This window comes from Aulonocara sp. 'chitande type north' Nkhata Bay, linkage group LG5, assembly GCF_057382095.1.
Source record: "Aulonocara sp. 'chitande type north' Nkhata Bay isolate Kocher_YH1m ecotype deep benthic linkage group LG5, A_spYH_male_GT1.1, whole genome shotgun sequence".
Taxonomy (NCBI): domain Eukaryota; kingdom Metazoa; phylum Chordata; class Actinopteri; order Cichliformes; family Cichlidae; genus Aulonocara; species Aulonocara sp. 'chitande type north' Nkhata Bay.
The window spans coordinates 4,324,084-4,396,172 of NC_141348.1; the positions used below are offsets into that span (position 1 = coordinate 4,324,084).

At 41.2% G+C, this 72,089-nt stretch overlaps 3 protein-coding genes across 4 annotated transcripts; 1 reads left to right on the forward strand and 2 right to left on the reverse strand.

The window, feature by feature from the left end:
- Positions 1–8,168: 8,168 nt before the first annotated feature.
- LOC147329726 (acidic mammalian chitinase-like) lies at positions 8,169–11,099 on the reverse strand. Of its 2 annotated transcripts, none has more exons than XM_086291041.1 (11): positions 11,011–11,099; positions 10,897–10,923; positions 10,591–10,795; positions 10,400–10,456; positions 9,997–10,162; positions 9,689–9,813; positions 9,454–9,577; positions 9,166–9,348; positions 8,933–9,049; positions 8,705–8,837; positions 8,169–8,495 (listed from the first exon to the last, which is right to left on the reverse strand). In XM_086291041.1, the coding sequence occupies exons 1-11, from the start codon at positions 11,033–11,035 to the stop codon at positions 8,239–8,241; spliced, it is 1,419 nt and encodes a 472-aa protein (XP_086147167.1). In that variant the 5' UTR covers positions 11,036–11,099; the 3' UTR covers positions 8,169–8,238. The 2 variants fall into 2 exon arrangements, with proteins under 2 accessions (XP_086147167.1, XP_086147166.1); XM_086291040.1 differs by having other exon boundaries at positions 8,169–8,504.
- Positions 11,100–45,316: 34,217 nt separating this feature from the next.
- On the forward strand, positions 45,317–48,275 carry LOC147329727 (uncharacterized). Its single transcript, XM_086290871.1, has 7 exons — positions 45,317–45,512; positions 45,629–45,771; positions 45,941–46,085; positions 46,182–46,225; positions 46,368–46,397; positions 46,605–46,649; positions 47,436–48,275. The coding sequence occupies exons 1-7, from the start codon at positions 45,317–45,319 to the stop codon at positions 47,535–47,537; spliced, it is 705 nt and encodes a 234-aa protein (XP_086146997.1). The 3' UTR covers positions 47,538–48,275.
- LOC147329728 (acidic mammalian chitinase-like) lies at positions 47,966–51,023 on the reverse strand. Its single transcript, XM_086291042.1, has 11 exons — positions 50,964–51,023; positions 50,845–50,871; positions 50,536–50,740; positions 50,345–50,401; positions 49,942–50,107; positions 49,625–49,749; positions 49,390–49,513; positions 49,102–49,284; positions 48,869–48,985; positions 48,641–48,773; positions 47,966–48,280 (listed from the first exon to the last, which is right to left on the reverse strand). The coding sequence occupies exons 1-11, from the start codon at positions 50,986–50,988 to the stop codon at positions 48,033–48,035; spliced, it is 1,410 nt and encodes a 469-aa protein (XP_086147168.1). The 5' UTR covers positions 50,989–51,023; the 3' UTR covers positions 47,966–48,032.
- Positions 51,024–72,089: the final 21,066 nt, after the last annotated feature.

Here is a 72,089-nt window from a genome sequence, read left to right on the forward strand (position 1 = left end):
ATTTCTGCCGCTTGTATCCGCGATCTCGTTCTTTCGGTCACTACCCACAGCTCGTGGCCATAGGTGAGGGTAGGGACGTAGATCGACCGGTAAATTGAGAGCTTCGCTTTTACACTCAGCTCCCTCTTCACCACGACGGACCGGTGCAGCGTCCGCATTACTGCAGCTGCAGCCCCAATCCGTCTGTCGATCTCCGGCTCCCTTCTCCCATCACTCGCGAACAAGACCCCGAGATACTCGAACTCCTCCACTTGGGGCAGGAACTCATCCCCGACCTGGAGTGGGCACTCCACCCTTTTCCGGCTGAGAACCATGGCCTCAGATTTGGAGGTGCTGATCCTCATTCCCGCTGCTTCACACTCGGCTGCGAACCGTTCCAGTGCGAGCTGGAGGCCCTCACCCGATGAAGCCAACAGAACCACATCATCTGCAAAAATCAGAGATGAGATTCTGAGGCCACCAAAGCGAAAGCCCTCCGCCACTTGGCTGCGCCTAGAAATCCTGTCCATAAAAATTATGAATAGAACCGGAGACAAAGGGCAGCCCTGGCGGAGCCCATCACCCACCGGGAACGAGTCCGACTTATTGCCGGCAATGCGAACCAAGCTCCTGCAACGGTTGTATAGGGATCGAATGGCCCGTAGCAATGGGCCAGACACCCCATACTCCCGCAACACCTCCCACAGGACACCCCGAGGGACACGGTCGAATGCCTTCTCCAAGTCCACAAAACACATGTAGACTGGTTGGGCAAACTCCCATGCACCCTCAAGTATCCTGGAGAGGATAAAGAGCTGGTCCAGTGTTCCGCAACCAGGACGAAAACCGCATTGTTCCTTCTGTATCCGAGGTTCGACTAACGGACGAACTCTCCTTTCCAGCACCCTGGCATAGACTTTCCCAGGGAGGCTGAGGAGTGTGATCCCCCTGTAGTTGGAACACACCCTCCGGTCCCCTTTCTTAAAGATGGGGACCACCGCCCCGATCTGCCAGTCCACAGGTACTGCCCCTGATCTCCACGCAACATTGCAGAGGCGTGTCAACCAGGACAGCCCTACAATGTCCAGAGCCTTCAGGAACTCGGGGCGGACCTCATCAACACCAGGGGCTCTGCCACCAAGGAGTTGTTTAACTGCCTCAGTGACCTCGCCTCCGGAAATTGGCGGGTCATTCCCCTCATCCCCAGACTCTGCTTCCTCCTCAGAAGACGTGTCAGTGGGATTAAGGAGGTCCTCGAAGTATTCCTTCCACCGCCTAACAATTTTCTCAGTCGACGTCAGCAGCGCTCCGCCAGCACTATACACAGTGCAGGTAGAGCACCGCTTTACCCTCCTGAGACGTCTCACGGTTTGCCAGAATCTCTTCGAGGCAGTCCGAAAGTCTTTTTCCATGGCCTCTCCGAACTCCTCCCACACCCGACAGCAGATAAAGGATCTTTATCTGCAGTAAAGATCTTTTCATACATTGTATACATTGTACCATAAGCCAAGGTGTCTCCATTTTTCTAATTTTTTAAATAATATTTTGTACATTTCAAGGACTCTTCTATTTTTGGAATGTATTTTTTATGTATCTTTATTATATTATACACACACATTAAAAGTGAATCTCTGTCCAAAAAATGCACTGTTTACTTTTTACTCACTGTGAGCATCATTCATTATTCTCCCGCAGTAATTAAGGTTAATGTCAATGGAAAATTGTACTTAGTAGTCAGTATAATCTTTTAATAATATAAGTTTACATATGGTAGTGATAGGATGTGCAATCCTTAATAGTCTGCAAAAGCTTTGCGTGCATTCCAGAGTGCTCTGGCATTCACACCCACATCCTAGGAGCATGGGAAAAGTCGTACCTTGTCTTATTGTTTTACGGTAGGATTAACGTAGCTATGTCAGTTTTAGTCTAAGTGCCCTTTTTTAAATATAGATTAACTGTTGGATTTTCCAGACCAGCAGGTTAAGTGAAGTCGTTTATGGGGTCACACTCTGACACACACACACACACACACACACACACACACACACACACACACACACACACACATACACCTCCACATTCCAATGTAAGGAATAAACGCCCACTGAAGTATAAATAAAGACCAGGGCAGTCTCAGCGTGGCGAGTCTCTGAGCCCTCACTCTCTCGTGCGAGCGTTCTGGTGACTGCCCTTGCTAGCAAGAAAACTGTGTGTTTCTCTGTGTGATTCTCAGCTGAAGAAGTGTTAGAATATATTTCTTAACAGTTAGGATATGTTTTTTTTTTTATTTTTTATTTTTATTCCAATCCATTCTTCTTTGGCAGCATTTAAATAGCCATTATCAGATTTGATGATTTTGTTACAGACTTTTCAAAAAGTGTTTTGCTTTTGTTTTCACAAACGTGGGATTAAATTGTGTTAAAATGTACAAAACAGTGATGTCATGTTTTGAGAAGAGGACTCAGGCACAGAGAGACTTGATGAATTTAAGAATCTTATGATTTAATAAAGAAATTTGCAGACTTGCACTGAGAGGGTAAAATTATGATGACTGATAATGGAGATGAAGACAACAGACGATGAGGACAGGGAGGAACAGGGGTTTAAATGCACCAAGGAGACAGTCAGAGAGAACTCGGGACAAGTGGAGACATTTAGGGATGCAGGGACTGACAGAGACAGGGAAGAAGTCTCATTGTGACGAGTAAAGTTTGGGCACCTCTTTGGGTGCTCAGCACCCCCAAAGCTCTGATCCTAGAATCGCCCCTGGTTGACAGACTGGTTCACAATAATTTATTTAACTTAGGAGTTTCAACAATGAAAACATGGCAGAAGCGAGAGTCTCATGTGGGTCAGAGGGAAAGAAGGGTTGTTGCCAGGCAGAGAACACGGCCAGTAAGTAAATCTTGATAGAGTCAATCCTTACTTAAAAAGCAGCAAGGAGCTCTTGGAGGAAGCAACAGAGCTAATGTTCAGGTGAGTGGTGAGAAGGACTCTCAAGACAAGAACTGGAATTAAAAAGCTCCTCCTAAGCTCAGCTCTGCTGAGCCCCCCGCGGTCCGCAGCGCTGTTGAAAAGGCTGTGGAAGTCCCTGTATTAAACACGTAAACCAGGGGCCCGTTCTTCGTACCTCGCTAAGTAGGTTAGCTGGATTAGATTGTTGACGATTTCGCGTGATCTTGGATCGTTCGGTTCCCCGAAGCTCATCCGGGACTTGCTGTCATAGCAACAGAGCCGTAAGCGTAAACCTGCTCGGGAGCAGGTTTACTTTATGTAAACAGGATTAGATCGCGGCCACGCAGGTATGTCCGCTTCATTTATACGAAAACAACAGCGATATTCCACCACTGTTTCACCATAAATAAATAACATCAATGTAACTAAAGACAATGCAGCACCTGATCCATTTATTGATTTCACACAGATACATACAGGTCATTTCCTAAAAAAGGTAAATCTACTATTAACATTCTATTACATGTATGTTATTATTACAGATGTAATTCATATTTCAGAGTAGTAATTGCAAATTACTTTGTGTAATCAAGATGAGAGACCACGGCTATAAAAGCGAAGGTGGATTTGGGAACCCTGTCGCAGCCATGTCCTGTCCGTATACGCGAGACACCCATTGCGGAAGGTGCAAGATTGATAAGGAGAGTTTTCAGAATTCAGCGTATATTGCGGGACAGACAGGATCCTTTAGCTCAGCGCGACAGTGTGCTCATAGAGAGATATCGATTTTCCCGTGAGGATATAATTTACTTAACCAACTTGTTGACGAGGGGGTGCAGGACCACCACCTGTCTTTTTTTTTTGCTCTGCCCTTTTCTTGGTTGCTGTTATAAACAAACAGATCATTCCAGGGTCTCTTTCCAAGAGACTCAAAGCAATATAAGTGATAAATATTACCATTCTGTAGAATATTCTTATATTTCACTTTTACTTGTTCCCATGTTCTAGTGGGTCCTGTTGTGGCTCTAATGTGAAAGAGGATATAATATAACATATTATAATATAATGTAATATAATATTGGATAATATAGTGTAATATAATAAATCTACCCTACCGCCTACTGGTGTTGGCCAGAGGGGCCGATGGCGCGATATGGCAGCCTGGCTTCTGTCAGTCTGCCCCAGGGCAGCTGTGGCTACAACCGTAGCTGCCTCCACCAGTGTGTGAATGTGAGAGTGACTGAATAGTGGCATTGTAAAGCGCTTTGGGTGCCTTGAAAAGCGCTATATCAATCCAATCCATTATTATTATTATTATTATTATTATTATTATTATTATTATTATTAAATTACTTACGAGTTTAATTTGTCAGCAACTTTCTGCCAGCCCTCTCTCCTTGCTTTTGCAGCCTTTGCAGTGTTCCCTTGCGTTCTGATTAAACTCTGAAACTCCTGAAATCCCTCACTCAAAAGTTCTTGCTCTGCTGCCGAAAAATACCGAGCACGCTCCGTCGACATTTTCGCCGACCAATCAGAGGGTTGCCGATCAATGTTTCCACTATCGATGCGTAGCCCCTTTTACGACACCCAGACGTAGAGACCTAAAATTCATTCCAGATACACAATATAACCATCCCTCCCAAACAGTGGTCACAAATCAGTCCAAATGTGTGGTAGTGGGCACATCTGCTATATTGAGATAATCCATCCCACCTCATCAGGATGCTGATCTGACATCATGAGTAGTGCACAGGTGTACCTCAGACTGCCCACAACAAAAGGCCACCCTGGAATGTGCAGTTTTTTGCGCTATTGGGGGTCTGGGGACCCAGAACCGGTCAGTATCTGGTGTGACCACCATTTGCCTCATGCAGTGCAACACATCGTCGCATGGAGTCTATCAGATTGTCAGTTGTGGCCTGTGGAATGTTGGTCCACTCCACTTCAATGGCTGTGCGAGGTTGTTGGATATTCGTGGGAACTGGTACACGCTGTCGTATACGCCGGTCAAGCACATCCCGAACATGCTCAATGGGTGACATGTCCGGTGAGTATGCTGGCCATGCAAGAACTGGGACATTCTCAGCTGCCATCTGCCCTGAACAATGTGAACCATGATTCATCCGTGAAGCGCACACCTCTCCAACGTGCCAGACGCCATCGAATGTGAGCATTTGCCCACACAAGTCTGTTACGGCGACGAGCTGGAGTCAGGTCAAGACCCCGATGAGGACGACGGGCATGCAGTTGAGCGTCCCTGAGACGGTTTCTGACAGTTTTTGCAGAAATTGTTTGGTTGTGCAAACCAATTGTTCCAGCAGCTGTCTGGGTGGCTGGTCTCAGACGATCTTGGAGGTGAACCTGCTGGATGTGGAGGTCCTGGGCTGGTGTGGTTACACGAGGTCTGCGGTTGTGAGGCCGGTTGGATGTGCTGCCATATTCTCTGAAACGCCTGTGGAGACGGCTTATGATTGAGAAATGAACATTCAATGCACGGGCGACAGATCTGGTTGACATTCCTGCTGTCAGCATGCCAATTGCACGCTCCCTCATTGCTTGTGGCATCTGTGGCATTTTGCTGTGAGACAAAACTGCACATTCCAGGGTGGCCTTTTGTTGTGGGCAGTCTGAGGTACACCTGTGCACTACTCATGATGTCAGATCAGCATCCTGATGTGGCACACCTGTGAGGTGGGATGGATTATCTCAATATAGCAGATGTGCCCACTACCACACATTTGGACTGATTTGTGACCACTGTTTGAGAGGGATGGTTATATTGTGTATCTGGAATGAATTTTAGGTCTCTACGTCCATCCCATGGGGAATGGGAGCAGTAACAAAGGTGTTGCGTTTATATTTTTGTTGAGTGTATATAAATAAAACTGAATTAAATGGAACTGATAGTGAAGTACTGGTTTAGGATTTGTCTTCAAAATGCTCACAATAATTTATCATTTATAGCTTTTTCTCTCTGTAGCACTAAAAGAACCATAGTTTTCCACAGCTGCATACCAAACAGATAAATAGCGCACTTAAGTAACACAATGTAGTATTTCATTCAGTGACATATATTATTATTATTATTATTAAACTAATAAAGTTTGACAATGAAAGTTTGATAATACCAACCATTGAATAAAATATCTTAAACCTTAAACTTGAAAGAAATGCCAAAAAACTAAAATTGCTTCCTCATACCCTTTTTTCTTTTGTGTTTTCTTTTTTATATTTATTATTTTATGTGATATGTTCTTTGTTTTGAAGTTGTTTCATCCCTGCAGGATCACTTAACATATTGTTAAAATTTTTCCTAGTTAGATCACTAACAAAAACAGGCATTCACCTGTTATTCAGAGGAGATGTGATTCCTGTCATGACTCATAAATGACTTTTTTTCCTGGACTGCTAAATCACTATCAGACTCTGGATTGAGACTTGCCCCTTTGATGTTGTGACTATACAGCACAGTTGTTCCAGGCTTACTGAAAACAATTACCATTCACTGCTCACGATATTGATAATATGTCTGTGAAGGTTCTCAGTCATCCAGGTCATCGTAGTCAAAGGAGCTTGCAAAGAAAAGCGTCTGGACTTCTTTAAGTTGCTTGAAGACGTTTCACCTCTCATCCGAGAAGCTTCTTCAGTTCTAAGGTCAAATGGTGGAGAGTCCCAGATATAAACCTAGTGGGAGTTTCCCCCCACAGAGGGACAAAAGGACCCCTTGATGATCCTCTAATCGCCTGAGCCAAGGTGTGAAACTGGGTGTGGGTCCCAATCAGCCAGAGTTTCGGGTGTGTTCATTGTGAAACCTGGCCCCACCTTATCATGCGAATTCCTGAGGTCAGATGGCCCAGGATGTGAGTGGGCGTTAAGGCGTCTGGGAAGGGATCTCAAAACTGGATTATAGATGGCGGAGAGTTGGTGTCGTAAACCCCCGCCTCTGTTCAAAGATGGTCGCTCACAGTGGACATAGATGGCTTCTTTCACTCCTCTTTCAAACCATCTGTCCTCTCTGTCCAAAATGTGAACATTGGCATCCTCAAAAGAGTGTCCTTTATCCTTAAGATGCAGATGGACTGCTGAGTCTTGTCCTGTGGAGGTGGCTCTTCTGTGTTGTGCCATGCACTTGTGAAGTGGCTGTTTGGTCTCTCCAATGTAGAGGTCTGAGCATTCCTCGCTGCACTGTACAGCATACACCACATTGTTAAGTTTGTGTTTTGGCGTTTTGTCTTTCGGGTGAACCAGTTTCTGTCTGAGCGTGTTGCTGGGTCTGAAATACACCGGGATGTCATGCTTGGAGAAAACTCTCCTGAGTTTCTCTGATACGCCGGCTACATAGGGGATGACAATGTTGTTGCGTCTGTCCTCCCTCGCTGGTGTCTGATCTTCTTTTCTGTGCCTCTTTGCTGACTTTAAGAACGCCCATTTAGGATAGCCGCACGTTTTGAGTGCTTCCTTTACATGTGTGTGTTCCTTCTTTTTCCTTCAGGCTTAGAGGGAACATGTTCTGCCCGGTGGTGTAGGGTCCTAATTACTCCAAGTTTGTGTTCCAGAGGGTGATGGGAGTCAAAGAGGAGGTACCGGTCCGTGTGTGTGGGCTTCCGGTAAACTTCGATGTTGAGTTTGCCGTTCTCTTCAATGTGCACCGCGCAGTCCAGGAAAGGCAGACAGTTGTCCTTTGTGTCTTCCCTGGTGAACTTGATGTTCTTATCCACAGCGTTAATGTGCGCAGTGAAGGATTCCTTAGAACTGAAGAAGCTTCTCGGATGAGAGGTGAAACGTCTTCAAGCAACTTAAAGAAGTCCAGACGCTTTTCTTTGCAAGATATTGATAATAGTTTTTATATAACAGAGTGAACTACTTCCATAAACATTAATCTGGCAGTTCAAATCGATTATGATATGATTATGATACAATGTCTATTATGTTACTATTATGTACACTCAGTTTCTGTGACTGAAATGAAATCCCATGAGTGTATATGTAGTTAATAAAATCCATTATATTATATATTACTGTTGGATAGATGCTTAACAATAGTTGTAAGAGGCAACTTTTTTAAATAAAACTTTTCAGAAAAAAATATTATATTTTATTATTAATAAATATAGCAAAAATAATAAGCCAATTTGTAATAAGGTACTTTGAAGATTTTGTTTTGGAATTTGCAACCTGTATGAGACATTTAAACAAAAAAAATCATTTAGGTAAATGATTGTACGTATACAAGATGAGTTTAATGATGATGTTTAATGAATGATGTTTGCATCAGATTTAATACACACTGCCTTCACTCTTGGCTCATGGCCAGCCACAACACTTGCAACCGTCATGAAAGACAGATCCAGATCCACACTGGGAAACATGGGTCACGCCACCAGCACAGTTGTAAAAGCTGCTTTGGTCATCTGGGTTTGGGTAAAGGCCATCTGGTTTCCCATTGCAGAATCCTGGTCCCGGGGCATGGGTGGTAGTGGTTGTGGTTGTGGTGGTGGTGGTTGGAGTGGTGGTGCTCGTTCCAGGTTTTGGGGTGGTGGTTGGGGGTAGTGTGGGAAGCTCTGGAAGCTCTGGAAAATACAAGTTTAAATTCATGTTTATATAAGTCACTGCTTAAAATCAATTCTACCTTCTGAAAATATGCTTGTTTAGAAAATATTACGTCTTCATATCTAAATTTCACAGGTTCTTATGATACCAGTTGCACACTGTTTTTTTAAACATAGAAAGACTAAAAGAAATCATTGGCGTTAATCTGCTTTGGGCATACCAATTTCAAGAAGGTTGCGCAGATGAGAGAGCAGAGGATGGGGACCCTCCCCGCAGAATTTTCCTGCAAAGTCATCCAAATCAAGAGCCCACACAAAGGCCCCGCCAAACTTCTGATCTTTCAGGTAACGTACCTATTGGGGAAAAATTAAACAGAGATTGATATCACTACCTTGTACATACATAAATGTGTTAAACATAAAGAAATGATGCGAGTTTTCTCACTTACCTTGGTTTCATAGCTCTCCTTGTTGTCAAATCCTACCCACTCATTGTTTTTGAAAGCATAGGGGACTTTCTGGTCTTCAATCCAGTTAATGGTGCTGCCTTTCACGAAGGTACAGATCTACAGCACAGACTACATGGTTAACATTTGTCGTTTTATAAATATCATTAGATATCAAAGCAACATATGCTATACATCATGAGGCAATCATTAAATTCCAGCCTTAAGAAATGTACCTCATAATAAGACCAGAATCCAGCTTCACGGGTGTATGGACCAGCTGATGCTGGGCCGCTAGCTGGAGCACCAACACCAGTGTTTGATGATGTCAGGCGGAAGGTACGACCATAAGATGCAAATCCCATCCTCAGCTTCTCCAGTGGGGTGCCATTGTCTCTCCAATATTTCATGGCATAGTCCTATAGAAGTTAAAAAATGTGAAGTTTGTGTTCATAAGAAGTTACCTGTTAAAGTTACAGTTATCTTTTAAATGAATCTTATTTCAGTTTTAACGGTTTACTTACAATGTTGAAATAGATAAGGTCACCAAAGTCCTGAGATCCACGGTACAAAGGGCTGTTGTGTCCAGTGAATTGCTCCCAAGTTCCATGGAAGTCGTAGGTCATTATATTGATGAAATCTAATTCTCTGCAATAAGGAAATAAACATAAACAGTGACTTTCATGCTTACATTGCACAACTGTCAGATTTCTAAAAGTAGTAGATGAAGTAAGATGGTTTATAAAGCAGGACCCTCACTTGGCTATCTCAGCGATCTCATATCCAGCATCAATGGTTCCTTTTCCAGCAGCAACAGCAGCAGTTAGCATGAGCTGGGGATTGCCGGTAGCTTGGGCTTCAGCTGCAAAGGCAGCAACAAGTTCCTATAAAAGTGCACCACATAACAGTGTAAGAATGGAGTCCATGGGGTTTAGGAGGTATAGCAGATCATCTACCGATTGGAAGGTTAGTGGAATCAGTCCATTTAGCATTTACCATTCAAGTATGATACAAACGAAACAACATCAATGAGATGTAGATTTTAAAAAATGGAGATCTATACCCACCCTGCAGAGCAGAGTAAACCTCTGTTTGTCCTCAGGAGGACTTCCACGGGATCCAGGGTACTCCCAGTCCAAATCCAGACCGTCAAATCCATGAGTCCTCAGAAATCTGATAGTAGACTGGATGAACTTCTGACGATTAGCTGCAGTAGAAACTGTGATGGAGAACCTGCAAAAAAACAAAAAAACACAAAAACCAAGTTAACATTTGATCTTTATAGTAAAATCTGCTTAGTGCTTTATGTCTTTAACAGGAGAATTGTGATTAATGTTTGCTGTGTTTAATAATGGAAACTTCTTTTTGATTTTGATTTGATTCAGACTGATGGTTTACACATAATATTTGGTTAGCTACGTACCATTGTCCTAATGTGAAATAATTTTCTTTCTTTAAAGTATTTCTTACTGTGTTGACCCAAAGTTCCATCCACCAACGGCCAAGAGAGTCTTCAGGTGGGGATTCCTGGAAACAGCAGAAAACTTGTAATATCATTAAAGAAACTGTAATATCTTAGTGGAAAACTCTTAAAGACACGATACGCTCAAGAGGTATTGTGTTTTGCTTTACCTCTGACCTATAGGATAATATCCACTTACTTGGTCTTCAGATCATTGAAAGACTTGTAGAGGACGTCGTCATTCCACTCGTAGGTAACCAGCTCATTGTTGGAGTTGATGATGGAGAATGCATAGATGAGGGTGGTGCATAGGAAAGGGTCCACATTTTGTGGCAGAAACTTTCCATCTCCAGGCCTGTACTGGGACCAGTTGGTGAAGTAGCACTCCATCCTGCTGGCAGATCCTGTGGCGGTGCAAAGTAATATTAATAAAGCACAGGTCCCAGTAGTGATACACAAGTAGTGATCAAAATGTCAGTTGTTTACCAAAGTAAACCCAACTTACCCAGCTGGCTTATCACCAGGCACAAACCTATGGAAATTTTAATATAAGAGTAAGCAAAATAAAAACTTGCATGATATACTTATATTACATAGATCCAGTAAATTCTTAAAATACCTGCTAGAATTGTGAGCCTGGCCATCTCAGATTCACTTCTTAAGAGTTCACTTAATAAAAATGAAGTTGGTTCTACAAATCAGGCAACACTGTAAGACGTATAAAAGTATATATAAATAAATAATCACAATTACGAGAGAATAACTTCGAGAGACTGTTCCCCTTGTTTACTCACCTTGAGACCAGACGAAATACCCAAAAAAGCTGCAGCGAAGGTGGGTCTTTTATACACCTGATTGTATTATGAAAACCAGGAAGGTATAGCACTCTTTCGTAAATCCAAGTCATAAATGGTTTCTTTATTAGGATGTGCTTTGATAAGAGAGTGCTCAGTCTTAGCCATAAGTAGACAATAATTTACTCTATGTGGTATTCTTTTTATGTATATGACCCTGGTGTACTTTAGGTCACTAGATATATCACATTATCATCAGTATTCAGTTAAACCAATCTTAGGACACAATAATCTCCTGATATAACCTTGTTTTGGATACAGAGCATATTGTTATGCTGTCATGGTAACCTTACCTGGGGAAATATAGGTATGCAATTTTATTTTTTGATTATTTTTGATTAAAATAAAGAAGAAAATAACGAAATGGATTATAAAACAATAATACACATTGAAATGCACAAAATGAAAATGTAAACTTTAATATTTCAAGATTAAAGTCAATCTTCAAAGTACAGTGAAGTGTTTATATAAAAATATTCTGCACATTTCAAGTTTATTCTGACAATACAAGAAAGAAAATCCTTTCTTACTGATTAATGATCTACTGATCTACATTATACTATATTTGCACACTTTGCATCTTGCACATCTTCATCCTGTCTTGTCTACAATATCCTGACCATAACTTGAACCTGGTATTCAATACCTACTGCACAATCATCTCACTTTACTGTAATTACACATGACCACTTCGTATTGTCTCTGTCCTGTCTTTGTTTATTGTACAAAGATGTAGTAAGTAATAGTACCTTTTTAGCTCTTAATTTCAATCAAAGCTTTATTCGTCACATTTACCCAAATTTAGCAATTTATTATTTATTTGTAATTCCTAGTTTTATATCTCTCTGAGATTATTTTTTTTTTATATTCTTATAAATGCACCATGGGGCTTGGGGCGAAATGGCATTTCGGTACGCTGTATACTGTGTATATTATTATACTGACAATAAAGACCTTGAATCTTGAATAATGCCTGGAACTAATGGTGAAGGTTTGAATTTCTCAAAATCTGTTTGTTTTTCCTTTAAATGGTCTGTTTTTGAGTTTCAGGTTGTTATTTAAAATAGATGTTGTCAGGATCTGACGGCGCCCTGACCGGTGGACCTGCCAGTGTGTATATTTGTGTGCGTGTGTATGTGTCTTCCCCTCCGGCTCCGCTGTCATGTGATATATGTGACATATAGATAACAAGGAAGACCTGAACAATAGCAAAAGATGTATTTGTTTTCCATGATAACTAATTTCTTTAAAAAGGGAAAATAAATCAATTCATTCAGGAATCTAACTAAATATCTAACCAAAGTATACTTATCTCTAAGTATGCTTTGGTTAGAAAGGTGGCAATAATCAAAAGAGAAGCTCGTAAACTCGTAAAGCTGTATTATGACATATGACATTTATTTCTTTATATCATATTATGGCATTTATATCTTTTGTTGAAGACTAGCCATGACCTTTGATCATCAACCATAAAGCAAAGCAGCAACAAAGTAATTCCTTCATATATATATATACACACACATGAGTGCGTGCATGTGTGTGTGTGTGTTTGTGTGTGTGGATAGGTGCATAGATATAACATAATATACCTACATAATAAGTAAATAAGTAAATCACAAACAAGTATTTTTTTTTTTAATGGCTCTCACCTATGGCAGTTCTTACAATCCATTCAAATAAATTTGATTCACTTCAATTCAATTTTACTTATATAGAGTCAGAATAATAATACTTATAATAATAATACATATGGTTAATGCTCCAAGAAAATAAGATAGTAACTAATTAAACTAAATAAAATAGTACAATATATTGTAAAGTTACAAAATATAGAATAGCTTTAATTATAAATATCCCAGTAGAGAGAGATATTAGGCCCCTTATGTCAAACAGAGTGATTTGTGGCCCCAATAAAAATGATTTGTAACCCTAGGAAGTAATAAAGGAAGTAATATAGGAAGTAACAAAAATATGATATTCATAAAAATATGATATTCATCAAAAAGTATGATATTCATCCAAAATATGCTAGTTCATAGCTCATTGCTTTTTTTCCCTCCAAAAAAGAACTAATTGATTATTTTTAAAAAAAAAGTTTTTATAACTAATAGCATTATTTCATTTTTAAGCCATTAAAATACGTTTTTTTTACTTTTTATGCTTAAAAACGCCATCTGGTGGTGGGTGTGTCTGGGACCGTGCTTGTGTCTTGGGTCCGTGCTTGTGTGTTTAAAAATGTGTTAAACCAGGGTAAAAGTGCTTAGTTAAACTTTTGCTTTGTAACGTTCAGTATGGCCAGACATACAGGTTGCATGCCTCGGGGGAAAACTTTATTTCAATTTATTTGCATTTGTTTAATCCGAACAAAGAGATTTAGAATCAAACTCAGAATCGCAAAAAACTCTCGCGATCCCCGAAAAACTACCCCAAGCATAAGCGCACCGCTGCGGCACACCTGCACCAGGGTAAACCTCCGCCTATCCCACTCCTGCTTTACAGGTGAAAATAGAGCAACAGCACCGCTAGTCTTTGACTTTATTTATGTTCTGCTGTGTCTTACTTGCATCTATTTGAAAGACTGAGTGTAAACACAAAAAATATTTTATTTTATGTGCTGGGATGTGCAGAAAATAGGTTTAAATGTTAAACAAATTTCTTCCAGTCAGAGAATGTTGCATATAATTAAATTTTTGCTTGATGCATAAAGTTAAAAGATTAAAACTAATAAAACAAGTTTAAAAAAAAAGAGACTTTTCCATTTGATTACATTTTGTATGATGGATTATGCAGAAAAAGTAGATTTGGGCTGAAAGATCTATCGCTTTATCACCTCTTCAGGTTGTAAATCGTGTTTTTTAAAAAGTAACTAAGTAACTAATTACTTTTGAAAATAAGTAATGAGTAAAGTAACTGGATTACTTTTTAGGGGAAGTAATCAGTAATTAGTTACTGATTACTTTTTTCAAGTAACTTGACCAACACTGATTATGACCCATCTCACCCTGGTAGTTTTTGCGGTGTGCAAAAATTGATTAAAAGCGTACAGGATGAGACTGGTACAAAGATTAACGCGCAAACAGCTCAGCAGTTCCTGTCAGAGCAGGATGCTTACACCTTACACCGAGCTGCACGCCTGCGCTTTCCGAGAAACTGTGTGTTTGTCCCCAGACACTTAATCAATACCAAGCAGACTTTTGTGATATGAGAGCATTATCCGAGCATAACGATGGCTATCAATATTTACTTACAGTTATAGATATTTCCTCTAAAAAGGCTTATGCAAGAGTCTTGAAAAACAAAACAGGCGTTCAAGTCACTAAGGCTTTTGACTCTGTCTTAAAAGATAGCCAAATCCCTCAAAAGCTACAAACAGATAGCGGTATGGAATTTTTTAGTTCCAGTTTTCAATTTTTAATGAAAAAGCATGGTATAAATCATTTTGCTACAGGGAGTGATCTAAAAGCCTCAGTCTGTGAAAGGTTTAATAGAACTAAGTAAAGGAAGTAAAATGTATAGATATTTTACAAGATTTATTACACAGCTATAACACTAGTTATCATCGGTCCATAAAAATGGCCCCGAATCAAGTAAATTCAGACAACACAGCATTAGTATTTCAAAACCTATATGGCACTTCTTCTTCTTCTTGCTGCAGAAAAAGCCCATGAAATTTAAAAAGGGAGGTCACGTGAGGCTGTCTAAAGTTAGAGGTGTGTTTGATAAGCGGTATGAGCAAACATTCACCGGTGAGATATTTACTATTGACCAATGCATACCCGGAGACCCTCCTGTTTATAAAATCAAAGATTATGATGGGGAAGAAATTATCGGTAGTTTTTACGAGCATGAGCTGCACAAAATCGCTCTTGCCAAGGAAAAGCTCTATCACATAGACAAAATTCTCCCAAAGCATAAACAGAGGGGACAGGTTTATTTCCTGGTCAAATGGAGGAACTGGCCTGATTTTGAATGGAGGAAAAAGGGTGATGCTGAGCAGAGGCCTGATGACGTGATTAAAATGAAAATACGCGCCGGCTTTTATGAGGACACGTTGAGAGCAGAGATTGAAGCCTGCCTCAGGCGTATCGACTCTGATATTTATCTAAAATATCACCCGATTGTTAAAAAGTTTGAATTCACAGCTGGGGGCATATATCAACTTAGGTTTTTCCCGCCTCTCGCATATATGCTTGGTGTCCCAGCAGGTGTCTGGCAGCGATTCGAGCGCAAATTTGCCCCATAACCTGCAGATATAAAGGCAGGGTGTTATCATCTATTCTGTTATTCTGATATAGCTGCGTTACAGCTCATGGGTGATAGCTACTCCCCCATACTGCGTACGGAGATATCATCACCCTGTGCTTTAACAAACCAGACTACATTCCTGTGGCTCGCAAACACATCGAAAATATCCATATTGAAATCAAAACCGATCAGAACGAGCCTGTAAACTTTACCTACGATAAAACGATAGTCAAGCTACATTTCCAGCCTGTCAAGGATCTGCCATAACTCATAGCAATATGGATAATAATAGATTTATACGGTATTAGGAAACGCAGGCTGGTAACGGCCTGCCCGGCTTTTCAGGTGCGCCAGTAATTTACGGACGAGGAATAGCATCTATTTTCTCAAAATTGTTTAGATTTGTGACCCCGTTCATAAAGCGGGGTGTGAGCATCGCAAAATCTCATCTGAAAGCTGCTGTCAAAGGCTTTGCTTCAGATGTTGTCACCTCCTCACTCTCAAATTTGACTCGTTCGAACACACCAGAACAGCAAGAGGGCTCGGGGCTGAGCATAATTTCACGTAGACCCTTAAAACGGCCTCCGGGTCAGAGGCTGACAGAGTTTAAAAAGCAGAAGAAAACGGTGAAAAAGAGGCAGACTGGTAAAACCATCAGACGGACAGGACACAAGTCTAAAGCTGATATATTCTAAAAAACAACAACTAAGAAACAAACAGCAATGTCTTTACTTCACGAGAGATCAAGTGAATGCACCTTATAAAAACACCTTGTGTGTACAAGAGATATTGAATTGAGGATGAGGAAAATGATTTGACCTGATTACGGTAATTTACAGGGCATGGTAATGCTAAAGAATTCGCTGGCATGAAGTTTGTTAAATAAGTTTTCAGGCACGCGCTTGCAAGCGTGCTGCGGCTGAAAGGATCTACTCCTGTCTCTTCAATAAACCCGTTTCTGAACAATGTGGAACCCCGAGCTAGAATTTCAACATCGTTTTCACAGTATGAAAGGGCCTCTTTCATGAAATTAAAGGTGCCGAAGCTGACTGAATGATACCATTCGTAAAATTCCTGCCTGCCTTGGGTCGTCATCCATTCCAGACTATAAGCGGAGGGGGGAGGGTAAGGGCCTGAATAAGTTAGGTTTTGTTTCGAACTGAAACAATGGGGGGAAAAGCCTTTAATGCTGTCTGAAAAACCCATTGCTTTGGGTATAGCTGACAGTGGCAGTGTTGCCAACTCCTCAGTAAGGAAAATTGCTATTGGTTGTCCTAAAAGTCGCTAGAAGTCGCTAAATGACGTCATCACCTAATTTGCATATTTGGTCATGCTAATCTAATTGTAACCTACGTTGTTGGAGAGAGAAATAACATCGTGGAAGAGACATAAAGTGAGTAAAAAACGTCCTAAATGCATTTAGAGTTTATTTAGAACTACAAATTTAATTTCTTTTAGCAATTATTGTTTTTTTATAATAATAATAATGGATTGGATTTATATAACGCTTTCAAGGCACCCAAAGCGCTTTACAATGCCACTATTCATTCACTCTCACATTCACACACTGGTGGAGGCAGCTACAGTTGTAGCCACAGCTGCTCTGGGGCAGACTGACAGAGGCGAGGCTGCCATATCGCGCCAACACCAGTAGGCGGTAGGGTAAAGTGTCTTGCCCAAGGACACAACGACCAGGACAGAGAGCCCGGGGATCGAACCGGCGACCTTCCGGTTACAGATACGCTTCCCAACCCCCTGAGCCACAGTCGCCCCAGGGTTGGAATTTTAATGTCACAATTCCAACCCTGCTCCTTTACCCGGGCCTGGACCGGCAAGTGACCTGAAATAGGCGCTCTGGTGGAGTTACTTTGTGTGTGTGTGTTTATAAGTAGTTTTAAACCTTGTGATCCACAAAACAGCATAAGAGTAAAAGAAGAACTGACTGCGTTACAGCACCCGCTGCTTGTTGAGAGTAAAAGCGATACGCGCTTTCACATCTTTTTTTAGGGGTCTGAAAACTTGCTAAATATAGCGACAAAGTCGCTAAGTTGGTAACACTGGACAGTGGCATAGGGAGAAAGCAGGAGGAGTCAATATAGCGCTGATTAAAGTCTGGGTCTGCAAAGCTGCATGATCAAGTTTGGTTTTAAACCTTGCTTAACCATGACCCTGAGAATAATGTACGCGTCAAACCCCTTAGCATTATGAGCGACAAAGATAGAGCCCTTAAAGAGAAGGTGTCTAAAATGTGCGAGGAACTTTTCAGCACAATCCTCACCCTGACAGCTCCAAGAGCGATAGAAGCGAGCTGGTTTCGTCTGCGTTTTTGCCTTGTGCTCCTGTTCCTCCTTATGAGATGCCCTTAGAATTTGAGGGTAAGATAGAAAATAGTTAATCATGTTAACTACAAAAGGGATAGTTTTTATAAAATAAGAAAAAAGTGAGAACCTAGAGAGACTGACCGTGATTGGATCTCAAAAGCCGGCGCCGTGAGTTTCGCCTGCCAGGGGGAGAGGCAGCATTGGCTGGGATGCTTCTCTGGGAGCCAGGGACACGGGGACCCAGCGCTGAGCGCAAATCTTGCCTATCCCTATCGGACAGACAGATATTTTTTTCCCCTATGGTCGCGGGAGAGAACAAGTGCCAGTGGGGATGGAACTGTGGCCGGAAGAAGAAGAAGAAGCCGACCGACCTAGCGTAGAGAGCAGGCCTTACCTGTCGCGGGTCGAGAGACGGATGTTCTTGTCTGTGGATCGCTGGAGCTCTGGTGGAGAAGAACTCGGTGAGCTCGAAAAAAGAAAGTTGTCCAAATCTGAGATGTCTAAAAAAAAAAAAAAAGTTTTCTTTTGTACAATTAGCTTTTAATACGGGGAACAAGAATGAAACAAACCTACCAATTCGATCGAGAGAATCAAAAAGAGAAGAGTTGAGCACGCTTATTTCAGAGTCTAAAAAAGAAATAGCAAGGAGTATTTAAAAACAGGAAAAAACAGTAAACATATAAGCATTATATGAACAAGAGTAAGAAAAATGAGGTACCGGATGAGGCCATGATCGCTGCTATAGAAGCACTTTTAGCTCCGAGTGTTAAACTCGAGTTTATATACATTTTAAAAAAGTGTATTCCAATTGTTAAACAAACCCTATTTGCATGGTTCTTGAAGATGAAAAGCTTTTTTTGACAGAAAATGGTTAAAAGCAAAGGATGATTAACACTTACCGATTGATATGCACATAAGGAAAGAGACGCCAGTTGTTGAAGCGGTCTGGAGACAGGGGTCTTATGCGAAGTCACAAACAGTCTGAGCGGCGCTAGCTGTCCATGCTTCCGAAGTCAGACGTCTTGTGGGAGCGCCGTGCCAGTCTTAACCTCAACGGGGAATCATAAAAATCCAAGCTGCGTGCGATTGGCTAACCGGGGTGCGAGGGGAGCCGCCCCTTTGTTATGTGATTGGCAGCGGGGTGAAGTTAGGCGGAGTTGGTCTCCGGCGCAAATTTCGAACGAGGTAAGCAAGCATTCCGGAGCTGAGCCGCGGAGCAATTAACAAGGAAAAAATTGTGCGCTGGCTGTGGTTCTATGCGAGTAAGAGCGAGGTAGAACTTAGGCTGTGCGCTGAATTTGAGAGGAGCTAGTAAGAGGTATCGTTTTGAAGAAAAAAGACAAAGGACTTTTCAGGATTTTTCCCCTGTTTTCGAATATAAGGTTTTGGGTATAGGAGGCTGCTGCATTGAGCTGCGGCCGCAAGGTGGTTGGTGCCTGCCGTGGTGGTAATCCCCGAACCAAATGGTGGACACCAGAGGTGAAGGGAGCCACCAGGCTGAAGAAGGAGTCCTATCGGGCTTGGTTAGCCTGTGGGACTCCGGAGGCAGCCGACAGGTATCGACAGGCCAAGCGGAATGTGGCTCGGGCAGTGGCTGAAGCAAAAACTCGGGTGTGGGAGGAGTTCGGAGAGGCCATGGAAAAAGACTTTCGGACTGCCTCGAAGAGATTCTGGCAAACCGTCAGACGTCTCAGGAGGGGAAAGCAGTGCTCTACCTGCACTGTGTATAGTGCTGGCGGAGCGCTGCTGACGTCGACTGAGAAAATTGTCAGGCGGTGGAAGGAATACTTCGAGGACCTCCTTAATCCCACTGACACGTCTTCCGAGGAGGAAGCAGAGTCTGGGGATGAGGGGAATGACCCGCCAATTTCCAGGGGCGAGGTCACTGAGGCAGTTAAATAACTCCTTGGTGGCAGAGCCCCTGGTGTTGATGAGGTCCGCCCCGAGTTCCTGAAGGCTCTGGACATTGTAGGGCTGTCCTGGTTGACACGCCTCTGCAATGTTGCGTGGAGATCAGGGGCAGTACCTGTGGACTGGCAGACCGGGGTGGTGGTCCCCATCTTCAAGAAAGGGGACCGGAGGGTGTGTTCCAACTACAGGGGGATCACACTCCTCAGCCTCCCTGGGAAAGTCTATGCCAGGGTGCTGGAAAGGAGAGTTCGTCCGTTAGTCTAACCTCGGATACAGGAGGAACAATGCGGTTTTCGTCCTGGTCGCGGAACACTGGACCAGCTCTTTATCCTCTCCAGGATACTTGAGGGTGCATGGGAGTTTGCCCAACCAGTCTACATGTGTTTTGTGGACTTGGAGAAGGCATTCGACCGTGTCCCTCGGGGTGTCCTGTGGGAGGTGTTGCGGGAGTATGGGGTGTCTGGCCCATTGCTACGGGCCATTCGATCCCTATACAACCGTTGCAAGAGCTTGGTTCGCATTGCCGGCAATAAGTCGGACTCGTTCCCGGTGGGTGATGGGCTCCGCCAGGGCTGCCCTTTGTCTCCGGTTCTGTTCATAATTTTTATGGACAGGATTTCTAGGCGCAGCCAAGTGGCGGAGGGCTTTCGCTTTGGTGGCCTCAGAATCTCATCTCTGATTTTTGCAGATGATGTGGTTCTGTTGGCTTCATCGGGTGAGGGCCTCCAGCTCGCACTGGAGCGGTTCGCAGCCAAGTGTGAAGCAGCGGGAATGAGGATCAGCACCTCCAAATCTGAGGCCATGGTTCTCAGCCGGAAAAGGGTGGAGTGCCCACTCCGGGTCGGGGATGAGTTCCTGCCCCAAGTGGAGGAGTTCAAGTATATCGGGGTCTTGTTCGCGAGTGATGGGAGAAGGGAGCCGGAGATCGACAGACGGATTGGGGCTGCAGCTGCAGTAATGCGGACGCTGCACCGGTCCGTCGTGGTGAAGAGGGAGCTGAGTGTAAAAGCGAAGCTCTCAATTTACCGGTCGATCTACGTCCCTACCCTCACCTATGGCCACGAGCTGTGGGTAGTGACCGAAAGAACGAGATCGCGGATACAAGCGGCAGAAATGAGCTTCCTCCGAAGGGTGGCTGGCCTCTCCCTTAGAGATAGGGTGAGAAGTTCGGCCATCCGGGAGGGGCTCAGAGTAGAGCAGCTGCTGCTCCACATCGAAAGGAGCCAGCTGAGGTGGTTCGGGCATCTGACAAGGATGCCCCCTGGGCGCCTCCTGGGTGAGGTGTTCCAGGCATGTCCCACCGGGAGGAGGCCCCGGGGCAGACCCAGGACACGCTGGAGAGATTATATCTCTCAGCTGGCCTGGGAACGCCTTGGTATTCCCCCGGATACGCTGGAGGAGGTGGCTGGGGAGAGGGAGGTCTGGGCCTCTTTGCTTAGGCCCGCGACCTGGCCCCGGACAAAGCGGATGAAAATGGATGGATGGATGGTATAGGAGGGTTCCCTACAAGTTATTCTAGGGGTTTTTGTGCATTTTTTGGAGAAATACAGAGGTTTTTTCGGGAGTTTTTTCCTTCTTATTAGCCTAAGGGATGTGGTAGGAAACTGCGAGAGATTTTATCGAGTTATTATAGGGTTTTTTTTGTTGTGCGTTTTTGGAGAAATACGGAGGTTTTTTCAGGAAGTTTTTTATGTTGGGAGCCGCGGTGCGCTTATGCTTGGGGTAGTTTTTCGGGGATCGCGAGAGTTTTTTGCGATTCTGAGTTTGATTCTAAATCTCTTTGTTTGGGTTAAACAAATGCAAATAAATTGAAATAAAGTTTTGTCTGGCCATACTGAACGTTACAAAAGCACAAGTTTAACTAAGCACTTTTACCCTGGTTTAACACATTTTTAAACACACAAGCACGGTCCCAGACACATGCGCTGACCCACCGCCAGATGGTGTTTTTAAGCATAAAAAGTAAAAAACTTTTTTTAATGGCTTAAAAATAAAATAATGCTATTAGATATAAAAACTTTTTGATGAATATCATATATTTATGAATATCATATTTTTGTTACTTCCTTTATTACTTCCTTTATTACTTCCTGGGGTCACAAATCATTTTATTGGGGCCACAAATCACTCTGTTTGACATAAGGGGCCTAATATCTCTCTCCCAGTATATTACGTGAAACTCAATATAGATATAGTTGGAATTGAAGTGCCTCTCCTATCATATTGACTATTTTTTCTGTGGAGGATGTACAGATATTAAGTGTATGCAAATATTGGTGTCACGGTACAGGGTCTGAGAACCAGAATGTGTAAACTCTGGTTTCAATTAATATTCTTTGATTTATTTTTATGAATGGTTCTCTTTATTGTTTTCTACTTATGTTATATTTATAGTTTCTAGTCTTTAGGTTTCTGCCTCTGCCTTCCCTCTGTTTCATGTTTCTCCTTTTCTTACTTGTTTCCATGATCCATCTTCCCTCTGTCTCCCCAGTCAGTCATGTCTCCATGTCAAGTCTGCGTCTAAGTGTGTGTCATGTTTCCTGTTTTATTTTGACAGTCTTGCATCCTGTGTTAGTGTGCTCAGATTTCTTTCCTCCCATCTCGTTATGTTTTATCTCTCTCAGCTCTGTATCCCATGTGTTTTTTGTTTTTTTTTCTACCTGTCTCGTCCGGCACTGTAACAGACTTATTGTCTGAAGGCCAAGAAAAATGCTCAACAGATTTACTTCCCCAAGTGCATCATTACAGCTTTTGCCATACTGATCCACTTGATTCTCATAGTTTACTCAATGTTTATTTTTTAATTATTTTTTAATTTTTAAGATATTATGATTAAAATGTACAGAATCGGGGGAAAGAAAAAAGACAAAGAAAAGTTACATTGGGAAATGGCTCAACAGAAACATCTTGATGCATGCTCAATCATCCAGGTAAGTAAATCTCCAAAAGTTGATTCTGTTCATCTGGGCTTCACTTCACTTGCATCCCAGTCACAGAAGCGTTGGAGGTCGTTCGTAAGAGATTACAGGATCACCCCAACCTCAGCAACAGGACCACTCTCAGCATTGACCAAGTGTGTTTGCTCTTGGAACTGTGTCTAAATTCCACCTACTTCACATACAAGGGTCAGTTCTACAGGCAGAAACATGGGTGTGTCATGGGCTCCCCAGTTTCACCCATCGTGGCCAATTTGTCAATGGAAGAAGTGGAAAAGAGGGCTTTGCTATCCTACCCTGGAACACCACCAAGCCATTGGTTCAGATATGCGGATGACACCTGTGTGAAAATCAAATCTCAGGACGTACCACAGTTCACATTAACTCGGTGGACCGACGCATCAAATTCACCAGGGAGGATATGAAAAGTGGCAGGTTAGCCTTCTCAGACTGTGAGATTTCCATCAGTAATGGAGGACATCTAAAAGCTGACGTGTACCGTAAACCTACACAAACAGATCAGTATTTAAGGTTTGACTCTCATCATCCACTGGAGCACAAACTGGGCGTCATCAGGACACTACAACACAGAGCGAACACCATCCCCACAGACACAGCGGCCAGGGAAGCAGAAGAACATCAAGAAGGCCCTGAGTAAATGTGGTTATCCCAGCTGGACTTTTGTCAAAGCTGGGAAGGCTCCTAAAGAAAGCTCCAGCCGATCCAGGAGAGAAGGACAACCGCTGCCTAAACGCAAACCTGTAGTGATCCCGTACATGTCAGGAGTATCGGAGCAGTTGAGACGCATTTTCTCTAAACCCCAAAAACTGGTCCACCCCAAGGATCGGGTCCCCCGACACAAACAGAGTAACATGGTGTACGCTGTTAAGTGCAGGAGGATTGGCAGGATTTATACATCGGGGAAACCAAACAACCTCTGGCGAAGCGGATGGCACAACACAGAAGAGCCACCTCATCAGGCCAGGACTCTGCAGTCTATTTACACCTACAGGCCAGTGGACACTTTCAATGATGAGGATGTAACATCCTGGACAGGGAGGAACGCTGGTTTGAGGGCGGAGTCAAGGAGGCCATTTACGTGAAAAGGGAAAGACCATCTCTGAATGGAGGAGGGGCCTAAGGGTCCATCTGTCACCATCTTACAATGCTGTGATCGCAGCCATTCCCCAACTCTCTGTGAATGGGACTCATGGCCATTGATCATTTTTTTCTTTCTCTCTCTCTCTCTCTCGCACTTTTTTTCCGCTTCACTCCGCATGCGAGCCTTGTGCTTTGTGCTGGGCAGAGGGGGGAGGGGCAGTAGTTACAGTTGCAGTAGCACAGGAACAGAGCGGAAGGGAGAGGCAGAAAGAGTCAGGGACAATAACGTCACATTAGAAAGGTATAGTAATCATCCACAACTATTTTCTTTCTTTTTTTTTTTTTTTTTTTTTTTTTTTTAATAAACAACCTAGAAGAACACAAATAAACCAAAATAAACAAATATTCAAAAATAAACAAACGGGTGTGCCATCTAGTGTGTATATACACACACACACACACACACACACATACACACCCATATAATTAGACATACATACACATACCTACATACATATGTATTCACCTATACCCTCATACATACTGACATATACATATATACACATAACAATTCAGAAATGTGGCATACATAATTACAGAGATTCAAACAAAATCGGGTCTCCTTGACAAAATGTAATGTTGCCATTTAACCCAAATATCACTAAATATGTCATATTGGAGTCTATTAATGAAGGTAATTCTTTCCATTTTAAACATCCCATAAACAGTCTAATGCCAGTCATTTAGTGATGGAATTTTCACACTAAGCCATTTCTTGGTAATAGTCCTACGGGCAGCCAGACTCAGAATACCATACAACAGCTTGGACGTTTTATCTACATTCACTGAGTATACAGTGGGGCAAAAAAGTATTTAGTCAGCCACCGATTGTGCAAGTTCCCCCACCTAAAATGATGACAGAGGTCAGTAATTTGCACCAGAGGTACACTTCAACTGTGAGAGACAGAATGTGAAAAAAAAATCCATGAATCCACATGGTAGGATTTGTAAAGAATTTATTCGTAAATCAGGGTGGAAAATAAGTATTTGGTCAATAACAAAAATACAACTCAATACTTTGTAACATAACCTTTGTTGGCAATAACAGAGGTCAAACGTTTACTATAGGTCTTTACCAGGTTTGCACACACAGTAGCTGGTATTTTGGCCCATTCCTCCATGCAGATCTTCTCGAGAGCAGTGATGTTTTGGGGCTGTCGCCGAGCAACACGGACTTTCAACTCCCGCCACAGATTTTCTATGGGGTTGAGGTCTGGAGACTGGCTAGGCCACTCCAGGACTTTCAAATGCTTCTTACGGAGCCACTCCTTTGTTGCCCGGGCGGTGTGTTTTGGATCATGTTGGAAGACCCAGCCTCGTTTCATCTTCAAAGTTCTCACTGATGGAAGGAGGTTTTGGCTCAAAATCTCACGATACATGGCCCCATTCATTCTGTCCTTAACACGGATCAGTCGTCCTGTCCCCTTGGCAGAAAAACAGCCCCATAGCATGATGTTTCCACCCCCATGCTTCACAGTAGGTATGGTGTTCTTGGGATGCAACTCAGTATTCTTCTTCCTCCAAACACGACGAGTTGAGTTTATACCAAAAAGTTCTACTTTGGTTTCATCTGACCACATGACATTCTTCCAATCCTCTGCTGTATCATCCATGTGCTCTCTGGCAAACTTCAGACGGGCCTGGACATGCACTGGCTTCAGCAGCGGAACACGTCTGGCACTGCGGGATTTGATTCCCTGCCATTGTAGTGTGTTACTGATGGTGACCTTTGTTACTTTGGTCCCAGCTCTCTGCAGGTCATTCACCAGGTCCCCCCGTGTGGTTCTGGGATCTTTGCTCACCGTTCTCATGATCATTTTGACCCCACGGGATGAGATCTTGCGTGGAGCCCCAGATCGAGGGAGATTATCAGTGGTCTTGTATGTCTTCCATTTTCTGATGATTGCTCCCACAGTTGATTTTTTCACACCAAGCTGCTTGCCTATTGTAGATTCACTCTTCCCAGTCTGGTGCAGGTCTACAATACTTTTCCTGGTGTCCTTCGAAAGCTCTTTGGTCTTGGCCATGGCGGAGTTTGGAGTCTGACTGTTTGAGGCTGTGGACAGGTGTCTTTTATACAGATGATGAGTTCAAACAGGTGCCATTCATACAGGTAACGAGTGGGGGACAGAAAAGCTTCTTACAGAAGACGTTACAGGTCTGTGAGAGCCAGAGATTTTCCTTGTTTGAGGTGACCAAATACTTATTTTCCACCCTGATTTATGAATAAATCCTTTACAAATCCTACCATGTGGATTCATGGATTTTTTTTTCACATTCTGTCTCTCACAGTTGAAGTGTACCTCTGGTGCAAATTACTGACCTCTGTCATCATTTTAAGTGGGGGAACTTGCACAATCGGTGGCTGACTAAATACTTTTTTGCCCCACTGTAAATATCCAAACAAAAGTTCATCCCAATTAAAGGGGAGTTGCATACTAAAAATGATCTGTAACTCAGAATGAATAGATACCCAAAAGTGTTGATCAGTGGCAGGACCAAAACAAGTGGAAGTGTTTTATTCCTTGGGCCCCACAGTTTCTCCAGCAGCTAGAGTGATTAGAATAATGTTTACTTTGTGCAGGAGTAAATGGCCTGTATTTTATATAGCACTTTCCCTAAGGACCCCAAAGCGCTTTACATATCCAGTCATCCACCCATTCACACACGCATTCACACACTGGTGATGGCAAGCTACATTGTAGCCACAGCCACCCTGGGGCGCACTGACAGAGGCGAGGCTGCCGGACACTGGCGCCACCGGGCCCTCTGACCACCACCAGTAGGCACCAGGACACAATGACCGAGACTGTCCGAGCCGGGGCTCGAACCGGCAACCTTCCAATTACAAGGTGAACTCCCAACTCTTGAGCCACGATCGGAGTAATAAAAAACCCACAGAGCCTCTTCCAACCAAAACATCTCCATATATTAGAACTAGAAATTCTCCACTGAAAAGCACACTGCTGATACCAAATGTCATTTGAAATTGCTGTATTTGTTTCCCTTTCCCATTTTTTTTTAATGTAGGTAGTATTCCGCTTCTTAACCTCTTGTATACCCTTATACAGTCTAGAAATCACCTTGAGGCCGGGATCTGCCTGGTAAGCCTTGACAAATATACTCAAAACAGGTAGAGAGAAAAGATCTGTTCTCTTAGGTATAAAGTTATGTAGGTGATGCCTAATTTGAAGAAACCTAAAAAAAATCCGTTTTGCTTAACTGGTATTGATCTTTTACTGATTGGAAGTCCCTAAAAATTCCCTTATCGTAAAACATACAGTATGCCATTAAGCCTTGTCCTGCCCATTTTTTATATCTTACATCTAACTTATTGGGTAAAAAATCAAAATCAAAAGCGCACCATTTTAAAATCCTGGCCTCTTCATTCCAATCATTCTTATTAAGAAATTGTAACTAAAGTTTTAAAGGCAAGTTAATCCATTGGTTTCGTTGATTAATTTGTTTTTAATGAGTGTCACATCCCCTAAGCTTGCCTGAATGGGAAAACCTCTTAAGGCCACTGTTTCTGTTTCTATTTCTTTCCATCTCGCTTGGTAGTCTACATTACACCAACACACTAATATCCTCAATTGAGCTGAAATATAATAATCTTTCAAACATGGGAACCCCAACCCTCCTTTGTCTTTAGCCAACTGGATAGTTTGATACTTAATCCGTGGTTTTTTCCCCTGCCATATGAACCTAGAGATTATTTTGTCCCATTCCTGAAATTATTTATCAGTTATTTCAACTGGGAGTGTTTGGAACAAATAAAGCATCCTGGGCAAGATATTCATTTTAACTGTATCAATACGTGATTCAAAATTTAAAAATGGTAATAAGTTCCATCTTTTAATATCCTCATTTATTTTATAACACAAAGGATTAAAATTTGCATTATATATCTTAGAGAGATCTTTAGTAATATTTACTCCAAGATACTTCATCTGCTCCGACTCCCAGTTAAAATTGACTTTAGACTTAATTTCCTGATTTGGCTTATAATTAAAAGTTAATATCTGAGTCTTCGATATATTTAGTTTATAACCTGATAGTGAGCTAAAGGTCTCCAGAAGTGATAACAGCTTGGGGAAAGTAATGTTTGGATTTGTCAAGTAAATCAAAATATCATCAGCAAACAAGAAAATCTTATGCTCTCGACCCATGATCTTGACTCCAGTAATAGTATTGCTTTGTATAACACTTTGACTCAGGGCCTCTATGAAAAGAGCAAAGAGTGAGGGACTTAACGGGCAACCCTGACGTGTCCCTCTCTGTAAATTAAAAACATTAGAAAGCGCCCCGTTAACTTTAATTCTTGCCCTTGGTGATTTATATAGTGCTTGAATAATCCTGATAAACGATTGATGAAATCCAAACTTGCCCATGACTTTATATAGAAATTTCCAATTAACCAGATCGAAGGCCTTTTCAGCATCTAAGCTCATAAGGACAATCTGAATTTTATTTTTCCCAACATAATCAATAACATTATCTTGCATTTCTCTCTGCTTAATAAAACCAGTCTGATCCAAGCTAATTATCTGAACAAGAATATTTTCAATTCTTTTGGCAAGGATGTATGTGAATATCTTATAGTCCTGGTTAAGAACACTATATAGGGCGGTAATTTCCACAACCAAGCCTGTCCTTTCCTTCTTTAGCTATTAAGGAAATAGAAGCCTCATTCCAAGATGGGGGGATTACTCCCGTCTTTAAAATATAATTGAATGATGTTCTCATCAAGGGAATCAATAACTCTTTCATTTCCTTATACCAATCTGATGGGAATCCATCCGGGCCTGGGGATTTATTAGGTTTTAATTTTTGAAATGTCTTAACTTCTCCCTTTCTAGGACCAGTATCTTCTTAGGAATGGTTTCATTTACCTGATAAGCATGAAAATGATCATGGAAACACGTTTCATGCTGAACCATAACAAAAACAGCTTTATCATCATGCAAAATTATCGAAGTTATCTTGCTGAAAACCGGCATGTTTTCATAAGTGCCTGTGCAAACAAAAAGCCCAACACGATATTCAACTCCACTACACTTTACCCAGTTTGTGAGATTGACAGTGTTCTGTAAATCAACATGAAGATATGGAGATATAATTTCTGAGTATTCTTGTGTTTCAAGTGAACGCATTTTAACTGGACCAGACTCAACTGCTTTTAAACTCATACATTCCCAATAATAAGCTAATGCAAACTGATGTTTCCTTGCAAGTGATACAGTCAAATTCTTAAAGTTCTTAACACAGTCTTTGAAAAATTTGTGTTTGGCTTCAAATCTCATGGTCCAGATATGAGTGAGAGGACCAATCTTTCGAATGCACCTTGGATAGTGGACCATGAAATGATGTTTTGGAATTAAGTTGTTTGATGGGTATAGTTCCTTAAAGAGTCTATGGTGTTCAATAATCAGGTGCTTTAAATACACAGTCATTCCTTCAGTGATAGAGTATGAGAAAACTACGTTTAGAATGTGCAACAACAAAAGCAACAAATGCCAGTGCAAATCATCCTCTGGTACCAGGTCACCAAATATCAAAGGTATGTTTGTGATCAAACAAAGTGTTTGTGATGCATTTAAACCTATTCCATACCCTGCACGATCCAGGTTAATATTCGTTGGTTTATTTCTCTTTTCCATATAGCCGTAATTAAAAGCATATATCCTATTTAACAAGCTATCTTTAGAGATGAAGTATTCGATTAAATATTGAAATAGCAACTTGACTTCATATTGACCAACCCCTTCCAAAATATCATGCATGATGTCAACGGCATAATTTTCCGCAATATTGAAATATTTTAATGAATTAAGTATGCTCTTTCTTTTTATGCCGAATGAAGATGTTAATGTTGGATCATCTACCAAATTATTATAATGTTGGTTATTCAGAATTGGTGATCTAAGAGTTAAACATGGGTCGTCCTTTGAGAAAACGAATTGAGCTGAAGACTGATCAATTAGGCAAAATCTACAAAAATAATTAGCTCTAAACGATTCCAAAAACCCAAGAATGCTATGCATCCCCAAGTTATCACCTGTAATTTGTGCCAGAGTACCAAATACAGGAAATTTAGCAAATGGAACAGCAATCCCACTCGTCTCTAATATTTTCAGGTCCTTTACTAGGGGCTTCAGGATTTCATCAATTCCATATTTTTTTGTGTCTTGTGCATAAAATAATGATACCAGATGAATGTTCATTAAAGCCGAATTCAGACTGGGAGGAAGATTTCTAAGGATGAAGTAAAGGCAGCCAACTTTGTGTATACCCTTTTTTGAACCTAAAGGACTTGCACACTCAAATTCGTCATAGTACAATTCCAAATTTTTAAATAAATCTGCAATGGCTGATCTGGAGGGACTGTCATTCGGTAATAGGGTCAATAATTGTTCCTGAATATTAGATTGCCAATCTCCCACAAATTCCTCTAAGTTCTGAACTGTAGAAAGAACTATTGTATTTGGTACACCACTTCCTAAAAGTCTGGCAATAATGGAGGCACACATGTCCTTGCTCTGATTTGAGAATGAAGGGCCTGCTTCAGAATTTTGGCACTGAGATGATGTGGATGGTGTTTCATCATTTAAGCACTGAGAACTACTAAACTGTTGGGTATCATGGTCAGAAGGGGTCTCATGAGGAACACATGTGCTAACAGTAGCATGTATCTTATTCAGATGTCTTCTAAATCCAGAATAACTTGAGAATTGTAAACAACATCCTATCTGACCACATTTTAGTTTCAAATTTTTGCCAGGATACATTCCATGAACTAGTTTTAAATGTCTGAACAAAAGTAAAGCTGTACCAAAGGATAAAGCACAGAGAAAGCAGGTCAACATTTTGAATGCATAACCTGGTTACTACTTATTCAACAGCTTTGCTCGCAACTCTTTGACTCTTGGACTTTCCACTGTTGTGCCTACATCAATATTGTACACAGTGGTCTGCAAAAATGTGTACAGGCTGGACAGAGCGTCTTCATATTTCACACTGAAAACAAAGTGGCACTTGAACAGCTCATCAAATGCACCCAGTGATGTGCCTGACTGACATGGAAGAAGCTTTCGATCCAAGACTATGTAGAAGCTGAAAACCTGTGCTTTTGAAGTCCCTGTGGCCAGGAGATATGGCTGAGGGTTTCCTTCATTGTTCATGAGGTGATCCTCAAGGCTCTGGCAAGACTGAAACACAATAAAAAGCATCACTTTATAAACCCTTGGGTTAAGAAAAAGGAAAGGGGAGACAGAACTGAACTTCACTAACATATAAAAACTGATTGAGGGTATGAGCAGAAAATAAGTGATCCATTCACACATTATGCACACTGCTGCTTTTTTGATAACTTTTAAAAATGAAAACTAAAATTACTACACTAATAAAGTGTTACTTTAGGACACTACTTGGCTCATCAGCATCATCCATTTCTTCGTTCAAAGCAGATTTCAGCAATCTTTTCAGAAGACAAGTCTCTTTAAGGTCTCTGGCTTCCCTGGCAACCTTGTCTTTAAAACTGGTGTTCCATTTTTCCAGGAACCTGGAAGCAGTCTCTACTCCAAACATCACTGCAAAGTCCTGCAAAATCTAACAAAGGAGAAGTATGTCCATTAAAATCAATTTTTTTAAGTCAAGTATTTTTCAGATCCCCATTTGTTTACCTACCAGTCCTTTAGTGTCCAAAAACCGAGGAAACATCTGAAGAATGTTTGCTGATTCTTGTGGGTCATGGAGTATCTGCTGACGATAGTAGAATGTCTCTCTCATCTTCTGGAAGACTATATCTTGGTCAGTGGTGTGATGAAGAAGAGACATGGCTTCCATACATTGATCTCTTGTTTGCTGGTCATTAGTATATTTACTTACCTTCAGCTTCAGTATAGATGACAAAACACACCTCTTTGACTCCTGCAAGTTCAGGAAAGACATCCTCATCCACCTCTATACCCTGCTCATCTGTGACTTTCAGTGCTGCATTTTCTGGTATGAGAAACTTCTGCTGCACTGAAGTAAAATCATCACTTAGTTAATAACAACATTATCATTTCCTCTTTAATGACTTAGTACAAACCATAACCATAACCATGGGCGATCGTGGCTCAAGAGTTGGGAGGTCACCTTGTAATCGGAAGGTTGCCGGTTCGAGCCCCGGCTCGGACAGTCTTGGTCGTTGTGTCCTTGGGCGAGACACTTCACCCGTTGCCTACTGGTGGTGGTCAGAGGATCCTGGTGTTATTTGTCTCTCAGAAACAGTTCATAACTTCCCTTCAACTCATTCATGTCACCTAAAAGGTAAACCTGTTTCTCCATCACCTGTTCAGCTCTGATGATCCAGTAAGGACATCTCCTGGTTTCATCTTCATGTTTCCCTCTCACCACATATCCAAACCGACATCATGACCAGCAGTTTTTTTGCAGCTGTGGCTCCAGCAAACATCAGCTGATACTAGAAAGTAATATTAAATAAATTCTAACAACAGCTGATCAAGCTTTAACGTGCTGCTGTTGTTTAGCGCGACATCCGCTGGTTTCCTCTTTCGGCGCAAAGTGAGCGATAAACAAACAAGAGAGAAAAGCCGATCAGCTGATCATTGATCAGTTTTCATGACTTAAGTAGAAACGGGAGAGGGAGGGGGGGAGAATGAGAGAAGAAGAGGCAGCTGTGCAGCAAAGACACAGAATAACTCCAGCTTTGTGTCTTTTTCATTGTAGCTGAATTACGGGACAAACTGTTCCTTTTCACCTCAATAAGAAACGCGTAATATTTTCTCTGAATACCAGACGGGACGGTTGGCAACTCTAATAACTTATGAACAAAATAAAGTTCAACATCATTAACTTCATAACACCCACCCAGCTTTATAGAAACTCCGTCATGCTAGCTAGCACGCAGTACGGAAAAAGTCAGCACAACGAAAATAAACTCCACCTAAACTTGGTTCATATCTGACCCAGAGAGACTGCAGGTCATAACTTCTTACCTGAAGTTCAGTTCACACTTGGACCGGCGGCCGCCTCGGGTCTCTTTTCCTTCTGCGTCCCTTTTCCTTCATCCACCTGCTGGCCTCCACCACTTGCTAATGTTACTGAATCTGTGGAAGCTACGCGATAGCCACCACACGAAGTAACGAGTAACGAGCCTATCTAAATCCCAGTAACGACTAACGCATTCCTGATTTTGGCATAATAACTAGTTACCGTGCTCGTTACCACAATAATAACGTAGTTACTGTAACGCATTACTTAATAACGCGTTAGTCCCAACACTGTTGATATCGCATCAATGCAGGCTGCACCTCTCTTTGGTTAAATACGGCCATTACCATGAGTCTAAACACAATATTACTGTAGTTAGCTAACGTTAAATGAAACATTAGTGTTAAAAAAAAGAAATACAAATGAACGTTTTCATTGACAACGTGAAATGTGTATCTTCAAATACAGTAAGATTAGTTAGCTAACTTTTGACTAATGTTAGCCTAGCTGCTATCAACGAATCAGCGTAACATGCAGAAAACACGTGTAGTGCTAGTTAGTTAACTTTATATTTTACTTATGCATCCATGTAACTGAACATATATATATAAATAACATTACTACACTCACAGAAAATTCCAAAATAAATAAAGTATTTTTACCGAGGCGGCCGCCGGTCCGAGTGTCAGGTGAACTGAACTTCAGGTAAGAAGTTATGACCTGCAGTCTATCTGGGTCAGATATATACCAAGTTTAGGTGGAGTTTATTTTCGTTATGCTGACTTTTTACAGTCAGTTACAATAACTCCTACTGCGTACTAGCTAGCATGACGGAGTTTCTATACAGCTGGATGGGTGCTATGATGTTACTGATAGTGAACTTTATTTTATTCATAAGGTTAGTTAGTAGAGTTGCCAACCGCCCTGTAAAAAACGGAATTCAGAGATGTAGTCAGAGAAAATATTACGCCTTTCGTATTGAGCTGAAAAGGAGCACAGTTTGTCCCGTACTTTAGCTAGGATGGAAAAAGACACAAAGCTGGAGTTATTCTGTTTCGTTACGCTGCACAGCTGCCTCTTCTTCTCTCATTCTCTCCCCCTCCCTCTCCCGTTTCTACTTCAATCATAAAACTGATCAATGATCAGCTGATCGGTTTTTCTCTCTTGTTTGTTTATCGCACACTTTGCACCAGAAAGAGGAAACCAGCGGATGTCGCGCCAGACAGAACCAAAGTGTGAGCAGTTGTTAGAAGACGAACATCACCCATCTTGAACATCCATTGATCTGTATAGTGCACTCTATGTAGTATTTTGTAGTGTATTAATTGTAGGCTGGGATATCTAATCAATTTAAAGGTTTTTGAGCATTTCTGAGACCAGAGGTTTTGCTGTATAACTAGTCTGTCAAGCGGAATAAAGTCTGTTCTTTCTAATGTATATTCAAAGTATTTAATTCCTTTTCGACGCCAATCTGGGAAGTTAATCATATCATTGTTCTGTAGTATGTCAGGGTTGTTCCAGATAGGTGTACATTTGCATGGGATTAATGAAGACCTTTTTAGAAACTCCCACCATGCTGTCAGAGAAGAGCTGATGTTGATGCTTTTAAAGCATTCATGTTGTTCGATGTTTGAGCTGATAAATGGAAGGTCTGAAATCTCTAGATTATTACATAGTGCCTGTTCTGCATCTAGCCAGGGCTCATCTAAGAGGGCATGTTTTAAACATCCTGAGATCAATTGTAGCATATGTAACCCACATAAAAATAAAAAGAACTGTATCTATAACTAAATCGGAATCTTAAATTCCAACCGGAGCGTGTCCATGAAGGCATCGTGACGCGTCATGACGCACGCCACGCCGCGAGGCTGCACGTGCCTGTTGTGACCAATCCTATTCGCGAGGCACTATTATATGCCTTCCGGGTTGTCGCCTCGAAACGACGCGGGGGAGAGGCGTTAGCGGATGGAAGCAACAGGTACGTGGGGTGAGCGCTTTTCGCTGTTTACTATCTTGACTTGTTTTTGAATTAATTGTGGATTGCGTTCAACAGTATTTTGATACCGCCGCGGGTAGATGCGTGGGGCTCGTATGTGACATCGCACGTAGTGAATGGTGAGTTGAGCCTGAATGTTTGTTTGTATTTGTGACCTGTATCAGTATGCCAGTGCTATTAGCTGATGGGATAACTAAGGCTGAGGCCTACTACATTACTACTACTCTCACTTTACGTGGCTGTAGTTTTGTTATTTGAGATTGTCATTTATTTTAATTCATTACAATGGTTGGATATGTATTTGTTGTATTTTCGCATGGATTTCATTGTGTACACTGGAACTAAAGCTAGCTTGGGAAATTTAGATGAATTTTGCTAATGGTGGTCTTGTGATTATAGTGCAGGCTAGTGGTGCCCTGGAGAGACCACAGCGACACCACTACTTTGGATGGTGAGCTAGGCCCAACGAGCCAGAACCCCAGCTATAACTTCCTGCGGTCTGGTAGGAGGCTGCTGCGGCCTACACTCTCCCCTCTTGGTTTTCAGTCCCCTAAATCTCACTTTCGAGATCTCAGTCTTGGAATCTTAGTGCTGATCATCATACTTCCAATTTCAACCTGTCTAGACTGTCATACGCGTTGGACTTATATCAATCGTGAAATAAACTTTATGGACATTGTTTGCCAGAGGTTGGACGAGGTTGCTGCACCGCTGTGCAGCGGATATTTTACAAGCTTGAATTATGTTTTATCTTTTCCTGTCTGCAGATTTTGTAAATATTGGTATTTGGTAATTGCACTTTATTTTCACTATAAATAATAACTGTAATCACAATATCTGTGGTTGTATGTTTATTGTACTTCACTCACCTCCTAGAGCCGAATCTGATATCTTCTGAATTAGCCCAACTACTCATAACCAACTTAAATTATTTTAGCTTATGTACTTGCTACACATAGTTGCTAAGAAGTTAGGCAGATCCTCCTTTATCCTTGATCCTCTGTAGCATTTCGGTGGTGCCGACTGAAGCCCCATACCCATGAGACGGCATCTAAGACTGAAGGTGTTCTAAAACAAAAACATCTTCAATCTTTCGTCTCCTTGAACTCCACATAACTAACCATTTGGACTTTGCAAAAGAGCACCAAGCACGGGAAATTGAAAGGTGGAAGAAAGTTTTCTCTGAGAAAAAATGTAACCTTAATGGTCCTGATGGTTTCCAACGTTACTGGCAAGACAAGCAGATCCCGCCTGATATGTTTTGAGGATGATGGTCTGGGGTGCTTTTTCCTTCAGTGGAACAATGGAGCTTCAGGAGGTGCAGCTGTGTCAAACAGCTACTGGCTATATCCACATGTTGCAGAGAGCGTCCCTCATGACTGAGGGCCCACCTCTGTATGGTAACAACTGGGTTTATGGGTTTATCAACAGGACAGCGCTACAGCACACAATGCCCACAGGACAAGGGACTTCTTCCAGGAGAATAATCACTTACAGAGGATTGGCTCTCTCTTGAATTTATGTAAGCATCTTGCACATATTCAACACAGTTGCCTCATGCTTTAAAGTTAAGTGTAACTGTATATTGTTCAACACACTTGGTGAAAGCAAACTTTGGTTAAATCTTCAAGGTACTAATCACAAAAATCTTTAACAATAAAAACAAAAAACAAAGCCCAATGTCAAGTCTATTTGATACTCCCTTTATGACAAGAAATTCTCTAGGACACAAACAAATAGTGTAATTCTTTGGTAAGTCTTTCCAATGGCCTCTATGTAGAGTTCAGTCATACAGTATAGGGTGATCCTGGATTTTTCTTTTAGAGCAGGATAGAGCAGGATGTATTCTCCATCTCCCATATCCATATCATGGTTGATTTCATGGTTGAGTCTTTCAGTTTTTTAATGGCAGCACCCAAGAGCTTCTCAGATGACCAGCTTGGTTCAACATTTAATGGTAGTGCTTTCCCTCTTATGGGTCTCTTGTCAGTCTTTGTTTTGTTCATCATCCCAGCAAAAAGATAGATTACATATTAGAAAAAACGATGGTGGTCACAGGTTGAAAACCTGTTGTCAGACAACAAAATAAAAGTTTTCAAATCTTTTTTAATAAAAACCTTCACTGTTTTCTTTGATTTCTTTTTTTTTCTTTTTGGATTTTGAGAGCATCCTCCTTTCAGGCTCTTTACCTTCAGGGTATTTGAACAAATGCTGAACAAATGACTTGGCTGAAAGGAGGGAATGAGAGGGAGATAGTAAGAGGCTCTTCATTAGTTTATCTTTGTATATAACTCAAAAGCAAACATGATAAAGTTAATACTGAAAAAACATATGAATATAGTATACATAAAACACCACCTCTTCCCAGTCAGATCCACCACAAACACGTTTTTGCTTTCAGAAATGTAGATTTATCAGTCATATCACACCGGATGTCTACAATTTCCCAACTACAAACAAATTCTTTGCTTTATGACACTATTTGCTTATACATGAATACAGATCTGAAAAGTTCAAACACCAAACATGTGAACAAGTCTTGCCCTCTTCATTTTATTTTCTTACAAAACTAGTTAGACTTAAAAGATAACAGCCGGTGCAGAAAGTATTACCTCTTTAGTATTTGAGGTCTGCTGCTGTGGCAGCAGCTTTAGCCAGGACAAAGCTGTTTTTTTCCACATGAACAATGAAATTTGTTTTCAAACTTAAACCCACAGAATGGACAATGCATCTTGCCCTGAAAAACACAAGTTGTCTGAGTTTAGTTGTTTATTTCACCTAAAGCAAAACAGCAGTCATATAAACCCTCATGTGTGTTTCAACAGATGACAGATTTTCAGGCTAATAGTTAACATCTAATAGCAAACCTATATCTATAGTATTTTCATTCCTCACAAATCTGAAAAATTCTCCACTTCTTTTAAGTGTCTCCCAGAGCAATGCTTAGCATGTTTTGGTGTTTATGTGTCCTTTTGCAGCGTTTTTCTGTTTGCTGGTGTTTTCTAAAGTTGCAGTCCATTTGGCCTCTCATGGCCACCGTACCTTCCAGTTTCAACATAACTTTGCACCAGTGAACCAAGTAAGGTTCATAAAGACATGGTTGAGCAAATTTCGTGTGGAAGAATCTTACTGAACTACAAAGAGTCCTGTCTACAACCCGATAGAACAGTTTTGGATTGAATTAGAGCAGAGCTTCTTATCCCACAGTGTCTGACCTCACAAATGTGCTTCGAGAGAAATAGTGAAAAGTTACCATAAATACACTACTAACACTCCCAGAAGGGTTGAAGGTTTTATAGCTGCAACGGGTGGGTCAGCATTGTATTAAACTTCTATGCATGTGAAAGCAGAAAAGAAAATAATTTTGGCAATATAGTGCATTTTGCAAGGTTAGAAACTCTAAGCAGTAATTAACACTTTATTCCCATACGGTAAAAAAATACATTTTTCCTGGCCAAAATATATTTCAAATATATGGTAAATATATTTTGTATTTGTGATGCTCCAAAAAAATATATTTTTGAAATTTAAAATACATTTCTTTCAAACCAAAATACATTTCAAGAAAATACATTTCCAACCTTTCAGTAGAATATATTTCAAAGTATCCCTTATCTAACCTCTTTGGACCTGGCGTCCACATATGTGGACGTCACATTTTGGGTTATTTAGACCAAAATACTCAATTTTGCTCTACAAGGGCCTGATATCCACTTCCGAGGACATTATACTGCTACTGTTCTATCAAAATTTTAAACAAATATCCTCATTTGTGGCTCTTATTTTTCTTAAAAACAAAAATAAGTTAAAAGAAAATCTGGTAATTCTTTTTTTTTACATTCATCGGGTGAATGTTAAGGGTTCAATATTGAGGAAGGGTACAAGAGGTGATCGAAGAATAACCACACTGATCCGGCCGGGTGAAGTCAAACGATGATTTTAATGAATACACGCGTGGGAAGACCAGTCTGTACGCAGACAAGAATTAATCTTCAACTTAATCAAAGCACAAACAATTATTTTATAGCATCAGGGTTTGATTAATGACGCCCCTTCATACGTCACAGGTACATTTTATACATAGATCAGCTCAAAACCACAATGACTTTTAACATAGTTCGAAAGAACATCATCTTCTATTTTCATAGCCGGTACTTCCGGTCAACCTTTCAGTTTTTGTCTTGAAGTGAATTGTTCCCCTTTTTGCCGAGACAACAAGGAACGGTTCCTCGTTTACAGAGACAGAGTGTGTGTCACGACCTCACTTCAGCCTCCATATATCAAATTCCCTTAATTTATATTACACAGACGTCTTCTATTTACAATTACTGTCAGATCTGGGTTCTCATTAAAATGACCCAATGTGCCCAAATATCAAAGAGAAATTAAAAATGCATGTCGTGGAAGACTTCGGGTCTTAGGAGGTTAAAATGTATTTAGTGCCATAATAATAATAAAAGTAACAACATCTGCATCTAATCACATCTGCAAACACAGTTGGATTCAAACAAAACACAGTCAAAGGTCTAGCAAGAATTAGGTTATTTATTCATTTGCTTACAGTATTTCACATTAGACAATATTAGCATTCACTTGACTTTGAAATTAATAGTCATTGATACAGTACACAAAATACAACTGCTATGTACACTTTAGTTTTTGACAATATATACAATATAGTACTTAAAGAAACAGTCCACTTTTTTTGAAAATAGGCTCATTCTCCATGTCCCTCAGAGTTAAAAAGTTGAGTTTGACCATTAAGTCTTTGGTCATTTTTATTTTTTACAGATTATACAAAAATCATAAGCACAATGTTCATTTTGTTGAGCAAAATTAAACAGCACTTCAAATTAAGTGAACAATCACTATGTTACAACAGTTATTATGCTCATGATTGGCTGTGTGCCACTGATGGCAGGGTATTTTCAGATGTCCCGTGGATCATTGATGAGCTCATACAGTATGACTCATAGATGAGCATCAAAACAATAGTTTGCTGATGAAGTGTTCAGAAACTGAGATTCTCTTATAGTTTCACAACAAAAGCCCAAAACCTATAAAAAGAAGTGTGTCCTCTGTCCTCTGCCATTTTGCTTTGTTATTTTGTGTTTTCCCCCTCCAGTGCTGGTAAGTAGGCCATGTTAATTTAAAAATACAATCTCTGAATAATAATGGTTACAGAATCAATGATCCCATCTTCCCCCAAACTCACAGCAAGTATCCTACAGTAATGGCTATACATAGCTCATAATGAGAGCAGATCGGGATCTGATTTGTTCCCTTAAAATGTAAGTCTTTTCCTTTGGAGCTGCAGTTGTGGATTAGATTACTTACACTGTACATGTTAGGCTGTAATCTGGTGTTACTGCTGTGTGTTCTACACAAAGATGTGTTCACCTCTCTGAGCAGAATCTGTTGTCTAGGGGCACAATCATCTTCTCAGGAAATCCTTCTGGTTTCCACTTGAAATCTGCTCAATACTCATATTTGCAAATTAAACAATAAGTTCCCAGAATCAAATACAGTTCAATAGCGAGGCAAACTCATATTTTCATATACCTTCTTTCTTGACGCCATACAAATCAACTGTATGGATTCCAAAATGGTCAGACTCAACGTATTAACTCTGAGGGAGTGTTCCTTTAATGATGCAATATAATATAGCACTTAATGACTTAATGTAATGTATATCTGACGTTTTGCCATTTAATGTTTAATTATGTATGTTTTTTTATGAACTGGTTTAAAATCACTTCAGAAAAATACCACATGGCAGAAAATCATGTTTTCTCGTGTTTAACCTTATTTAAGGAATTCACACTGATTAATGCTTCTAAAAATGTAATTGACTTTTAGTTTTTCAGTGTGAATGATCAGACATTTGCATTTGATCTCTGCAGCAAGAATACCTGTCACATGCCCAAGACGTTTTGATACTGGTTCAAAATAACTTGGATTTGAGGCACAGAGACTATGCTTTGCTCGTTCATAGAATCTTCCAATGGCATAACACGTCTCTCCACTTTCATTTTGACATATTACAAATCGTTTAATGTTAAAGAAATTTTGATCATCATCATTCAACATAACAGTGAATGAATTACGTTTGACTACACGACTGTAATCTTCTGAGTGAAACACCTCGCCATTTGTAATGATTCGTTGAAAGTACTTTACTCTGCTCCTTTGTACCCCATAACGACTCAGTGCCATATAGTCATCCCTCCTAATTAATCGCACTTTAGGATGATTAAGTGCAGTGATACCATGTGTGCGAGTTACATCTTTTAACTGTTTAGGTCTTGTTAGAGATTCAAATATCTCCTTGCATTCATTTGAGGCATCTTTCAGTAAAGTCTGGCCATAAAATGGTAAGGCCTTCTGTAGCCAGAACATTTTTACAATCTGTAGCGCAACCCCTTGAGTGCTTTTGATCATGTCTAGTAGTTTAGCATTGTAAGACTCAAACACAAAGGCGGAATGAGCCCACAAAGGCCCCCAGTTAACTACACTCCTTGGTAAATGGAGGCAAAGATGGACATTATAAGACAGATTAGCTTCCCCATAGAATACCTCCATGTCTTTCACAAAATCTGTTAGAAGTGCCTCAGACTCAGTAATCTGCTCTCTAGTTATATTTTCGCCCAACAGAAGGGATACTCCCTTGACTAGTTTAGACCAGTGATTCAGTAGTGGTTCTGGCAATACACCTTTCAGTACAGGTAAGCTATAATAAAAGAGCCACATATACCACTCATGGGCTTTCCAAAATTTCCTCAATGTGACAGACCTTGGCACACGAGGTACATTACATGGCGGTTTAATCTTTAAAAGCATTTCATCTAACAGTTTTGTAGACCTACCTATATACCAGTGCTTTTCATGGTTTTCACTGTTTAACCACAGCCCTGTTACAGTTCTTGCAACACCCAGAAGTACTGAATGCATATAGTCTGGGACAGACCCTTCGATAATATCAAAACTGGGAAGTCTACACAACATACTTGGCCCTTTAACACCCATAACAGCTTTACCAGACTGTAGCGCAGCTTCTACAAATTCATTAGTTTGTTCCTGATTGCGGAGCTGAATGTCCTTCTGAAAAGGATATACACGAGTGAATCCTCTGCCTTTTTCAACTACCTTTCCTTCATGAAGGCAGTAGGAGCATCCATATTCACCATTAAACTGTTTAAAATTTTGGATCACAGGTCTGGCAACTGAGTCACTCATTAGAATTAGAGGGATTACTTTTGTATTGACAGAAACGCCTTTGTCATCTTCCCATGTGAAACCACTGTCCTGTAGGCCCACACACTCATCAATGAAAGGTTTTAAGAAACTTCTCATGTGAGGCTTCTCATCCCCGAACCATAGTGCACAAAGGAGTACATTATCCTGTCTTGTTTTCAATGGCAATTCATTAATGGTGCAAAAAAGGGGCCAAATACTACAAGGGGACTTTTTAAAAACTGGCACACCATCACAGCTAAATGTTAAGCTGAGGGTTTGAAGGGCCGTTTCTGAACCACTTAAAGCTTTCTGATACAAAAAACCATCACAAATGTCACTGAGAGAAGTAGATGTTTCTGTTTGCCTTCCTATTAATTCATCTGTAATTCCTGGCATTCTCAAGAGATTTTTGAGTTGATCTTCCAAGGAGAGGTATATGAAAAAGTTATTGGTAAACCTACTTGCTTTGTCATAGGTGCTGTTGCATTGAACACAATGAACTTGGTCCAGTTCAGCTGACATTATATTACTGCACTGTTCACACACATAACAGATTTTCATGATGTCTTTTGTATCATCAAAAGCTTTGTAAAATGAATATTTTGTCCTGCATGCTGCATCACTGCCACCAACAACATTAAGGATTTTCATGATATCTTCAAGACAGTCATTGGTCAAACTGTGTTTGAGCTTAAGTGCCAGAAGTAGTAGTTGATTTTGCTCTTTAGTTTGACCTGAATCCACTGGGACCTCTATCTGAACAGGACCTGCAGTGCACTCTTCATCATTAGTCATCAGCAGAGTTCTGTCTTCTGGAAGGGTGTCTGGGATTTCCTTGAAAAGAGAAGCGAGAGAGAGAATTATGGGTCCTGTAAGCAAATCTTCAGTGTAAGAGCATTAACCTAGTGGACTCATAGACGCATTCATGTCTATATCGGTGAGATCTGCCCTGTAACCGTCTTCTCTGTATTTATGCATCTCTTTTTTTAACATTACAGCAGAAATTTGAAATTGGTCTCATTCACTAATTGTGCACTATTTGACATGTCCATTCAGTCTTGCCAAAATCTAAGTGTGCTTAGGCTGTCAAAATGAATGCTTAGTGCTTTCTTTCATGATAAATTCTGTAAGAATATATGATTGCAGTAGAAAGTAGAAATTACCGTAAAAATCATAATTAGAACAATGATTACTTGTTTTATTTTTTCTTGTTCAATGCACTAATTCATGAATATTCTTTAAAAAATTATGTCTAGAAATGTAATGATCTTTTTGATTTCATTTCTTGACTTGAAAATTCAACTAACTATTGTGTACTTATTTCGAGAAATCTATAGTCCAATACTCAGAATAAATTTAATTTAGGTTTATGCATTAAAAGTGTTTTCATTACAGTTAACCCAAAATGTTTGTATTCCAACACTAACCTTAAAAAGAGACCAATAAGATTATTATTAATATTAATATGAATCAAGCATTTATTATTTGTTATAACTGAGGTAATTAAATGCTAAGGGATAAGATAAAATGGATGATAAGATAAAAGGAATAAAATGTTATTTTGGTAATCATCACCCTCAAGTTGTTCTAAACCTATTTCTTTGTTCTGTTGAACACAAAAGAAGATATTTTCAAGAATGTTGGTAACCAGTTTCTTGTCCCTACTGACTTCCATAGTGTTGTTATTTCATACTATGTCCATACTATGTCAATGGGGACCAGCAATTGTTTGGTTATCAACATTATTTTGTTCAAAAGAAATTCATACAGGTTTATAAGAGTGAGCAACTTAAGAGTGAGCAATTGATTAGAGAATTTACATTTTTGGTTGAACTGTTCATTTATGAATTTACAAAAATGCAAATTGAACCACCAATCATATCACATTCCTTGATAACATTCTGAAGTTCTTCTTCTGCAACCTTAATTCTGAAAAAGAAAATATACAATAAAGAAAATAGAAATTGCTTATTGCTATATTTGAACTCTAAGTGAACTGCTATTAACACGATAAAGATGTGATCACTTATAAAGATGTTTATTGATCAGTAATAAGCAGATTAGACATAGCCTAGCTACATTCCCTGTTTAAAAGAGCCAACTCCAACTCCAGATCATTCATTTGGGAGCCAGAGTACCTTATGGTATGGTAATTTATAAAGATCATTTTTTCCTTACAATTTTCATTGTGGCTATTAATTACATTTGATAAAATTTACTTAGAATGATGTTTATACCATTGTTTTAAGCAACTGCATGTCCTATTTTTACAAGAACATAAGCTGAAAACACTAATTGAAAATCCTTCAATGCTATTCTGGAGTATTAAGCCCCAAATGTCTATTACACATTGGCTTTGTTTATTCTTGATAAAAAACAAACAAACATCTTAAGCATGCAGTGGACGATTATTTGCCACTTTGAACGATTACATAATTGTGGCATCCTTAGTGATTGCCACTAGATTTATTGATTGTGCGGCCCTATGGCATTCGTTAATGTTAAAGAGTGAGGGATATTACATTACCAACACACCTTTCTTTTTGTGCCCATCTCCGTTTGGTTCTTGAAGGAATTTCCTCTTCAGGATCAGTTAGATAACGTTTATACGAAATCCTTTCAGGAGGCTCGCTCATTTTGACTCACACGTGACCTGTTGATGACATTAAAATCACATTGAAGAAAACATCGAGGATTGTAAAACAGAAACTGCAACATATAAAATAAATGTAGTGAAATATATGCTTACCGAGCAGTTTTCCAGGGAGTTCGCAAAATTTCAGCGTCTTCTTCCGCGAGCGTCTGCACACGCAATGGAGACCTTAACAAAAACTTTAAAAACTTAAACGTAAAGTCCCAAAAACGTCCGTCTTTGTACGTCACAGGATTAATCGAAAAAAAAGGTACTTAAAACAATATAATATGTTTTTTCTATGAAATCTATGCTCGCCAGAGATTATTCAAAAAATGCAGCGTCTTCGTTCTAGATCTGTAGGTTGTGTGAAAGTGTAAAGGTTAATGAGCGGAGCAGAGTATGCGCATGCGCGTTGCCATTGTGCTTTTTATAAATAAAGATAAAATAAAAAGTAAATATTGAAATATTCCCAAACATGTGCAATGAACGCGCAAAAAATATTAATAATAGTAATAAAAAAAATTATTAGTTGTTGTTTCTTCCCCCCCCTCCCCCCCCCCTTTTTTTTTTGAAATATAACCGACGTTTGAGGCGCGAAAGGCCGATATACAGACGGGAAGACACAAGTGGATAATGTTCGCGTTAATTAAGTGGTCGGAAGATGGAAAGTTCTCAATTCTGCCGACTGAACACATTCGGGATTTTGATGAGGAGGAATACTTAAACGGTTTGGAGGAAAAGGACATTTATTTGGTGGAGTGGCGACAAGGCGCCAAGGAGCCAAAAGGCGGGTGGCCGGTCTATGAAGCCTCCATCATTAAGCTAGCAGGTGCCTTTTCTCCAGTATAATATTACTTTATTGTCGCTTATTTGTTAATGAAAATATGTAACTTAATTATATTATGATGTACTTTAGCCTTTTTTATTATTATTCTGCCTCCTCAGAAAGGGAAAAAACTTTGCAAACAAAGCTTAAGGAAATCGAAGAACAACTACCCAAGCCAGAGGTGCTTAAGAGAAAAAGTAAACCTTCTATGAAACTCCTTGAGGCCACAGAGGTCACAGACGAACCGGCAGCTAAGAAAAAGGTGAGTGTCTCGCCGCGTACACACACAGACATATATACTAATATATATATATACCTGTTTTGTGTATATATATGTATGTGTAACCCCCCCCCCCCCCCCAACATTTTGAGATCATTCCTTCATACAGAAGGTGGCTTTTAAAGAGAGAGTTTTTTGTTTCATTTCTTAGGCATACCCAACAGACCAACAAAACGATCTAAAGTTATGGAATGAAAAGAAACTTGAACATCTACAGCGTGTCATTAATCAGTTGAGAGAAGAGAACTCGAATCTAAAAAGAGAGAACGATAGGCTGAAAAATGAAATACTTGAAAGTAAGTACTGTACTATTGCATGTTTTATGTGTGTGTTTACACTTGTCATATACAATAACTATCAAAACCTATTCACATTTAATTTCACTTTCACAGAAATCCCACCTCTCCTTCAGGCTACACAGCATTTAATTACCAAGGTTAGAAACAAAGCACAGTTATCCTTCATTAATAATCACTAATTACAATGTTCCACATTTCCTTGCCTTTTTAATCATTTTGAGGCCTTTTGGAGTTTTTTTGGGGTTGTTTAGCAGTAATGTTTGTGCCTATTTATTTTAGCCCATGAAAATGAATGCAGATCTTCCTGACGTAAGTAAAATCTAATTAATTTTTTGTCATTACCATTAATTTTGTTGCTTTGTTGTTTTTGTGCAGTTTGCAATCATATAAACCTAACAAGCATCAGTCAGCAGTGTGCCTAACCTAAACAGATTCTTGCTTTATTCACATATGTAGTTATATGTACTTGTACATTGTACCTGACTTGTTTCTAATACATCAGTTTTTCTCTTACAGATGTCAAAGTCTCAACCTGATGCTGCCCTCCCTCATCCTCCTAAAGTAAGTATTAGTTGTTGTGGTTTTTTACGCAGTGTCTGTGTCACGTGATATTATGTCACATGCTAAGCATAACTATTGAAATAATAACTGTTTTATAACAGATTTTCCCAAACACTAGCTATGTTTGTTGTCATTCAGACCAGTACTACTGGTTAGACATTGCTTAATAAGGATTGTGTTTTTTTAGCTGCCATCACCAGTGTGTGAATGGGTTGATGACTGAATGTGTAAAGCGCTTTGGGGTCCTTAGGGACTAGCGCTATACAAATACAGGCCATTTACCATATAATTGATATTCCCGATTAATTTCTCATCTCTGATTGAATGCCTTTGTTTGTTTGCCTTTTTTTGACCATAACAAGACATTTTTGCAGGATATATATGGTGAATTTATATGCATAGATACAGTCGTAGTGCTTGACACATGCACAGAGCAGTAGATGGACTAGTAGGGAAATAATTACAATCATGATGTTGATTGCTGATGTCAGTATATATATTTTAGAGGAATGTTTTGTTTTTCACCCAAAATGAACTATATTCTTCAGAAGAGATTTTTTACCCCACTGGATTCTTATATATTGTTGTTTTTTTTGCTTGTTTGTTTGTTTGTTTTTTCTCCAGAACATGTATGCTGTACCTATTTACTTGAATTGTATAGATATACATGACTTACAAGGTTTAGATTGTTGTGCAACATTGTCACATTCTGATATTTATTCAGTGGTTTTATGGCAGTCAATGTTATGTGTATTTTTTTTAATCTTTAAATATTCTCCTTTATAGGTGCCCAACTCTTCATGCAAAGCGTCTGGGGATTCTAAAGTAAGTATTTTTGATTCTGCTTTGTTCCACCGCGAAATGTCAATCTTTCTTATTAAAGTGTAAAGACTCAATCATCTAAGTTATTCTGAGTTCTTCCTTCTTTCATTTAGTTTACCAGTAATACTCTGTCTGTAACAACATTGTTGACTTCATATGTATGTGTTTATTTATTTAAAGGGTTCCAGTGATGCTGAATATGTAAGTAATTTTGCTGAGAATTTAGGTAGGTGCAAACTCAAATGTGTTTTTTAAAAACAATTTATATTGAAACACTCTTTTTATGTGATTCAAAGCTGAGGTGACCACTGTGACATTATTTTTGTTTTATTTGCTTTTTGTACGAGACAAAATCACTATTAGGCTGATGATGTCTGAACTGAGGCCTTCATTTTTGATGACGCGAGTTATACCCTGTTTATGGCAACTCTATCTATGTATCCAAGGACCCGAGTTATATAGGTGAATGAATGTGTACATAGAGGATACACTGATACACTTTAGTCCCTTTAATAGATGATGTTGGCACCAGATGTAATACACAATGCCTCTGCTCCAGGCTCAAGGCCAGTTACAGCATTTGCAGTTGTCATCAAAGACAGATCCAGCTCCACACTGCCCCACGTGGGTGTTGCCACCAGAACACATGTAGAAGCTGGCTTTGTCATCTGGGTGGGGATATAAGCCATCAGGTTTCCCATTGCAGAATCCAGTTCCTGGGGCATGGGTAGTAGTGGTGGTGGTGCTGGGTGGAGAAGTGGTGCTCGCTCCAGGTTTTGGGGTGGTGGTTGAGGGTAGTGGGGGAAGCTCTTGACAGTACAGATCAAAGGAATTATGTGTTATTGGTGGTTTTTCATTCATGTGTATCAATAAGCATGAATCCCTTAATGCGTAACTGGCTAAAACACAACCTCACCCTAACCCAACCAACTGTTGACCTATTAACATGAATTCTTCATTACTCCAATCGCTACATGAAGAACATTTACTGCCCTCGTACAAAAGTTTTACTAGTTCAAAACTGTATCGAACATATTTGTATTTTTATTGACTGTTGTAGTAACATCTTATCTAAATTACAGAGGTTCTTATGATAACAGTTCCACACTAATTTATTAAATATATATAGACTAAAATAATTAATCTATATGAATCTGCTTTGGGCATACCAATTTCAAGAAGGTTGCGCAGATGAGAGAGCAGAGGATAGGGACCCTCCCCGCAGAATTTTCCTGCAAAGTCATCCAAATCAAGAGCCCACACAAAGGCCCCGCCAAACTTCTGATCTTTCAGGTAACGTACCTATTGGGGAAAAATTAAACAGAGATTGATATCACTACCTTGTACATACACAAATGTGTTAAACAAAAAGAAATGATGCAAGCTTTCTCACTTACCTTGGTTTCATAGCTCTCCTTGTTGTCAAATCCTACCCACTCATTGTTTTTGAAAGCATAGGGGACTTTCTGGTCTTCAATCCAGTTAATGGTGCTGCCTTTCACGAAGGTACAGATCTACAGCACAGACTACATGGTTAACATTTGTCGTTTTATAAATATCATTAGATATCAAAGCAACATATGCTATACATCATGAGGCAATCATTAAATTCCAGCCTTAAGAAATGTACCTCATAATAAGACCAGAATCCAGCTTCACGGGTGTATGGACCAGCTGATGCTGGGCCGCTAGCTGGAGCACCAACACCAGTGTTTGATGATGTCAGGCGGAAGGTACGACCATAAGATGCAAATCCCATCCTCAGCTTCTCCAGTGGGGTGCCATTGTCTCTCCAATATTTCATGGCATAGTCCTATAGAAGTTAAAAAATGTGAAGTTTGTGTTCATAAGAAGTTACCTGTTAAAGTTACAGTTATCTTTTAAATGAATCTTATTTCAGTTTTAACGGTTTACTTACAATGTTGAAATAGATAAGGTCACCAAAGTCCTGAGATCCACGGTACAAAGGGCTGTTGTGTCCAGTGAATTGCTCCCAAGTTCCATGGAAGTCGTAGGTCATTATATTGATGAAATCTAATTCTCTGCAATAAGGAAATAAACATAAACAGTGACTTTCATGCTTACATTGCACAACTGTCAGATTTCTAAAAGTAGTAGATGAAGTAAGATGGTTTATAAAGCAGGACCCTCACTTGGCTATCTCAGCGATCTCATATCCAGCATCAATGGTTCCTTTTCCAGCAGCAACAGCAGCAGTTAGCATGAGCTGGGGATTGCCGGTAGCTTGGGCTTCAGCTGCAAAGGCAGCAACAAGTTCCTATAAAAGTGCACCACATAACAGTGTAAGAATGGAGTCCATGGGGTGGCTGTAGTTTAGGAGGTATAGCAGATCATCTACTGATTGGAAGGTTAGTGGAATCAGTCCATTTAGCATTTACCATTCAAGTATGATACAAACGAAACAACATCAATGAGATGTAGATTTTAAAAAATGGAGATCTATACCCACCCTGCAGAGCAGAGTAAACCTCTGTTTGTCCTCAGGAGGACTTCCACGGGATCCAGGGTACTCCCAGTCCAAATCCAGACCGTCAAATCCATGAGTCCTCAGAAATCTGATAGTAGACTGGATGAACTTCTGACGATTAGCTGCAGTAGAAACTGTGATGGAGAACCTGCAAAAAAACAAAAAAACACAAAAACCAAGTTAACATTTGATCTTTATAGTAAAATCTGCTTAGTGCTTTATGTCTTTAACAGGAGAATTGTGATTAATGTTTGCTGTGTTTAATAATGGAAACTTCTTTTTGATTTTGATTTGATTCAGACTGATGGTTTACACACAATATTTGGTTAGCTACGTACCATTGTCCTAATGTGAAATAATTTTCTTTCTTTAAAGTATTTCTTACTGTGTTGACCCAAAGTTCCATCCACCAACGGCCAAGAGAGTCTTCAGGTGGGGATTCCTGGAAACAGCAGAAAACTTGTAATATCATTAAAGAAACTGTAATATCTTAGTGGAAAACTCTTAAAGACACGATACGCTCAAGAGGTATTGTGTTTTGCTTTACCTCTGACCTATAGGATAATATCCACTTACTTGGTCTTCAGATCATTGAAAGACTTGTAGAGGACGTCGTCATTCCACTCGTAGGTAACCAGCTCATTGTTGTAGTTGATGATGGAGAATGCATAGATGAGGGTGGTGCATAGGAAAGGGTCCACATTTTGTGGCAGAAACTTTCCATCTCCAGGCCTGTACTGGGACCAGTTGGTGAAGTAGCACTCCATCCTGCTGGCAGATCCTGTGGTGGTGTAATATTAATAAAGCACAGGTCCCAGTAGTGATACACAAGTAGTGATCAAAATTTATTTTCTTTAACAAAAAAGAAACAGAAAAAAAACTTACCCAGCTGGCTCATCACCAGACACAAACCTAAGAAAAATTAGAATGTAGGCAAAAGCATGATAAAATAAATGTCAGTGTTTACATTTATATTGTATGCATGCAATAAGTTCCCAAAATACCTGCTACAACTGTGAGCCTGGCCATCTTAGAGTGACTTCTTAATATTTCACTTGATGACTCTAAGAGAAAAAATGATGTCAGTTCCACAAATCAAGCAACACTATAAAAGCTACAACCTCCCACCCACCTACCCACCAGCAAAAAAAAAAAAGAAACCATGATTAAGAGAGAATAAGGGCTGTGCCCCTTGTTCATTTACCGTCAAACCAGAAGAAAGACCCAAACAGCCGCAACAAAGTTTGGCCTTTTATACACCTGATTGTTCTACGAACACAAAGACAATATAGCAGTCTTTCGTAAATCTAGGTCATAAGTGTACTGATTATTAGGACATGCTTTGATAAGAGATTGCTTAGTCTTAGCTATATGTAGGCAATAATTTACTCATTGTGGCACGTATATGACCCTGTACCTTGGGTCACCGGTCACATATCATATTGTTATATAGTATATTACATACAGGGGGTAAAGTAAGTATAGAACATGTCACCAATTTTCTAAATAAATATATTTCTAAATTTGCTACTGACATGAAATTCTTATCAGAATTCAATCGCTAACAACCCATCCGATCCACACACGCAAAGAAATCAAACCATAGATGTCCGTAAATTATGCAAAATAATAAGAAATAATACAGGGGGGAAAGTATTGAACACACACAGAAAGGAAGTTGCAAAAACAAAAACCAGTCAAGACACTCGCAGAAATCCATCAGTAACTAGAAAGCAATTCTGTCAAGAATTAGTAATTAGCTGGTTCAGTCCCAACTGATGGCCTATAACCTATAAGAAACACCTCATGATAGATAAAACCAATGAGCTCTCTGAGGACATACTGATAGCACTGGTTACAGAAGAATTTCTAGGCTACTGAAGGTTCCAGTGAGCACTGTTGGGGCCATAATCCAGAAGTGGAAAGAACATCATAAGAAGACACTGAATCAGCAAGTACAATTGTTCCAAAGAAGACAATAAGTTACTCACTCCACCGCCATGCTCACTGCGTAAGACTCCAGTGTTGAAGAAAAAGCATGTTGAAGTACATTTAAACTTTGCTTTTGGATGCCATAATACACGTGATGTTTGGGTGTCAAAAAACACTGCATATCACCCCAGAAACTCCATAAGAACAGTGAAGTTTGGAGGTGGGAACATCGTGGTGTGGGGCTGTTTTTCAGCACACGGCAGTGGGACACTTAAACTGAAGAAAGGGTGAATGGAAAAGTGTATTGAAACATTTTTGATAAAAATCTGCTTCCATCTACCAGGATAATGAAAATGAAATGAGGGTGGACATTTGAGCAAGACAGTGATCCCACACACAGCCAAGGAAACGCTCAATTGGTTTCATGGTTATTCATTAATTAAATATAGGATGATATGATACCTGATAGAATTTTTGTTTTGGATACAAATCATATTGTTATGCTGTCATGTTCCAGATTAAAGTCAGTCTTAAAATGAATCATTGGAGGAAGTATTTATTCCTTTATGTTTTTTCTATTCATTCATTTCAACATTTTATTCTCATAATACAAGATAGAAAATAATTCCTACCTGGTTTATGACTGTGCTAATAATAAAGGTTTGAATTTATTCTCAAATAACTCTTGTTTTTACTTAACCCCTCTTCTTTTAGTTGGGTTGGAGGTTGTTAAAGTGGATGACCTTATTGTTGTTTCAATAATAAAGTTTGGTTGAAGGTTGGTGGTTTGATTCCTGAAAAGAAGCCTTCTTTTTTTTTAATGTGTGAAGTTTTGTAGACCCAAGTATACAACATGTGTATGTCAGCTTTGTGTCTTTATATAATATAATAATATATAAGATATAATAATAACATGAAAATTTGATGTCAGTTGTTATGGAAAATCATTAGTTTCCAGTTGTAACTGATAAATTAAAAAATTAAAGCAAATAAAGCACGATTATATCATAATACAAAGTACATCGATCATATGGGTGCATTTTGTGATGAAGTGAATGACTCCAATGACTGATACCTAAACATAATAGAAGAAGTATGAAAAATAATAATCACTCAATGTTTGTCAGCTATGTGACAATAATAAAAAAGATGATCATAAACTGAGAAACATCATGACATAACAATATAGAAGTGCCCATCTTCTAAGATTAACCGCGTTGATTATTTTATATCTCTCCTTTGTTGAAGACTGGCCACGACCTTTCATCATGAAAATGTTTCACAGCTAGTGCCATAATTAACATTTAGGTGATTTGGAAATAGGCTTGAGTGAATACACGTTATCCTGTGCAATAAACAGATTTACAATGGTGTGACGTTTGCGTGTGCTGGAACAAGTGATAAACCACTAACAAACTTTCAAATGAGTGGAAAGGAAAAAATAATACAGGTGATTCTGATCCCCCACCTGCTGCATGAATTTACATTGTCAACAAATCATTCTTGACTGTTTTCAGATTTCTTTTTTATTTCATAAAGTGTTTTTAAACAACAAAATATACCCTTTATTTAAAAAAAACAAAGAAAGAGATTTTCCTTGCTTGTGCAATCAGTTAGTGCTCACTCCTTCACATTATCTTATCACTTATCACTGTAAGATAACGTAAGGCCATCTATCTAAACATTATCCTTTTAGATGGCACAATATCCCCTGTGCTTTCCCTTACAAACCCTAGAATTTCTACAGTTTGCCTCAATGTTACACATAGTTTTCAGGGTGTGAAATAAAGTGTGCAAATTAAAATTAAAAGGGTGCTTAAAAATTAATCTTCAAAAAATAAAATAAAATGCAAAACACAAACAGAACATATGATACATATTCTGTTTGTTCCATTTATGATTGCTTGACTGATAAACCTGCAACTTAGATTATACTACCAAAAATATTCGCTCATCTGCCTTTGCATGCATATAAATTTAAATGGCATCCCATTCTAAATCCATAGGGCTCATTATAATGTCAGGCCACCCTTTACATCTACATCAGCTTCAGTTTTTTTGGTAATGCTTTCCACAGTGTTAGGAGCATGTTTATAGGAATTTTTGACCATTCTTACAGAAGCACACTTGTGAGGTACTGATGTTGGACAAGAAGACTTTGGCTCACAGTCTCCACTTTAATTCATCCCAAAGGTATGCTATTGGAACGACTTCAGGACTCTGTGGACTTTTTCCACTCCAAACTCATTCGTCCCTGTCTTTATGGACATGGCTTTGTGTACTAGTGTGCAGTCATGTTGGGACAGGAATGGGCCATCCCCAAACTGGTTCCACAAATTTGGGAGTTTCAGGCCCCAGTCCGCGAGATCTTCAACGCACACCTCCGGCAGAGCTTCAACAGCATTCCCAGGGAGACTGGGGACATTGAGTCCGAATGGACCATGTTCAGCGTCTCCATTGCAGAAGCTGCTGCATTGAGCTGCGGCCGCAAGGTGGTTGGTGCCTGCCGTGGTGGTAATCCCCGAACCAAATGGTGGACACCAGAGGTGAAGGGAGCCACCAGGCTGAAGAAGGAGTCCTATCGGGCTTGGTTAGCCTGTGGGACTCCGGAGGCAGCCGACAGGTATCGACAGGCCAAGCGGAATGTGGCTCGGGCAGTGGCTGAAGCAAAAACTCGGGTGTGGGAGGAGTTCGGAGAGGCCATGGAAAAAGACTTTCGGACTGCCTCGAAGAGATTCTGGCAAACCGTCAGGCGTCTCAGGAGGGGAAAGCGGTGCTCTACCTGCACTGTGTATAGTGCTGGCGGAGCGCTGCTGACGTCGACTGAGAAAATTGTCAGGCGGTGGAAGGAATACTTCGAGGACCTCCTTAATCCCACTGACACGTCTTCCGAGGAGGAAGCAGAGTCTGGGGATGAGGGGAATGACCCGCCAATTTCCAGGGGCGAGGTCACTGAGGCAGTTAAATAACTCCTTGGTGGCAGAGCCCCTGGTGTTGATGAGGTCCGCCCCGAGTTCCTGAAGGCTCTGGACATTGTAGGGCTGTCCTGGTTGACACGCCTCTGCAATGTTGCATGGAGATCAGGGGCAGTACCTGTGGACTGGCAGATCGGGGCGGTGGTCCCCATCTTTAAGAAAGGGGACCGGAGGGTGTGTTCCAACTACAGGGGGATCACACTCCTCAGCCTCCCTGGGAAAGTCTATGCCAGGGTGCTGGAAAGGAGAGTTCGTCCGCTAGTCGAACCTTGGATACAGAAGGAACAATGTGGTTTTCGTCCTGGTCGCGGAACACTGGACCAGCTCTTTATCCTCTCCAGGATGCTTGAGGGTGCATGGGAGTTTGCCCAACCAGTCTACATGTGTTTTGTGGACTTGGAGAAGGCATTTGACCGTGTCCCTCGGGGTGTCCTGTGGGAGGTGTTGCGGGAGTATGGGGTGTCTGGCCCATTGCTACGGGCCATTCGATCCCTATACAACCGTTGCAAGAGCTTGGTTCGCATTGCCGGCAATAAGTCGGACTCGTTCCTGGTGGGTGATGGGCTCCGCCAGGGCTGCCCTTTGTCTCCGGTTCTATTCATAATTTTTATGGACAGGATTTCTAGGCGCAGCCAAGGGGCGGAGGGCTTTCGCTTTGGTGGCCTCAGAATCTCATCTCTGATTTTTGCAGATGATGTGGTTCTGTTGGCTTCATCGGGTGAGGGCCTCCAGCTCGCACTGGAACGGTTCGCAGCCGAGTGTGAAGCAGCGGGAATGAGGATCAGCTCCAAATCTGAGGCCGTGGTTCTCAGCCGGAAAAGGGTGGAGTGCCCACTCCGAGTCGGGGATGAGTTCCTGCCCCAAGTGGAGGAGTTCAAGTATCTCAGGGTCTTGTTCGCGAGTGATGGGAGAAGGGAGCCGGAGATCGACAGACGGATTGGGGCTGCAGCTGCAGTAATGCGGACGCTGCACCGGTCCGTCGTGGTGAAGAGGGAGCTGAGTGTAAAAGCGAAGCTCTCAATTTACCGGTCGATCTACGTCCCTACCCTCACCTATGGCCACGAGCTGTGGGTAGTGACCGAAAGAACGAGATCGCGGATACAAGCGGCAGAAATGAGCTTCCTCCGAAGGGTGGCTGGCCTCTCCCTTAGAGATAGGGTGAGAAGTTCGGCCATCCGGGAGGGGCTCAGAGTAGAGCAGCTGCTGCTCCACATCGAAAGGAGCCAGCTGAGGTGGTTCGGGCATCTGACAAGGATGCCCCCTGGGCGCCTCCTGGGTGAGGTGTTCCAGGCATGTCCCACCGGGAGGAGGCCCCGGGGCAGACCCAGGACACGCTGGAGAGATTATATCTCTCGCTTGGCCTGGGAACGCCTTGGTGTTCCCCGGATAAGCTGGAGGAGGTGGCTGGGGAGAGGGAGGTCTGGGCCTCTTTGCTTAGGCTGCTGCCCCTGCGACCCGACCCCGGACAAAGCGGATGAAGATGGATGGATGGATGGATGGATGGATGGATGGATGGATGGATGGATGGATGGATGGATGCATGGATGGAAATTGTCCTACATGTGTAGGTATGCCAGAGCATTAAAAGTTTCTTTCAATGGAACTACGAGGCCGAGACAGATTCCTGGTAAACAACCCCACATCACAGTCCTCCCTCTGCCAAACTTTATACTTGGTACAATGCGGTCAGACAATTACCATTCTCCTAGCAATCGCCAAACCTAGACTTGTCCATTGGATTGCCAGACAGAAAAGGATTTAGGCTTGCCTACCACTTCAAAGCTGAGTTACTGTCATTCCCAAACACTTCCACTTTGATATAATACAACTAACAGTAAATTGTGGGATATTTAGCTTTTTTTTATGTCTGGACCCTGCTGCACAGGTGACATCTAACACACTGGGGTTTCTGAGAAAGACCCATTATTTCAAAAATGTATGTAGAGCCAGTCTGCATGCCTTCATTTACCTGTGGCCATGGAAGTGATTGCAACACCTGGTGGTGTCACCCTTCCAGCACTGTGTTTTGTAGATCTCTTGAACAGAATCATTATCACCCAGTTATTAAATGCTATATAAATGGCACTATTACTGGTAACAGAAGGCAAAAGGGTATGCATACAAAACCCCATATTACATAAAGCAATGCTTCAATGTAAAACGAATTCAAAATTTAAAACAAAATTTTATAAACACATAAAGATCAAGATCATTTTGATTTAGTCAAACTGAAAATGACCTTCTCTCTTTTTGCCATACACTGTAAATTCTAATTAGTTCCCAGAACTCAAAAAAGCTATGCAAACTCGTTCCCTCAACAAAATTGAGTAAAGTTTAAAGAAATCAAAATAATTAAGGAAACTCGTTGCCTCAAAAAAACTAAGTAAAGCTTACTTAAGATGACTGTTAGGACAACTTACACATTGCAAGTCTGCAGTATTAAGAATAACTTGATATTTCTGACTGTACAGTACTAATTGTTTACCTACTGACAAACATTTCAAGTTCAACTAAATGAAAAAACTATTTGTGGTAACCTGAATATGATTAAAAATAATTAACAACACTTTTTGTAATGATGTTAAAATCAGCCCAACTTTTATTTTCAAACACAACAAAGTATAACAGCCAACATACTGGACACTGTTCTGCTGAGCAACAAACAGTTATATCGCCATCACTGTTATAATCTTACAATGAAACAAAGTCTCAGATGTAATTATTCTGAAAATAAGTTTAGGCCTACCACAACTTTGTTTTGTACTTACTTATATAATCAAAATAAAATATTTGTTGTTCTGTCACAAGTGCATCTCTGATTTAAACAACACATTTGTTTTCCATTCCAACACAGGAGCTGGAATGTTGTAATGTTTTAAGGATGCTTGTTTCCAGTCCAGGCATTACTGCTGAATGACTGTCATGGATTGAGGTGATCCACATGTAGGTGCAGAAGAAGGTCTGTAACTTCCCTTAAGTACAGTGGCAGTGGATGTGGGTTGGAGATGCAATGAGCTTGAACCTGCAGGCGACCATCTTCACTGACCACACCATCTGTGACGGAGGACTCATCTCTCCTGGTGTCCTGCAAGCAAACAATCATATTTTTTGGAACATGAACTTAATTGCTTTCTTAAAACATTTTTTTTCTGCATTTGGTATAAACAGACTCCAATTTGGACAATCTCAGGCTCCCTCCCCACGGAGAGGTGACACTGTCAGTCTGGATAGCCGTGACCCCCACCCAACACACAATAATGTCATGAAAGCATCATTTTAAAAAGGGCTATGCAAACATGGCCAATAACGTTCATTCTAATGATGTGCATTTGGGAACAAAACAAATGTTGCTGTTAGAAAACTTGCAGACTTCACTATATACAGTGTAGACCCTCTAAACTAAGTTTGGGGGATGTGATCTTTCAAGAAATGCAGACAAACTGTTGTTGTTTGTTTACTTCCACAGCATGTCTTGTAGAATTAACTGGAGTCACCAGCAACAGCATCGTGCAGTCATATCTCAAGTCTAATAACAGAAAACAGGAAAAGATCAGTACAGAAACAACTTCCCCAAACCAAAGCACAAATAAAACAATAAGTAAAACAGGCTGATCTAAAGTATGATTAAAGCTCAGCCTCATTAATATAAATGTCACTGGCAGTTGCTAATATATTGGAAAACCAAAATACTTACTGATGTCTTTCTGTCCAACAGCAGGAGTGCTGGTCCCTCAAAGACAGCAAGAAGCAAGCAGAGGGAGAAAACACAGAATTTTTTCAGAAGCTGATTTGATCCTTAAAGGCTGTGCAGTCATAATAACGTACAACACAGAGGGTCAATGTAGACCCCATACAACCAAATTAGACTAACACATATAGTAGTAAAAACACCATCTACTACTGTGTCTGAATGTGTGGTATTGGCACTGTCAGTTTAGGCCTAAAGAGACATGTTTAAAAAAGACCACCTAATTTAAATATAATCATTACATGCTTGTTAAAAGCTAACTTCCAATATATAAAGTTTCTTATAAGCAAAATGACCAGATCTAACATATGGCAGTGTTCATATGTAACATAATGTTTCTTATGATTCAACTGTGGAATATAACTTAATTCTTTAGAAGGACAAGCTGTAATACTTTATTCTCAAGTATAAAGCCAACCTAGTCTTTAACCATTTAACAGGCCACTATTCTGGATTATAGCTTTCACCACAAAACTTGTTTTTAAACACATGTTTTAAAAAAAAAATACTATTGTTAATATTATTATTTAAAATGTAATTAAATAGAAAAGTCGGTTAAATATAAAAGCAGTTAAAGAAAGGCTAGATTTGACATTAATAGATGTCACAGATGTTCAAAAGCTGCCGCAAAGCAGTAGCGGTTATTGATACGGGCTACACGGGCGGTTGCCTGGGGCGGCATCATGGTGGGGGGCGGCATCACGGGCATCGGCAAAAAAAAAAAAAAATGCTTGTACTCATGCGTCCCCGACGTCAGCCAGCGCATATTGGGAATGGTACAGGCGCCAATCAGTTTTCTATCGCCCATTTGCTGGGAGTATAGGGCGCCCTTTGTTTGCGAGGTGCGCCTGCTGCTTGCGGCACAGGGAGGAGAGGGCGGGGCGGCAGGGAGCAGCATCTAATAACCAACTCGCAAAGTTAAACAAAATAAAAACAAACCAACAAACACGAAAACACCAGACATCATGATACAGACTTATAATTTGCACCAATGTTTTTTCGAAATTCTGTACATGAAGAGTGAGTGCGAGAGCCCTCGGTGCGCCTGCTCGCTGCTGAAGTCAAAGTAAACTTTATTGTCATCTCCGCTACATACAGTCCAGCATATAGAGAGACGAGACGACGAGGCTCCAGCTACAGCAGTGCAAGTAAACAAACAATAAATATAAGAAGAGTAAGAAAATAAATATACACTTTAGGACTCGGGATAAAGGATCAATAACAATTTAAAATTTACAGTTTCATGATTTAAAGTCTCACACAACCCGTCGAAAGGGGAGGGGCCAGCTGCTTCCAAATAGAGCACATTTCATTTGTAATGTTGTAAATCCAAGCCCATTATGTATTCATGATTTGAATCCTGGGTTGTGTGAAATCCCAGAAATAAACCTTAGACAAAGTGAATCCGTGAACTAAGGCGTAGGTCTGTTGAGTTTATCAGCGTTTTTGGATAAATAATAATACATAATACTGGTAACTTACTTAAATTGAGTTCTAATAACAAATTGATAAAAATTTTGTTCAGCCTACTTAATATTTTTAATTAAACACAATATTAGATTTTACAGTGTAGAAAAAAAAATACATAACTAGCATTACATACATTGTGCAAGTTCACAGCAATAACCGAGAGAATAGCCCAATGTTCAGAGGATTCTGGTAGAAGTAGAGAAGAAGACCTCTCTTTTAAAAACTGCTGTGAATACTGATGAATAAGTAGAATGTAAAAAGACCACAGGACAACAGAAACAGGACAAAACACAATCTACAAGTGAAGACAAAAATTAATGGCATGCAATTGTTGCATATAGACAGATGGCAACTGAAGAGAGGGAAGTGGAGAAGAAATGCTTATCGTATCATGAGAAGTGCAGCAACCTTAGAATATAGCAGCAAAACTAAGAGATGGTCAAAGGTCACCTGATCCAGGCCAAACTATAGCCTTTATCAAGTTTTAAGCTTAGTCTTAAAAGTACAGATGATGTGTGTCTCCTGAACCCAAAATAGAAGGACACAAACTAAAAGCTTTGCCTCCCCTTCTACCACTGGCAACTCAAGGAAACAACAAAGTCACTCAGCCTGCAGTCTGAGAGCAAAGTCCTCTATCGGGACAATATGGTACAGTGAGGTCTTTAAGATAAGGTGGGGTCTAATCAGTCACGACTTTGTACACTATGTGAGGAGAAAGTTCTGACACTTAGGAATGTAATGTGCTGGACAAAAACATAGTTTTTTGTAGTTTCACACCTGTACACTACCACAGTGGATTTTAAATTAGCTGTTAATATATGATTGGAGTACTGCTTTTCAGCTTTAACTCAAGGGGTTTTGCAGTTGGGCTGGCTATAGCCCAGGAGGTAGAGTAGGTCGGAAGGTTGGTTGGTTTGACCCCTGGCTCCCCCCACTGTTCATGTCAAATATCCTTGGGCAAGATACTAACCCCCGGTTGCTTTCCAATGCATTCACTGGAGTGTGACTGTTAGTTAGTAAGCACTTAAAATCATAGAAGAAAGTGAATGTGGCATGTTGTATCGAGCGCTCCGGTAGAGTAGAAAAGTCCTATATAAGAATCGGTCCAAACCAAATCACATCTTCTGCATCATCTGTCAAACATGGTTTTGGAAATGGTATGAGCATGTACGGCTGCACTAGTATTTACTGATGCGAGTGCTAATAGCAGGATGAAAGCTGAAGTGTACGGGGCTATACTGACCTCCTCAGATTGCCAAACTCAAAAGAACTCACAGTGCATCAAATGACGAAAGATTCAACCCACATAGCAAAAGCAACCTGAAAGTTTATCAAGGCAAAGAAATTGCCTCAATGATACCATATTTTTCAATGGTCAGTCACCTGATCTAAATTAAATCAGCACGTTCTCTGGTTATTAAAAACAAAACTGAATGCAGAAAGACCCACAAAGGAGCAACTGAAGGTGGCTGCAGTAAAAACAAAGCAGAGCACCTCAAGGGAGGACACACAGAATTTGGTCATGGTTATGGGTTCTGGACTTTAGTTATTGAGTACAAAGTGATTTCATCCAAATAGTAAAATACCCATTATATTTAAAATGATGTGAGTCTGTCCAATTAATAAAAAAAAATGTAATGTCTAAAAGTTCATGTAATACTTAAATTAAATTTGAAAGTCAGTTTAAAATTTTCAGCTTAAAATGTATCTCTTTGTTGACTGTGAAAAAAATGAAGAACAATGAACTGGATCATGATTAATGATACACTGGAGCACAAAGAAATTATTAATCCATTGATAAGGTAAGAAGTAAATAACAGAGTGACACGTGGCTTGAACATGTGATTGAAAAGTTTCCCAATCATCTGTCTTGGGCACAGACAGTCAACATTGAGGTCAGTCTAAGTCTTTGCTGCTGTTGGTTTCAAAGTGCAATCATTCAGAGATATTGTCATGGTCTGGGTGAGCAGCTGGGATTTTCCATCAGTGCCAGAGCACCCTTGGCTCCGCCCGTGGGCACGGCTTTCTCAGCTTCACGCATCTGGAGCCAATTGGGGCAATCAGGCCAAAGAGGGATTTAAGCTCTGCGCTGTCATCTCCTCCCTGCCAGTTCGTCAGCTACCTGATGTTGGTAACCAGCTCCCACGTTCATGCTGCTAATCTCAAGTTGTTTGACTCACGCTGTTTCTTGTCCTTCAGGACCTATTCTCCAGTGTCGACTGCATGAATGTCATGATCCAAAGCATACCATATCATCTGTGAAACACATGCATGTCTTTGGCTCTGGGACACTAGTGTTTATTGATGATGTCAAAGTCAAAGTCAGCTTTATTGTCAAAGTCCATATGTACAGTCATACACAGGAATTTTAAATTGCAAGTCTTCCATAGCAGTGTACACTAAAATATAAAGATAAAAAAAGGAAAATAAAATAAAATAAAAGTCTTATGTACAACACAATACCATACTATACAATTATTTAAAACAGCAGTGTCCAACACAATCATAGTGACTGTGGGCAAGTTTGTATGCAAGTGGGAGTGGGGCAGTCAGTGAAAAGGCAATGGTGGTGGGTCAGGTGGTGGTTGTATGTTTGAGTAATGGGGAGTTCAGAGGGAAAAGGTGAATGCAGGTCTGGTGTGTGTGACAGCAGGGAGTGAATTCAGCATCCTGACAGTCTATCAGTCTGCTGGTTCTGGCCTGGAGGCTCTTCAGTCTCCTTCCACATGGCAGCTTCTTCAACTGAAGAAGCTGTTGGATGGATGAGTGGAGTCACCTGTGGCGCAGAGGGCTTTCCGGATGAGGCAGTTGCAGTAGATGTCCTGGAAGGAGGGAAGAGAAGCACCCACGATCCACGAGCACCAACCCAGAAACCCAGCATCCAAAACCCCAAAACACAAACCATCCCAAAACAATCCACAATTAATGACAATAATAATAAGTAATACACCAAACACAAAATCACTGAGTCAATGGGCTCATGACCATGACACCCGAAGTCTTTGATGATTCCTTAGTCTTCTCCACATTCAGGGACAGGTTGTTGTTGCTGCACCACTCGGTCAGATGGTTAACTTCCCTCCTGTAGTAGGTCTCATTATTGTTGCTGATGTGATCTACCACAGTTGTGTCGTCTGCAAACTTCATATAAAGGTTGGAGCTGTGTGATGGTGTGCAGTCGTGGATCAGCAGAGTGAAGAGCAGAGAGCTCAACACACATCCTTGGGAAGCCCATGTATTCAGTGTTCTTGAGCCGGAGGTGCTGCTGCCGACCCATACTGCCTGCTGTCTTCCTGTCAGGAAATCTAGCAGCCAATTACACAGCGAGGTGCTGACCCCCAGCAGATCCAGATTGTGAATGAGTTGCTGGGGAATGATGGTGTTGAATGATCGAGTCTTTGGTGCCGGTGTGAAGTTCTTCTGGTAAAGAGGTGGAACCAACAGTGGTCTGCAGAGTGGGCTTGTAGTCTGTGATGGTCTGCATCCCTTGCCACAGCCTCCGAGTATCTCTGCTGCCACTGAAGTTTGCAAAATCCTCCTGGAGTATTGCCTTTTTGCCTCTCTGATGCAGCGTGACAGGTTTGCCCCTGCTGTTCTTAAACTCATCTCATCCCCGGCTCTGAAGGATGCGTTTCTCACCCTCAGGAGCCTGTAGACCTCATCTGTGAGCCATGGTTTCTGATTGGTCTGGACAGTGATGGTGCTTGTCTGTGACATCATTGATGCATTTTAAGATGCAGCCAGTGACAGTTTCGATATATTCCTGCAGGTCTGTGGTTTTGTCGTGTGTGACGGCCTTTTTAAAGATCTCCCAGTCTGTGGTTGAAAAGCAGTCTTGCAGTGCCTCTGAGGACCCTTCTGGCCACACATGTATCTGCTTACGAACTGGTTTGGTGGCTTTGAGCAGGGGCCTGTATGCTGGCATTAGCATAATAGTTATGTGATCAGAGGCACCAAGGTGGGGGAGGGGAAGGGTTTTGTAATCTCCTATCTGGGTGGTGAAAACATTGTCCAAAATTTTGTTTTCTCGTGTGGGGAAATTTAATGTGTTTATGCAGTTTGGAAAGCACAGTCTTTGGGTCTGCATGATTGAAATCACCTGCTAGGAAACAAAAAGGAGCACAAGAGTCCAAACACACAAGAAAACAGTCCAAGAACACAGGAAAACGGATCAAAAACAAAACCAAATCCGAGCCCAACAAGAAACCATGAAAAGTTCAGGGGGCCGACCGTGCACACGGCAACGGGCAAACAGTTCTGGAGGCCGACCGTGCACACGGCAACGGGCAAACAGTTCTGGAGGCCGACCGTGCACACGGCAACGGCGGCGACGGGCAAACAGTTCTGGAGGCCGACCGTGCACACGGCAACGGGCAAACAGTTCTGGAGGCCGACCGTGCACACGGCAACGGCGGCGACGGGCAAACAGTTCTGGAGGCCGACCGTGCACACGGCAACAGCGGCGGAGGCAAAACCAATCAGGAGGCCGACCACTTGGAAGGTAGTGGTGGCCACTGAGCAGGTCTGGAGGTCGGCCGCGATGCCAGCGGCGGCGACGACGAACTCTTTCCGGAGGCCGTCCCCGAAGGCCATGATGCCAACTTAGAGGCCCGGAAAACAGCCGGCAGAGGCGGAACGGGTCGAGTTGGCTCTGACGGTGGTGTGGCAACCGCAGCACCAGACGAGGCAGGACCAGACGAAGACGAAGACGAGGCAGGACCAGACAAAGATGAAGACGAGGCAGGACCAGACGAAGACGAAGGCGGAGCTGAAGCTGGACCAGGCATGGATTAAGACACGGAGGCTGGACCAGGCGTGGATGAAGACACGGAGGCTGGACCAGGCGTGGATGAAGACACGGAACAGGCTGGAGCGTTTTCTGCGAGACCGGGGCATCCGCGGTGAGGAAGCAGACGAGTGGGCCGAAGGATAGGCTGCTAGTGAGGAACGGCAGCACGGAGGCCCTCCAAGCGCTAGCCGGGTCCCGTCAAAACGGGAGCTGCACTTCCACAATGAGTCCGCTGGATCCATTACTGGTCGCGTCGTTCTGTCAGGGCTCTGTGTGCAGGCAGGCGGAGAGGAGGATCCAAACGCAGGACTCAGACACTAACTTGAAACTCAAAAACCTCAGCTTTATTGCTGGTACGAAAAAAACCATGAAGTGAACATGGAATATGGAGAACAGAAACACACAGGCATAATCTGATGGTACGACGCGACACCCAGCATGGGAAAACACAGGGCTAATATACACAGGGTAGTAATGAGGGAATGGGCAACAGAAGGGAGACACACCTGGGGGAGATCAGGGCTAACGAGACGGAGCAGCTAAGCTGCACACACTAACATAAGACAACAACTTGCACAATAAAACAGGAAACAAGAATTACTAAACCAGATGCAGACATGACACTGAGAGACAGACTAGACACTGAACAGAAACTGCAACACACATGAGAACCCAAAACCTAAGAACTGATCCCTCACCAAGAATAACAGAAACAGGTCTATAATGATAATAATAAACAAAGCACCAGAACATCAGAAAACAATCCATAATGCAAAAATAAACCAAAACATAATAAACTCAAAATACTGGGTCCAACGGACCCAGAACCGTGACAGAAACCGCTCTGACCAAAGTGTTTAATGACATATGTCTGAATACAGACAGTGGAAAAATGTCAGTCTTAGTTTTACTGGATCTCAGTGCAGCATTTGATACAGTTGACCACAACATATTACTCAAACGACTGGAGAACTGGGCAGTTCTTTCAGGAACTGTACTAAACTGGTTCAAAACATACTTAGAAAACAGGAAATACTTTGTATCAACAGGTAACTTCACATCTGAGCAGACAAGTATCACATGTGGAGTTCCCCAAGGTTCCATCTTGGGACCCCCTCTGTTTAACATTTACATGCTCCCACTGGCACAGATTATAAAGAACAACAAAATAAACTACCACAGCTATGCAGATGACACACAAATATATATCACAATGTCACCAGGAGACCATGGCCCTGTACAGGCTCTTGTTAAATGCATTGAGGAAATTAATGACTGGTTGTGCCACAATTTTCTCCAGCTAAATAAAAACAAAACTGAGGTAATAGTCTTTGGCGCCAAAGAAAAACGATTACAGGTCACCAGAGAACTTCAATCTATACACCTAAAAACCACAAACCAGGCGAGAAATGTGGGTGTAGTGATGGATGCAGACCTAAACTTAGAAAAACACATTAAGACAATAACAAAATCAGCTTACTATCACCTCAAGAATATATCAAGGATAAAAGATCTGATGTCTCAACAGGACCTGGAAAAACTAGTCCATGCATTCATCTTTAGTAGGCTTGATTACTGTAACAGCATCTTTACAGGTCTACCTAAAAAATCAGTCAGACAACTACAGCTCATTCAGAACTCTGCTGCTCGAGTCCTCACTAAGACCAAAAAAGTGGACCACATCAGTCCAGCTCTGAGGTCTTTACACTGGCTGCCTGTCCGTCAGAGGATAGACTTTAAAGTTCTGATGCTGGTCTATAAAGCTCTGAATGGTTTAGGACCAAAATACATCAGTGACCTCCTGACCCAGTATGAACCTTCCAGATCCCTCAGGTCATCTGGATCCGGTCTTTTATCAGTTCCCAGAGTCAGAACCAGACACGGAGAAGCTGCATTCAGCTTTTATGCTCCTTATATCTGGAACAAACTCCCAGAAAGCCTCAGATCAGCTGAAACACTCAGTTTATTTAAATCCAGGTTGAAGACTCACCTGTTCTCAGCTGCATTTGAATAAAGCACCAAATCCACACTTTAAGCTTAAATTTCAAAACTTACATTTAACTACTGATTTTATCTACTGTTCTGATTTTATCTGTTTTGATTTTATATACTGTTTTGTTTGTTTGTTTGTTTGTTTGTTTGTTAATTAGTTTGTTTGTTTGTTTGTTTGCTTGTTTTAATCAATTTTAAATCATGCTTTTTATTTGTTTTTGTTTCTAATGTCTCTGTAAAGCACTTTGAATCACCTTGTTGTTGAATTGTGCTATACAAATAAACTTGCCTTGCCTTGCCTTACACCACTGCAATCAGGAAATATAAAATATTTAGGTTTTAATGTCTCTCCCAAGCTTGCAGATCTAACTAAATTAAACCATATCCCACTTTTAAAGAAGGTAGAAGGCGATCTGGCTAGGTGGAAATGTCTACCCATATCACTCATGGGAAGGGTTGCCTCTATAAAAATGATGGTCTTACCAAAAATAAATTATTTATTCTCAATGATCCCAACTAAACCACCACAAGATTGGTTCAGATCTCTAGATTCATGTATGTCCAAATTCCTTTGGAAAGATAAACCCCCACGTATCAGCTTAAAAACACTACAAAAGACCAAGGATAAAGGAGGATTAGATCTACCTAACTTTCAGCACTACTTCTTAGCCAACAGGCTTCAGTTTATCTCAGGATGGCTAAAACATACCGTCTTAGATGAACCTTGGCTAGATGTAGAACAAGCACTTTGCAATAATCTAGAGATCTCAGACCTACCATTTATCAGCTCAAACATCCAACAACATGAATGCTTTAAAAGCATCAACATCAGCTCTTCTCTGACAGCATGGTGGGAGTTTCTAAAATTGACGGAGTCTTCATTAATCCCATGCAAACGTACACCTATCTGGAACAACCCTGACATATTACAAAACAATAATATGATCAACTTTTCAGATTGGAGTGGTAAAGGAATCAAATACTTAGAACATATACTAGAAGGAACAGAATTTATTCCATTTGATGGACTAGTTACACAATATGGGATCAACAAGAAAAGATTTTTAGAATATCAACAAATTAAATCCATAGTAAAAAAGAAATTTAAACCGGGTCAAGTTGAACTACAAACACCACCAAGTGTCGTTCAATTTCTTACTCTTAAAACCCCCAAATTACTATCCAAAATATACAGAATGCTTTCTAAAACAGATGAATCAATATCACTTCCTATTGCAAAATGGGAAGCAGATTTATCAGTTAACTTAGACCTAAACTTCTGGTCTCAGATTTGCTTAAAAACCTTTCATCTAATTAGAAATCCCAGTCTTCAATTAATTCAATACAAAATACTACATAGAGTGCACTATACAGGTCATCAGATGTTCAAGATGGGCTTTACGTCTACCAACAACTGCTCACACTGCCAAACCAATTCACCGGACAATTATATCCACGCTCTTTGGTTCTGTCCACCAGTGCAGAAGTTTTGGCGCGAGATATGTGAAGACTTATCGAGGTGTCTGAAATGTAACATTCCAACTTCCCCCTTAGTGTGTTTGTTGGGCAGCTTAGATAATGTCACTTCAGAAAAGAATATAGCCCATATGGTTTTCACTGCCCTATGCATAGCCAAGAAAACAGTCCTCATGAACTGGAAAAATAAAAATAATCTTAACTCTAACCAATATAGAAATTATCTATTAGATTACATTAGTCTTGATACAGCCTCTGCCACCACATCAGATCAATTTCTCTGGGCTCCTTTGATCAGCTCCATCACCTAGTGGGGGTGGGGTGTCATAATTTGGTCCCACCTTCGCTGTTGTGATTGGTGTGGGGGTAGGGACAGGCTTAGGGTGTCGTGGGGTTCCCCAGGAGCATCTTCCTTGGGGGGCTCAATCCGGGGTAGCGGTCATGGCCTATTAGGGGCTCTGTTGGCTCTTAGGTGATGGTTTCCTCGTGGTAGCCTGGCTGCCCCTGGGTTGGTCCAGGACAGGCGTGGGATTCTGGGGGCGCTCCGTCTCTGGGCTGGGGCCCCCTTTCCCTGGCGGGTTGCGGAGTATGGGGGTGCCTACTGGGGTCAGCGGGGGAGCTGGCGGGCAGAGGGAGGTTTTGGAGTCTTCTCACACCCCCGTTCTCTGTGGCCTGCTGGTGCGGGGGGGCAGGAGGAGGAGTTGGCTGTCCGAATTGGGTCTGGAGTGTGGGGCCTCCCTGCTGCTGCGGAGTCGGGGCGGTCTGCTTCTCCCCACCGCAGCGAAAAGGGTAACACCACCTGGGTCTGGGTGCAGTTTCCCCCTCCAGGGACAAGGGTACCTAGACCCGCTTCGTAGAGTACGCTTGGGGAGTGTGATCGTGTGTACAGCGTCTCTTTATGTCTGTCTCCACGTTGGTTGAGTGTTGAGTAATTGCATATGAGAGCATGAGGGTGGGAATGGATGTTTGTATATGTGTGTGCCTGTATGTCTGTGTCTATATGTCAGGTCGGGTATCAGACACCACCTCTCTGGGGACATCTCAGGCCCTCCAAGGTTTGGAGGCCTATCTCCCCCCACCACCACTTCCCCTGCCAGTGGCAGACGCCCTCAGACATCGGTGCGTTGGTGGTCCTTTGTGTCCGGGGGTGGGTGTCCAGGTACACACCGGCTCACTCCTTGGTGACTGCTTATCGGGGCCTGGAGCCTGGGGCTCGCACGGGCCACTTCGGGTGTGGGGTGCCCTCGGCTTCTCGGCCTGGAGCTTGGTTACTCTAGTGCAGCTGGCTGCTGGCGGAGCTCACGGGCACATCACTGCAACCCCCCCTGGCTTCTGCTCTGCAGCTGGTGAGTGACCCCTCATCTGTAGCCTTGCCGGAATGGTAGAGCGGTCTGCACTTGATGATCATAAGCTCCAGCAGAGGTGAACAGTGTTTGCAAGCCACGACAGCATCACAACACCGGGCATTGTTGATGTGAACACAGAGTCCTGCTTCGCTAGCCTTGACCCCTTCGGCGAGAGCTCTGTCTGCTTGAAAGCATGTTAGCCGGTCGAGTTGAATGGAGCTGTCGGGAATGTTATTATTGAGCCAAGTTTCCACAAAGGCGAGGACACAACACACTCTCACTGACTTCAAGGTGGACCAAAGTAAGCATACACAATCTAGCTTGTTGTCCAGGGAGCGCACGCTGGACAGTACGATGGTGGGAATAGCAGGTTTGTTTGGATTAGCCGCTGGCCTGCTCCGGATGCCTCCACACTTACCCTGCTGTCTCCTCTCGCACAGCCTGAGACGTTTCCACTGTGGGCGAGACCTTGCGGCAGGGATCACTAATTGTAGATGCCTCCGAAGCAGTCCGCTGTTCCTCAAGAGTGATTGGTGGCTCTTCCGTGATTAGAAAGTTAGTGGATTTGCTTCTCTTGATTTTGAGAAGGAGCTCATGACTGTAACAGCGTTGTGAAAAACAAGCAAAAGAGCAAAACAAAGACCCAGGAGTTTATTAAAGCAAAAGGTGGAATATTCTTGAATGGCCAAGTCATTGACCTCTTAACCCAATTGAGCGTGCATTTTACTTGTTGAAGGCTTGAAACAGAAAGACCCACAAACAAACAGCAACTGAAAGCCTCTGCAGTAATAGCCTGGCAAAGCATTATGTAATGCGGAAGGCTTTAAGAACCAGGGGACCCAAGGGAGGGTATAAAAGAGGAAGTAGCAGCAGGTCTTCCTCTTCTCTCCTTTGAAGTTATGAGTGGCTGTGAACAATGGTGATTTGGGAAGTGAAAAGCCTGAGAAGATTTAGTTGCCTGCTACACAAACTGTGGTTATGTATCTCTATAGCAGAGATTCAGGTAATCTGAGAAGACACTAAGCAAGTTGTGCAGCAAACATAGTAGTCAGTTGCAGGACGGGCTTGTGTCACAGTTTTTTCCTCTTTCTCCTTTTCTGTTGCATTTTCTCCCTAGTTTGTTTCAGAGCAAGGGTCACCTTTTAAAACTGATTTTCTAAATTTAGTCTGGGTTTGCATTTATGTTAACTGAGCCGGTGCAATATTAGTCTGTGTGTAATCCCTGAGCTGGGTCTCATGCCTCATGAGAATCAGGTCTTATGGTGGATGGATTTCCTGTGTTTTAACATAAATTGATTGCAGTTATACCAATTATTGCCTTGGGGAAGCACTTAGTGCGTGGGATAAGTGTTCTTGTGAGCCGTATTTATCTGGGTGGACTTGTTTTTTTTAAAGCAACGAGCACCTGTTTTCTTCTGGTGAGAGCAAGCTACCAGGTGATTGTTACATTGCTGGCAGATTGCACGATTAAAGGTACAATGTTGGTCGTTAGTGACCTTTTAATTGTGATATTTTAGTTTCATTGCAGACCTTTTTTTTTCTTTTAAAATAATAAACTTTAATGTATCCTGGCTGATTCTGACCTCTTTGCCACGTTTATTCTGGGTTCGTTCCTTTAAGAGCTCTGGGTCTGAAAGTTTGTATAAGTAGTATAGAGGCCCTTGGCAGTTATTGTGTGGTTTCGATCACTACAATTAAAAAGGAGGAAACTGGTGAAGGAAACATCTGGTGATGTCCATGAGTTCAAGACCTCAGGCTGTCAGTGCCAGCAAAGCGTTTTCAACCATGTATTTGAAATGAGCCAGCCATGGGAAGAAGGCTATTCTGTGAGCCGCAGTCCACCATGAAACACCTCCCCAAACATGAGTCCCAGAGGTGGGACCAAGTCATTGTTTTGCAAGTCTCAAGTAAGTCTCAAGTCTTTATCCTCAAGTCTCAAGTCCAGTCTCAAGTAATGTCAGGCAAGTCAGAGTCGAGTCTCAAGTCACTGGTGTAAAAGTCCGAGTAAAGTCACAAGTCTGAAATTTTGAATTTCAAGTCCTTTCGAGTCTTTAAAAAAAACCCCGAAAAAAGCATGTTGCAGTTATATGCTAAATGTAAATATTAGACCATGTAATTTTAAAATCTGTGTTTTTCTCAACACATGACAAAATAGTGAACTTAGAAAATATACACAAATTGTGAAATTGCACCTCTTTAAAATGCAGCTCAATTAAACCTAGCTCCAAGAATAATTTTCACCGACAGTTCTGAGATAAGCTGCATGTTATTCTTGGATGCGGTTGTAGGACCGGCTTTAAAATCGCATGACAAAAATATCATACACATTAAAAAAAACTGCATCACCAACGTAGCCTGGACAACATTTGCTAGTTAGATGAAGTCAGCTATCTCATCGTAGC

What these genes read in the sequence shown, in the direction of transcription:
- LOC147329726 (XM_086291040.1), bottom strand. Translation starts at nt 11,035, where the DNA reads ATGGCCAGGCTCACAATTCTAGCAG. An exon ending in GAGATCGCTGAGATAGCCAA is followed by an intron (nt 9,578 to 9,688) that starts GTGAGGGTCCTG and finishes TCCTTATTGCAG; the next exon opens with AGAATTAGATTTCATCAATA. An exon ending in ACCTTATCTATTTCAACATT is followed by an intron (nt 9,349 to 9,453) that starts GTAAGTAAACCG and finishes TAACTTCTATAG; the next exon opens with GACTATGCCATGAAATATTG.
- LOC147329727 (XM_086290871.1), top strand. Translation starts at nt 45,317, where the DNA reads ATGTTCGCGTTAATTAAGTGGTCGGAAGATGGAAAGTTCTCAATTCTG. An exon ending in AACCGGCAGCTAAGAAAAAG is followed by an intron (nt 45,772 to 45,940) that starts GTGAGTGTCTCG and finishes TTCATTTCTTAG; the next exon opens with GCATACCCAACAGACCAACA. An exon ending in GAAAAATGAAATACTTGAAA is followed by an intron (nt 46,086 to 46,181) that starts GTAAGTACTGTA and finishes TCACTTTCACAG; the next exon opens with AAATCCCACCTCTCCTTCAG.
- LOC147329728 (XM_086291042.1), bottom strand. Translation starts at nt 50,988, where the DNA reads ATGGCCAGGCTCACAGTTGTAGCAG. An exon ending in CAGGCTCACAGTTGTAGCAG is followed by an intron (nt 50,872 to 50,963) that starts GTATTTTGGGAA and finishes AATTTTTCTTAG; the next exon opens with GTTTGTGTCTGGTGATGAGC. An exon ending in TGGAACTTTGGGTCAACACA is followed by an intron (nt 50,108 to 50,344) that starts GTAAGAAATACT and finishes GTTTTTTTGCAG; the next exon opens with GTTCTCCATCACAGTTTCTA.